The sequence below is a fragment of the Prenolepis imparis genome, unplaced genomic scaffold (genome assembly GCF_030444845.1).
Source record: "Prenolepis imparis isolate NDT839.2.m4 unplaced genomic scaffold, iyPreImpa1.0 SCAF_2, whole genome shotgun sequence".
In the NCBI taxonomy this organism is placed as follows: Eukaryota; Metazoa; Arthropoda; class Insecta; order Hymenoptera; family Formicidae; genus Prenolepis; species Prenolepis imparis.
In genome coordinates, this window is record NW_028141160.1 from 7,668,416 (window position 1) to 7,738,629 (window position 70,214).

Genomic DNA, 70,214 nt, shown 5'->3' on the forward strand with positions numbered 1-70,214 from the left:
CATATGAATATTTATATAAATTATTTAAATGAGATCTAAGAGTATTTCAATCATTTTAATTACATGTTTGAAGGCATTGAATGCATTTTCATTAAGAATTTGGCAACATCTTTATTATGATATTTACTCATATTTACGATATTGGTCCCATTTGAATATTTATATAATTTAATTAAATGAGAGCTAATATTATTTAAATCATTTTAATTACCTGTTTGAAAGACATTGAATGAATTTTCATTAAGAATTTGGCAACAGCTTCATTATGAAATTTATTCATTTTTACGATATTGGTCCGTTATGAATATTTATATAATTTATTTAAATGAGATCTAAGAGTATTTCAATCATTTTAATTACTTGTTTGAAAGACATTGAATGCATTTTCATTAAGAATTTGGCAACAGCTTCATTATGAAATTTACTCATTTTTACGATATTGGTCCCATTTGAATATTTATATAGTTTAATTAAATGAGATCTAATATTATTTAAATTATTTTAGTTACTTGTTTGAAAGACATTGAATGCATTTTCATTAAGAATTTGGCAACAGCTTCATTTATTCATTTTTACGATATTGGTCCCATCTGAATATTTATATAATTTAATTAAATGAGATCTAATATTATTTAAATCATTTTAATTACCTGTTTGAAAGACATTGAATGCATTTTCATTAAGAATTTGGCAACAGCTTCATTATGAAATTTATTCATTTTTACGATATTGGTCCCATTTGAATATTTATATAGTTTAATTAAATGAGATCTAATATTATTTAAATTATTCTAGGTACTTGTTTGAAAGACATTGAATGCATTTTCATTAAGAATTTGGCAACAGCTTCATTATGAAATTTATTCATTTTTACGATCTTGGTCCCAATCGGATATTTATATAATTTAATTAAATGAGATCTAATATTATTTAAATCTTTTTAATTACTTGTTTGAAAGATATTAATTGCATGTTCATTAAGAATTTGGCAACAACTTCATTATGAAATTTATTCATTTTTACGATCTTGGTCCCAATCGAATATTTATATAATTTAATTAAATGAGATCTAATATTATTTAAATCATTTTAATTGCTTGTTTGAATAATACTAAATGCATTTTCATTAAGAATTTTACACCAGCTTCATTATGTAATTAATTCATTCTTACGATATTGGTCCTTATTGAATATTTATATTATTTAATTAAATGAGATCTAAGAGTATTTCAATCATTTTAATTACATGTTTGAAGGCATTGAATGCATTTGCATTAAGAATTTGGCAACATCTTTATTATGATATTTACTAATATTTACGATATTGGTCCCATTTGAATATTTATATAATTTAATTAAATGAGAGCTAATATTATTTAAATCATTTTAATTACCTGTTTGAAAGACATTGAATGCATTTTCATTAAGAATTTGGCAACAGCTTCATTATGAAATTTATTCATTTTTACGATATTGGTCCCTTATGAATATTTATATAATTTATTTAAATGAGATCTAAGAGTATTTCAATCATTTTAATTACTTGTTTGAAAGACATTGAATGCATTTTCATTAAGAATTTGGCAACAGCTTCATTATGAAATTTATTCATTTTTACGATATTGGTCCCATTTGAATATTTATATAGTTTAATTAAATGAGATCTAATATTATTTAAATTATTTTAGTTACTTGTTTGAAAGACATTGAATGCATTTTCATTAAGAATTTGGCAACAGCTTCATTATGAAATTTATTCATTTTTACGATATTGGTCCCATCTGAATATTTATATAATTTAATTAAATGAGATCTATAAATATTTTAATCATTTTAATTACTGGTTTGAAAGACACTGAATTCATTTTCATTAAGAATTTGACACCAGCTTCATTATGTAATTAATTCTTTCTTACGATATTGGTCCTTATTGAATATTTATATTATTTAATTAAATGAGATCTAAGAGTATTTCAGTCATTTTAATTACATGTTTGAAGGCATTGAATGCATTTGCATTAAGAATTTGGCAACATCTTTATTATGATATTTACTCATATTTACGATATTGGTCCCATTTGAATATTTATATAATTTATTTAAATGAGATCTAAGAGTATTTCAATCATTTTAATTACTTGTTTGAAAGACATTGAATGCATTTTCATTAAGAATTTGGCAACAGCTTCATTATGAAATTTATTCATTTTTACGATATTGGTCCCATATGAATATTTATATAAATTATTTAAATGAGATCTAAGAGTATTTCAATCATTTTAATTACTTGTTTGAAAGACATTGAATACATTTTCATTAAGAATTTGGCAACAGCTTCATTATGAAATTTATTCATTTTTACGATATTGGTCCCATATGAATATTTATATAAATTATTTAAATGAGATCTAAGAGTATTTCAATCATTTTAATTACTTGTTTGAAAGACATATAATGCATTTTCATTAAGAATTTGACACCAGCTTCATTATGAAATTTATTCATTTTTACGATCTTGGTCCCATGTGAATATTTATATAATTTAATTAAATGAGATCTAAGAGTATTTCAATCATTTTAATTACTTGTTTGAAAGACATATAATGCATTTTCATTAAGAATTTGACACCAGCTTCATTATGTTATTAATTCATTTTTACGATATTGGTCCTATTTGAATATTTATACAATTTAATTAAATGAGATCTAATATTATTTAAATCTTTTTAATTACTTGTTTGAAAGATATTGATTGCATGTTCATTAAGAATTTGGCATCAACTTCATTATGAAATTTATTCATTTTTACGATCTTGGTCCCAATCGAATATTTATATAATTTAATTAAATGAGATCTAATATTATTTAAATCATTTTAATTGCTTGTTTGAATAATACTAAATGCATTTTCATTAAGAATTTTACACCAGCTTCATTATGTAATTAATTCATTCTTACGATATTGGTCCTTATTGAATATTTATATTATTTAATTAAATGAGATCTAAGAGTATTTCAATCATTTTAATTACATGTTTGAAGGCATTGAATGCATTTGCATTAAGAATTTGGCAACATCTTTATTATGATATTTACTAATATTTACGATATTGGTCCCATTTGAATATTTATATAATTTAATTAAATGAGAGCTAATATTATTTAAATCATTTTAATTACTTGTTTGAATAATACTAAATGCTATTTCATTAAAAATTTGAAACCAGTTTTTTTATGTAATTAATTCATTTTTACGATATTGGTTCCATATGAATATTTATATAATTTATTTAAATGTGATCTAAGAGTATTTCAATCATTTTAATTACTTGTTTGAAAGACATTGAATGCATTTTCATTAAGAATTTGGCAACAGCTTCATTATGAAATTTATTCATTTTTACGATATTGGTCCCATTTGAATATTTATACAATTTAATTAAATGAGATCTAATATTATTTAAATCATTTTAATTACCTGTTTGAAAGACATTGAATGCATTTTCATTAAGAATTTGGCAACAGCTTCATTATGAAATTTATTCATTTTTACGATATTGGTCCCATCTGAATATTTATATAATTTAATTAAATAATATCTAAGAGTATTTCAATCATTTTAATTACTTGTTTGAAAGACACTGATTGCATTTTCATTAAGAATTTGACACCAGCTTTATTATGTTATTAATTCATTATTACGGTATTGGTCCTATTTGAATATTTATACAATTTAATTAAATGAGATCTATTATTATTTAAATCTTTTTAATTACTTGTTTGAAAGATATTGATTGCATTTTCATTAAGAATTTGGCAACAGCTTCATTATGGAATTTATTCATTTTTACGATATTGGTCCCATTTGAATATTTATATAATTTAATTAAATGAGATCTAATATTATTTAAATCATTTTAGTTGCTTGTTTGAATAATACTTAATGCATTTTCATTAATAATTTGACACCAGCTTATTTATGTAATTAATTTATTTTTACGATATTTGTTCCATCTGAATATTTATATAATTTAATTAAATGAGATGTGACATAAGTTTAATCATATTAATTACTCTTTTGAAAGACACTAAATGCATTTTCATTAAGAATTTGACACCAGCTTCATTATGTTATTAATTCATTTTTACGATATTGGTCCTATTTGAATATAATTTATATAATTTAATTAAATGTGATCTAATATTTTCATTTGTATAAAGCGAGCCAAAAATTATTCTTTCATATATTTTAACATTACATTGACTGCACATTATGATGGTACCATCAGCATACCAGCGTACAAACTTTTTGATCTAATATACGTAAAATGAATCCGCGCCGTATGGGATCCGCGGTTTAAAAATTTTAATTTTTAATTGTTTAAAGCGAGCCAAAAATTAAACTTGTATATATTTCAACTGTAAATTATATGCACTTTATGATGGTACCATCAACATACCAGCGTACAAACTTTTTGATCTAATAAACGTAAAATGAATCCGCGCCGTATGGGATCCGTGGTTTAAAAATTTTAATTTTTAATTGTTTAAAGCGAGTCAAAAATTAAACTTGTATATATTTCAACTGTACATTATATGCACATTATGATGGTATCATCAGCATACCGGCGTACAAACTTTTTGAAATATATATAATATTGAAATTTTTTAAAATATTGATTTAGATTACGAAAACGCTTTTGTTATTAGTTTTATTTGTAAAAAAGTATATAAGAATATATTATGCATCAAATAATTTTTTGATACGTTGATATCATATAATTACCTAAATTTGTTACATAAATTGGCAAGAAATATATATAATTTCATAAAATTTTATTTGGCCTCGTTTGGCCAACGAACGCACTGTTTGTTCAGTTTCTCGATCATAATCGCGGTGTCGAAAAGATTATTTCGATTTGCCAAGCGTAATCTTACGTGTCAAAAGTGGGATTATTTCCGCCCATTTGCACTTGTGCACTCTTGTTCGGTAAATATTTAATTATTAATGATTAACACGTCCTTGATAGCTCTAAGGCGTCTTTATACAAATCGACAGTATTCAACGCTTAATCAGTCTGACGATCTCTTTCCTGCCGATGCTACAGAAAGTAAAACGTCATTTTTCGTTTCGCAAATTCGCAAGGCATATTTTCTTTTCGCCGAATGTGCATAATGGAGTTTACGTGATTCGCTAAGCGAGATCGCTCCGTCGAAGCAACTTACATCATACTTCATCGACATATTTTCAACTTTCGTTATCTAATCGAGTCCACTCGACCGCTGAATCTGATCGTCTTTAGTCGATCAGTCTAATTTTTACTGTGCACTCGTGCGGATCTCCGCGCTCGGTGATTTTGGTATCGCAATTCTCGTGCATGTTCATATTCCCAATATGGAGGAAACGATTTTGAACACGTTGGAGAATGATAGCGATATAATACCGGAGGACGTGCAAGAAAAATTGTCGAGCATATTCGAAAAATATCAGCAGTTGAGCGACGAGGAAAAGAAGCAATTCCAAGAAGGCGCCTTTGACGTGTTGACGAAGACTCTGCGAAAGTTACCCGGCAACACGATTTTGCCCACGTGGCTCGCATCATATCAATCTTATATTCTATTCACTTTCGCGGTATTGGTCGTGGGATTTTTCCTCGGTACGTCATTTCCTGCATCACGAAATAATTTTTATTTTATAGTAGATAATAATAAAATTTATTTTGACGATGTTAATTTTATATATATAGTTTTTATAATAATATGACGCATATTAAGAATATAAAATAAAATCCAACAATCTATTGCGTAATTATATAATCAATATTTTTTCAGATTATCGCTGTATCTTGTACTTATTAATTCTTTCTCCATAATTATTTTCTTTTTTCCAAACATTAATTTTTTTCTATATAATTTAATTATAACTATGTCGTGTTTGTAGCTATTATCGCTCGCCGATTGTACTGGCGTACATGGGAGCGAGAGCAACGTCAAATTGAAAAGAAAAAACTCAAACAACAAAAAGCAGAAGCAAAACAAAAAGCGATGAAGAAGAAGAAGCAGAAGACAACGTAACATATGCTCAATCTTATATTTTAATGAAAAAGAAACTTGTTGATGAAAAACAATTAATTAAGCGATTTCTTATAATAAATTCGAAATCAAGATGTGCATGACGTTCACTGACACCATACCGAAATTTAATATAAAATATGTTATAATACTTGTATATATGTATATATGCATTATATATATGCATATTCTATATATTTTTATTTTATAATATTTATTGCATAAAGAAATTAAAATACTTTTTCTTATTTTAATTCTAAATTATATATCGTACATTTCTCGATATTATAATATTATGTATTTTATCTACTATCTCTTTCTGATAAATTAATCGCAATTAAAGCAAGGTGGAACATGATGCAAGAAATATTAACGATTGGCATAAAAAAATATTTATTGTGCCATTTCTCATTGACTTAATCATTATGAGGTATACAACAATTAACGTATCGATGCACATACATTTCCATTCTCAAAATATCAACATGTAATCGTTACAAATTATAACAGAAAAAATAAACACTGCGTATATAATAAAATATTATACATAATAAATGTTTTTACTTATTTGTTAATACAATATAAATAATTAAACCTTTCGTAATTGATATGAAACGGTTAGATTTGCAGTGAGCATTCCCAACGCGTTACAAATGCAATTCTCCACAGTAAAAATTATTTTACTTATTAGATAATTCATAATCATTTAATGTATTTTTTATCACGTGCATAAACACGTATAAATTGTGTTATTATTCCAAACTCCTTAAATAGAAATACACAATGTTATTTTTCCCAATAAATTCTTAAGGCATTTTATTTTAACAAGCAACAACGATTCTACAATTGCTGCATTCAGCTTTGAACATAAAATTAGTACTGCAATATATAATCGTAATTTTAAACATTATATATTTTATAAAATTTTTAAAAATGTCACATATAATCTCACAAATATTAATATATAAAAAATCTCTCTTTTTATCGTGATAATCACGTTATAAGAAAATGTGAAAAAATATTTTCCTTTCATATAATTTTTACTATTGTTGTAAACACTTATCAAATAAATACGTATATATCTATCGGCACATTATTAATTAAGGCACTGGTAAATTGTTTTCCTTAAGTTTTATGATATAAACTATATCTAAATGCTCATTATTAATTCTTTATGATAATAACATCATTTTATTTTATTTTAATAACAATGTTAACATGTATTAAAAGTTTATATAGAAACAAAAAATATATCTATTTAGAAACAAATTATTTAAAAAATCACGAATAATCGTAATAACAACTATATACAAAATATTAAAATTTTACACTTACATTTATAGCGTGGCACATATATTGAAAACCGAACGTTTTCAAAAATTGTACTAAGAGTAGCGATACGTATGATCGTACTTTTATCTCTCTTTGTTCTTTCATTCTTTACTCAAGTCTGACAGGTAATGCATATTTTAAATACTTTTTTTTCTAAATTCACCGTCAATCCTACGTCTATAGAAATCATAATCGAAATCTTGTAGATGCTTTCTCTCTTTCTTGACACTTTTTCGCATTCGTCCGAAGAATATAATTTAAACTCGAAGTAATCATAATCTCAGGATATTCAGTACAACTGTGCGATTGCACAAGGTTTTCGTACTCATCATCTATCTATCGCTGAAGCAATAATACGCGTCAGGTATACGTATATAATTATACGATGGATGGAATAATACATATCTAATTTCTTAAGGAAGATACATACTTTCCTAAAGAAAGTACAAATAATATCTCCTAATTTCTTTTCAACTGATAAAAAAACTTATAGTTAAGAGTTGCCCCAAATTATCGAGTATATCCGAACTCAGGTACGAATTCGATTCACATACATTCGATCCAAAGATCGAAAAGTTTGAGTACTCGCACTGCTTTGTAAGTTATATAGTGGCAATATATAACGCAATGGCAATAATCATTATTAATATATTTATACTTAAAAAGAGGGATTGAATTAAATTTGCATATAAGTGAGTATGTTTCGATTATGTTACAAATATGGCTTGATATCCAGATGGATATCGAGATAATTAAAATTATCGAGATAACACAGCTTAATATCAAATTATTGGTACAAATTTTATCATACTTCAAAGTATAAATAATTTCAAAACAATTTTCCAAATAGTCAAGTTAGTATTATTTTCTTGTATCGTTTTAGTTTATATTCTTCTGTAAAAAAAAACCACGATGATATGTGTTGTAAAGATAAAATATATTACAAGATTTATTTTATATTATATTAAAATTTTAAATGGTTTTTTTCCGCAACGTTGTAAAACTTTCAAATCTATTACTTTCTTATCTTTTTACAAGACATCATCTTTTTTTTTGCACCTATTCGCCAAATAATATATTAATTTTATAAAAATTAACTCTCGCGTCTTACATTACTTATAATCTTTCTAAAACAAAATCTCAAAAATTGTTCAAATGGTTTTCGACTTTATCAACAATTTATAACGCTCGCTGGCTGGATCTAAAAATATATATACCATGTTATTTTAGAAATATATTAATTTCAATTATTAAAATCATGAACACAGTAAAGTAAGCATTTATTTACCTTTGATCATTTCGACGAGATACATAGTCTCGTCTTTCATGTTCGCTACCAGCTCGTCGGTGACCAACACGTGTATACCCTGTGGTCCTAGGAACAGTATCGAATGCAGTCGATCATGGGACAAGTTTAGAGTGTTGAGCAGCTTGTTCGTCAGCGCGACGCTTGTGAGATTATCGAGGTAGGTGACTCTCCAGAGCGAGCCGTTGCCTTCCAACGAGAAGTAGAGGGTGAGCTTTGGAGTCGGCACCTTGGAGTGTAGCGTATTAAACAGCCGAATGCCATCCGCCACCCCGCAGATCTGGATGAGATCCTCCCGGGACAGACGCAGAATGTCTGACGCGGAAAAGCTCGCGAACGTCGACTCGAACGCGTTAAATCGACTCGCGCGAAGCCACGCGGTTGTCTGCGTGGCATTCGCATCCGGTGGTAGTTCGGTAAGACACGGGGTAGCCTGCAAAATTTCAGATAAAATAGTTAAACAAATAAGAGCGATGTGGACAATTTTATTTGTCTTTTTTCCTCATTTTTTCAGCGATTATGGGAAAATTCAGATAGAATGCAATAAGCAAGAAAATAAATAAGTATATAAATAAATAAATTAATTAATTAATAGATAAATAAATAAATAGATAAATAAATAAATAGATAAGTAAATAAATAGATAGATAAATAAATAAAATAATGCATCGATATTTCTGTTGACGTAAAAGCATAAGGAATAAAAAGTACAAGGTCGGAGGGGTCAGCTTATTTTACAACAACAATAAAGATCTTTACTGTTCTCATAGACTCGATTAAGTGTTGCGGTGAAGTAGCTTTGTGCGCAGTCAAATTAACATCAGCTTCGATGCAAGGCTGTTCCGGCAGTATAGCCGCGGGCGACGGCAAGGCCGGCGCCGTTCCCGTGTTTTCCTTCACAGCATCCGAAGCGGGGACCAGCGGCACGATACCGGAATTGGAAACCGAAAGTGCTAGCGGGGCCACTACCGGGGAAGAATTGCCGGCGATGGTCGCGCGTGTCTGCGGCGATCTTAAAAAAAGAAAGCAGACGAGTCACACATTAATTATTTCTATCGATAAATTAATCTCGATAATTAATTAATTAATCTGGCAAATCTGATAATATAATGTAAAAATGTCACAATTTTCTTACAAGCATATATAACAAATTTGTTGCGTCCGTAATTCGCAATAATAAATATAGTAATAATTTAATTATAATTATTTCTTTCTCCGGATGCCGAATGATTCGCGGATTATTCTCGGCATGTGGACATTTTTTTATTCCACCGACACATCGCACGTGTAAAAACTTTAGACTCTGTCGTATTCGTTTATTCTGGCGTGTTGCAAAATGTTGGCGAGTCGTTGGCTGATTATCTGCCTAATTAATCGTAAAGGCGCGACATAAATCGTCGGCGACTGACAGTAATACGTTTACTGAAAATATTTTTTTTTACGAAGAAACAGTCGTGCCAGGCGTCTATCTCGCGACACAAAAGTCGACACATTCGCGTATCAAAATATAATTTTGCTTATGATAATGGATAATGAATTCGCGATCTTTTGAAAGACAAGATGAAAAAGAATCGTGTTTGCGAATATATATGTATGTTCGAAACACGTCAAGTGCTTCAAATTGATGAACAACAAGTGAAACGAATGATGGATACAACGTTTTTAACAATTGCAGCCTACACTAATTGCATACACTTTAAAACAAAAATGATTCCTGTCACATAAAAAACTAGCCATCGAATTTTTATCATCGCAAATGTTGTATCAAATATTACAAATATCGAACGAGCACACAATCTTGGCATTTTTTTATGATAAGTAATTTTATTAATTTTATTTAAAATCTCTCTTAAATTCTATTCGTTAAATGCAAAACCACATAATCGCAATATTAGCGTTATCAACTTGCGAGATAAAGATGCAAAATAGCTCAAGTATTGAGAAACTGACTATTCATTCGTGGATTAGATAAACTTTGAAATAAAATTCAATTGATATATTTTACGTGTAATATCCCTTCGAAGGTCAATATCTTTCTTTACTCGCATTTATAAAATTTAATTCGTCAAAATTCCTAATCTTTCAATAATAATTGAGAAAAAAAACGAATATCTTTTCGAAAAAAATCGTCAAAGCTTCTTACACAGGAGGCCCTTTCAAACGAACTACGAGCTTGACTTTTCCACAGCCGCCATCGATTCTCTTCATGTCTCGACGCTTCCTTATCTGCAGACTGACTAATCCTCCTCGCATAACGCATCCTCTCTTCATCCGCGTGTTCAATAGAGCATGGACGAACTTGGCCACGACTTGCACGTGAGGTGGGCCGCCACTCACGATCACCTCGTGCTCCAGAAGCCACGTGACTAATTGATCGAGGGGATAGCGCGGCCGTCTGATGGACCAGCAGCTCCTCAGGTCCCAATAATTCCTCGACATGTCGGGGGCGCGCTCCCTCATCGTTACGATCAAAAGGAATCCTCCACCTCTATCGAGTCCGTTTTCTCCTTGAAGGCCTTCTTCCGACTCCTCACGCGTTCATTCATAAACGTCACGCACCCGCACGCTCGAACCTCCGATCGTTCTTCAAGCGTCTTCCCATCCATTCGTGCTCGATGTTATCAAGACGCTCTCTTCGCGAATCCGTCTGATCAGTTTGACAGTACATGAACTCAATCGCTTCGACAACTGCCTGTCTTCATCGCGCGTCTACTCCAAGTTGTAATTGATATTAAATCGTCTTATCGTGTATTTCAGTTTATCCGCGTGTGGTGTTCGCCGTCCAATAACTGAACGCCACGCTCGATTATTTCAGGGTAATAGAGAGCAACTCTGGTTTCGACTGGCAGATAGGATCAGTTCGAGTCAGTCGGATTGCATCAGTCTGCCGCGAACTGGATACCGCTAGTTGGCCGCGACATTCGTCTACAGGCGAGAACGAGATTCTCGAATTGTGACCTTCACGAGCGATAGTCTTTCCCGAGTCGAAACCTCGCAAAGTCGCGTGTTCGATGTCGCAATTTTTTTTCTTCCTCTTCTTTTTCCTCTCCAAACCGATATGTCACGTGCAAATGACGTTTGACAATCACTCACGAGCCAATCTCGAAGAGAATGGAATTTCGTGCTTCTTGGAAAGTCCAAAAAACTTCGGTCGATCAGTATACAACCGGTTTGCGCTTCTTTCTTCGTCGTTCGAAGGCTCCGCTTTTCGCCTTGCTTGTCCGATGCACTTCTATAAATGAGTGAACTTTGTATCCACGCGAGTCCACGCGATGTTTATCCCCTTGAGGCGCGTCTGTTCGTGACTTCGCGTCGAGCCTAATTACAATGCCACATGTGTGTCATAAACGCGCACTTTTCTATCGGCTTGTAAACGCTTTTCGATGCGTATAAGATATAGCCATCGTTTTTTTTCTGTTTTCAAGAAATTCTCTTCTCTAAAGTTATGAACCTCTTCTCGTTCCATCGTTATCAACGTGGAAACGCGCGTATGGAATGTTGTTCGAGTATAAAATGAATCCAGTCCCCCATAATCAATTTATTTACTCGAGACTTGCGCAATTAGTTTCATTGGTCCTCTTCGTGCGATAAGTGATTGTTACAATCAGCCGTAATTTTCCTCTTTATTTTCTTCTCAAGGTTAATTCTCTGGAATCTAATTAAACTTGAAGGAACGACGAGCTTATACTTTTTCTCGCTCGAAAAAAATAATCTCTCCTCTATCCTTCTCCTGTGTCTATTTTCTTTCGACTTCTCGAAATAGCAAACTGATGGTTTTTTTTTCAATAGCTTCCCAGTAGTCGGGAAGAGCAGGACATCTCCTGGTCACGAGACTCGATTTAACCGCCCTGGCATCAGCTTTTCGGCGGCAAGGCTGCTCGTCATCTGAGGAGATGATCCTGCCGAGATAGAAGTACGTAGATGGCCAGGATATCGCGTGTTGCCACGACGTTTAGATCCTCAATCAACGCGATCGAAAGTGCGTACGACACTCGCGTATGACACTCTGTCGGAAATAGACTGGCTGCTGCGACGGACGAGGGCATTCCTGGTGTTCGGTGCTCGTTCACGATATATATCGAACACGCAGTCTTAACAGCACTTCGAGAAGATGACTATCGCTCGTTGAAGCTCGCTCGGTGCATCACACGTGGTTCTTGTTAAACGCCAGCTGTCATCAGCTATCTGTCATAAGTGATTCCGTCAGCGGTTTTATTGCATGACTAATGGACTGGATTGATTGCGATTGTGTTTTTTAAAGGTCTTGTCTCGCAATAGGGAGAGGTTATTTGTTCAAGAGACAGCGTAACATCAGGTCGCCCTCGATGCAATTCGGAGTCGGATACATCAACAGCGCGAGATGTAGCCGTTCGGACGAATTAAGCCAACCCCTCCAAATGATTCACTTCCTGTCGGAACGTATTTGTCGCGCAGCGGAATATACCGGACTGAGATTAATTCGGTTATCTCGAACGATAACTCTGATGCACTCCTTCCTCTCAACTGACTGCGCGTTAAATCGCGTTTCAGATACAAATGCGGGAGCCACAATGTACGAGAAACGCAGATTTTTTTTATCAAAAATCAAGTTCTGCCCGTTTCCTTTAGCTTTAATTAATCATCGAAAATTTCTTATCTTAAAGATAAGTAGTGATTTCTGAAGATTGAAGCACTTTAAATACCGGAGCAGTACAATAAAGACAATAAACTCGCGGACGCTGAAGAAACCGTTCGGTAGTTTCTTCCGCAGCTTTGCACTTTGCTACGAAACGTTTCGAGAACAAGTTGAAGTCGCTACCGGTTAGAAATGATACCGGTTTTCGCGCGCGCGATGCAACTGCAAATTTCAGCCGCTTTCTTTTCGAATGATGCTTGGCTCGCTCGACTACTAGGTTGTTCGGCGATAGAGATATCTCGAACACAGTCGCGTGTAGCAAATTTTCAACGCTGACCGATAAATGTCGCGAATTACGCGAAGAAGAGATCACCGATTTATTTCGCGAAACACTAGGTGTTCAACAGCAGATCGACGTCGACGACAGCTTGTTATTCAAGACGCGACGACACACTTGTATCTTGCGTATATCTTGGACGTAACGTGGATGCGTCCGAATAGTTTCAGCAGGATGATGGATCGGGACGAGAGCAACGCGGCTACACGCAATGTACGGCGTCCTGAATTTATTCCGTGTGCACCGTGCCTCTCTTTCACCACGTCTCTCTGTCTCCCTCTAATATTCTCTTTCTCTCTTTCACTCCTTGCTTGGTTCACCCGACTTCCCCTCCATCGAGAGACTTCGTCGTCGGGGACGCCGGCTCGCGCCAGTTCGAGCCAGTTTGTCGGCGGCGATGCCCGGCGTTTGCCTCCACGTCCCTCACTTCCCCTTCACCATCATCGATGAGCAAACTCCTACCAAAGATATAACCACCGTCACCACCACCACTTCCACCATCCTTCATTTCTAGAATGAACTCCCACCAGTGTTATGCGAAGAGTCTGACAACATCGCAGTAGTTTCTGGTACACCCGTACTAAAAGTGCATAATGTTCTTCTTCTCTCTTCTTTTTCTTTCTAGGCTTTATTTATTTTTTTTTCTTAATGAAACAAGATAAATCGTAGACAATAACAAATCATAATAGATAATCGTCAATTCTTTATCTCAGGAAGAAATGATGCATTTTCTTATGTCTGTCATCTTAGATTTTCGTTCTTTATTCTAATGAGCGTAGAAATTACAGAAAACAAAGAAAGAAATTTTTCAATATCATACGAAATCTTTTCAATATCTTCTTGCTCTTTGTCATGTTCAAATTTTCATCTTTTTAATGGCGAGATAGAGAAACGAGAAAAGAAGAACAATCTCATAGACAGATATATCTCTCATGGTCGACAGTTAATTATTCTTCTTATTTTTTTTAATTCATACTTTTTCATCTGACATTTTGCAAACATCAGAACGAATAAGTAAAATTTTCGCGTAATACAAATTTATTTTTATTTATGTTAAATAAAAATAAAGACTAGAAGAGGAACCGATTCACGAGGTAACGCGACTTTCACGGGACCAACATTTACTTCCACATGCGTCGCAGTGCCATCAAGGTCGCGGCAATTACTTGGTAGATAGCTCGGTCGCAACAAGCGTGCATATAAATAGCTTTGCAAAGGCAAAAACATTTATTGGGAAACACTAGCGAACGAGGTATATAGGAAATGTTTTGCTATTTATATGCCTGGAACAGGTATTTGTCGTATTGAACGCCATGACGCAAGAAGTCACATCACTGCTTATTGCAGCGAGAATCGAAATGGAGATAGAAATGGAAAGAGCTATCTCCCAATGGAAAACATTGCGACAGAGTGGCATTTGATTATATATATTTATATATTATTATATATAGATTAAACTATTGATGACATCGCGTGAAACGAGTTATCAGGGAAGTGAAAATAAAAAAATCGGTTACTCGCGCACGCTTTGGTTTGCGCATAATTATAATAATTATGCACGCGGTTACAGTTTGTTTTGCGCGTCGCTATTTTCGGAGGAATCCGTCAGTCGAGTAACCAGACGAATCGCTCGGCAAAGACTGATGGATTCGTATATGTAATATAAGTTAAACAGGAACGCCTGGAACCCACCGTATCCAGACTCGGCTAGTTGTTGTTGGCATAGTAAATTGTTTTGTAAATTGTTACGAAAGCTCGGGATAAAATTTTCTCGCCTATACTCGATTGGTCCCGCGTCATATATAGAATTGCGATATATTAAACAATAACAATGAAATTGGTGATACGGTAATCTTTTACAAACATACTTAACTGTTGGGCAAACGATTGTGAATTTTGTAAGCTTCATGACGTATGACAGATTTTCAGCAGCGATTAATTTCTCCTTTCTACAAATATCGTGCTTTAAATATTTTTATAGAGCAATATTAAATGCTTTATTTTCAGGAAAATCTTGCATATTGCTAGTATGTTATCGTATCTCTCAATTGTGAGAGCAGTCCTAATATTTTACAGCAATTAATAAACAATTACGTAACAGGAAGTTGAAAATAGGCATCGGTGTTTTGCAAACCTAGTACTGGGACTTTGTAAATTCAATAGCGATGTAAAAAAACAAGATAATTAAAGAGACGTAAAAGATATTGACGTAAAAGATGTAATCTTATGTTGACAGGCTAATCGGACCAATTATAGCAGCGAGGCGATTTTGTAATTATTGTATCTTTATCTATATGATGACCATATTTAATTCCACACATTCAGAAAATATTGTTATCAGCTTTATGTATTCAGTATTTATGTTTGCTGCGCATCAAGCTGTGAGCGTCTTATTATTCATTAATGAAAAATAGCTACTTCCATAAAGATGAAACACGATTTTATTACCGCGTTTATTTCCATATGAAGTAAAATGCCATTGATTTCGTTAAAATAAAACGTAAAAAATACGATAAAAAATGATAAATATTATTACGCAAGATGTTATTTAACATTTCCGTTCAATAATAAAATTGAATAATTTATAGGCAGCGCATTCTTAAAAATTTAAAACTTCTTTTATGTATGCGGTTTCTTTTCAAACCACAAATTTTCATACTATGACGTATGACGTCGTCCAATTTGTTATCTTTTATCTTCAGAATGCGACGACAAAATTTAGAAAAATAAAATATTTAAAAAATATCAGAGAAGATTGTAATAATCGACTTACATTGCATCTGTTGAGGCATATGGACTTCCAGCATTTTGCAACGGCAAGCTTGAGGGCGATAAAGATTCCAGAGAAATCTATAATAAAAAAAGAAAAAGAGTTTTAAAAAATCTTCTTATAAGGAAACAAGGTTTATTTCTTCAGCGTTTCGGTATTTTTTTATTTATACTAAAGAACACGTTCTTCGATGAAACTTACATCGGAGAGGACGGTACAGTCGTAGCTGGGCTGATATTTGTCCTGTTCGTGAAGAGGACGTCTCAATATCTTGTCCCGATCCTGCTTGTGTTTGCGGTCCGCTCCCTTCAACTTGAAGACCTTCACCTGGCACGAGGCGGCGTGTAAACGCGGACCTCCTGGCAGTCTGGTCTCCACTTGAATTCGAAAGGGAACGCCTTTCTCGCCACCGTGCTTCTTCGGTGTAAACTCAGTGCTTATGCAATTCACCTAATCAGAGGAAAAACAGACGTTCCTATATAGTAATTGTGCGCGAATAATCTTCAGCAAACTTCATCATCGATGTATTTCAAAGACAAACACGTGCAATTTATTACTAGAATTTTATTGATTCTTTTTATATAATCTTTCATTGAATTATATAATATAATTGCAGTGAAGCAAGAAAAATCAACGTGTCGTCACAAATTATTAAAGATTTAATTGGATCAGAGCGTACTTTAATATAAACGCCGACTTCTTTCGTAGGATCCCACATAAACTCCACGCTGTTGTTGGACGGCGACAATTGACAGACGTCCACCATCCCGTAGCTGAGAGGAACATCAACCTCTAACAATCTCTCTCCTGGTCTAGCGCGCTGCCAGGCCAGCATCTGTTCCCGTTCAGTGTATTGCAGTCGTCGCTCGTGGAAGCAGATGCGTATCGTCGACTGGAACAGAAAGGTCGAATGTCCCTACAGAGACGTTGTAGCACCGTTTGGGCGACTCACATCTTTCGAACGTCGAGGATACGTCGCGATCTCATGCCGATCTCATGTCAATTTACATCGCTATAATTATCGTAACTGCGTGGATCGGCTTTTATTCTACTTTCCCAGGACAAACGGAAAGAGTTAGTGTTTCATTTGCATAATTATCAGCGGAGTCTAGGGTTAACTGACCGTAATTGGACCCATCCGTCTCTGGTTACTGTATTGTACGATTTATCAGCGTCAACGAGAGCCAAGCGAAAATTATTATTTCTTTTACAATTATTCGAGATAAGTACTTTAATCATTTTCTAACTTGGTCATCAATTTATATGTGATTTATTATTATTTGTCATTTTTTTCGACTGTAAAAAAATCAGTAGGTTCGACATCAGCATGAGCTCGCTCGTTTACTTCCTGGGCGAGGGAATACCAAAGCGTTTTTTAAGATGCTGCTACCCAAACATTAGAAGCGTCTGAATGAGCGTTTCGTATTTAAGTACGTGACCAAATACCTTCAGAATCTTCCCGCGGTAGGCAGACAAATCGCCCAATTTTTTCAGTTTGATCTCATACGATTGTCCCTGGTTCAGGTACGTCAGCGTTTCTTCGTTAACTTTAGTGGCGATGCTGGTAGCGGCTGCTAAGACATACTGGAAACTGAAGGAAAACTTCGCGATATACATCTCCATTTCGATATAATTCATTAAATAAAAATCGACAAGTGATATATTTTCTCTCGCTGCATTGTATGTGAAAAAAATTAATAAAATATTTTATTGAAGTAAAAGATAAAAGATAAAAGATAAAAGATAAAAGATTATTATTATTATTAGATAAAAGATTTTTTCTCGATTAAATTTAAGCCTCAGGATCTTGCTAGCTGTCAAGGATTAAAAGCTGCATACGTAAAAATTACATAATTCCTTATATCATAATATATAATATTATTTATGACTCAGATAGCTAATATATTGTTGATTAATTATTTAAATTAATGTTTAATAGCTCACCGGCAGTCCTCGTTCAATTCGTTTCCCTGCTGGGAAGAAGACACGTGATTAGCGCTCGAGGTTGGCGGATACTCCTCATTCGAGGAGTACAAGAGTTGATGAAGGCTGGCGGTCTGGCCATTGTTGTTGCTGTCAGCCTCGACGGAGCCGACGTTTCCATTGTTGGACGGAGCTGTAGCGATCGTTCTTTGCGACACGTGATTCAAACTGCAACAAAATATATAAACACTCTGTGAATTGAGACTACGATCGATATAAAAGGCGTAATAAAATATTCCATGGTCGAGATTGCAACCACTCACTATAAATTAAAGAAAAGCGACGACGAGGCATTCAAATCCGCGGGAGTTCTCATTCTGATTCTCGGTTGGGCAAATTTTCATTCGAATATACCACAAACAGGAGTCTGCGCGAACAGTTTTTCACGGTGCAGGAACACTTATCACTTACATATTACGTAAATCGTTTTGTCACGTTGCACTTGCAGAAGCACGAGCGTTCAGCAGAGAGAATCACCACTGTGTCTACGAGTTCGTCTCACATCCGTCTAATCTCATTTATTCCCGATCGCGTACTCGATTTTTCAAGAGAGCTCCCAGATGTATTTTTTTTTTTAATCTACTTATATATACTCCCGGAGAATAAACACAAACGAGATCATTGGACCGACCTCCCGATTTCATCGTTCCACATCGATACGATAAATCGCACGCAATTTATGCGAAGCTGACGTGGCGATTCTCCCCACTTTTCAACGTTTATCCAAATGATCGGTCTCCCAGTTAGATAGTGGAATTTAATCTGGTCAATATCCTACACGAATCATCAATATATAGAATAACTCAGATTCATATAAACTAAAAGAATTTTCTTCTTTTTAAGGAAAAAAAAAAAAATATATCTATTGCACACAATTAAGACCCAGTAATTTCAATTGGATATTCTGTGATTCCGCGATAATGAAAATTAAAATTTTAAAATTATAATAATTTTTAATTATTTAAATTATTGTAAATTATAATAATTTTTTTCTCCCTTTCACTCGCGGAACCGAATCGCACTATTCGATTTAAAAAACGCCATTGACTCACGTCCGGCCGCGGTTGCTGCTTTACGGAATAACGCGCGCCGCACGATAAATATTCATAATAGAGTAAGAAGTCTGACCCGAGTGCGCGAGAGAGGCTTACTCTCTCGATAGTCGCGAACGGGGCGCAAAGATACAGCCTTATCTTTGCGGCAATGTGTCTTTGCGGGGGAGCCGCGCCTCGCGTGGCAAATTCCGCTCGGAATACTTTTTAACCCCGTCACCCCCGAGTTCGCGCCCCGAGAGAGATATAAACGTCGTCGTCTTCATATTGCAGTCGTACATCATGGTAATAACTATAAGTTATTATCATTCGCGCGCGCTCGCCTCAATCGTCATAAATAAACAAGCGGTGTGTGCAAGATGCAAGTAAAAAACCACAAAGTTAAAAAACAAGGAAAAAATAATTATAATAAAAATAATTATAGTTAAATCGCGGTATGAGTTGAATATTCCAATATTCAACATAATTATTCACAATTGTAATCAGTTTCTGCACATTCAAATATATTTAAAAAATTATAATTTTAATAATCTGAATTTCTAACTTACTTGGGATTATTGTGCTGATTTTCAGGCGATGGTGCCTCCTGTTTGAAGACCGTCAGCGATGGTAAAGTGAGGAGGGCTTCGCTGAAAGAAAATAACGATTTTTGTTGTTGCATTATTAATTTTCTTTTAATCTCTCATTCAACATCATAGATGCTACAGACTATCGTTGTTAAGTTATTTCTTAGGTACAATTTCATACATCTTTTGTAAAAGTTACAATGATTATAAGTCGTTCAGATAAAATTTGAGAATAATTTTGAAAATTATCACGATTATTGAGATTTTTTTCAAATATTTCTTTAAGAAAATTTCAGAAAATTTAATTTTATCGTTTATTTATTTATTTATTTTAAATTGCACTTCCCGAATTTATATGATTCTTTTGCTTTTTGTTGAAACAATACTCAAGACACGAAATGAAAACATGTTATTTGCTGCTTTCTATTTATCTTGCGGTAATAATATAAAGATTAGCAATTAACGGCGGCTTAATTTCGCAATGCATCGAATAAAGTCTTGCACGAGATAAGGAAGGAATAATTTGAGAACCACTACGATAATGCTCTGAGTCAGTAAGGTCAGCACAAACTGGAATGAACTAGTTCGATGTACAACGGATTTAATCGGTGTGAAATAATACGATAATGCGATACCGTGTCAAGAGTACCATCAAAATTTATTTACGATTCACCGATATTTACACGGCTGAGACATCCGATCACATAAATTTCGCATAAGTTTATTATAAAATAGTACTATCGATTAATTCATCGCTTGTCAATTTTCCTCAACATGTGAATTTAATTAATTAAAGTCCGTTTTTCATTTAAAAAGAATAAACTATTAAATAACAGAGTTTCAGTAAACGCATTACTTACCCAGATTTTACATATTGCATTCCTTTATTTATGATTAAGAAATCTCACTTTGTTTACAAATTAATTTTAAATTAAGTGAAAATAAAATACATTCAAATTGAAAGAATAGATAGATCACTGATATTTCACTTCTTTAAATGATACAGGAACGTACGAGAGTTTATATCACAATCTTTATGAACATATATTGAAATGAGATACTAAAAATGCATTAAAAACTTCCATTTATAATTTTGGTTACTAAATAAATAAAAATATTTTATGTATTATATTTTCTTTCAAGTTTTGTGTGTGTTTAGTTCCGGTTGCACGCGACGATTTGTACAATATTGAACGCCTAGCTCCGGATAATAGGACGACCGATACTGTTACTGACGATTTAGCTAACAATACGGCGAATTTCGCGACGATTACAGGTAATCGCAGCTCAAAATTCTTAGGAACTACCGGCACGTCATTCGGAATAAACCGGTTGTGTCTACACACGAGCGAACTGCTACGTCCGTCAGCCGGTTCCTTACCGGAGCGAATCACGCGGAACATGTGTCTTTCATTCATAGACGGATACGCGCGCCTCTTCTTTTCACACGTCGTATATCGTATCGTAAAATGTCACGTATATTCATACGCGATCAGCTGATGCGCGCGAGTCGACTGTCCGATCAAGAATTGTAATCGTTGTTATGGATCGCGAAAGTTTTGTTTAGGGCATAAAAAAGATTTAGTCTGCAACAATTTACATTGACGAATTATTCATGCAAAATAGTTACATTTTTTTGATTAGTCGTGGTGTTAAACGAGATTTTATAAGAAATTTCGCGCTATTTTTATTTACTTTTTATCTATTTTAAAAAGGACACGTAAGTCGATGGGACTTTCATCTCAAACATGAATTTATAATACGCATGTTTTAATGTAATAAAGGTATACGTGCGTGGCCATTTTGGTCGCGTGTCGTGTCTATTGTTCTAAAATTATTCATATAAATACGATATTAATTATAATCGCAATTTCGCTATTTTATATTAAAGATAAATATATATAATTATTTAATTGTACGTCCGATTGTATGTGTTTGTGTTTTGTGCATCCCAAAATTATATCAATATATATTTTTTTATATAAATTATAAGTAATATACTAAACTATTTATAAAATGAGGAAATACAAGAAATTTATCGGGATCTGCCGTCTGTACTCCTTTTTCGTTCACATTAATAAAATGCCCAAGCGTACACTCGCGCACGTGCGTACACACCGATACTCGCGATCGGGGTCGACCGGTTTGATTTTCTTGCGCGTGTCGCCGGTGCGACGCAATGCCAAGAACTGTGGCCAGTTTTAACCGGATTTCTAGATTGACTTGCGCTGCCATTCCGTATACGTTTAATCTTGCTCGCGACAGAAGCCTACGCTACCGACAAGATGAACAAATGCGCGCTATCGGCAGAGAATTGTTTCGATCGTGAAGCAGGTCGCCTAATTAATAATTTCCTACAGATTTCTACAATTAAAACTTTTTTTTAATTTTTCTAATTTTTTTTTTTTTAATTTTAAAGTCTAGCACACGTTTATGGTGCATTCTTGGATCACACGATGAAGTGTCACTTTTTCTCCGTTCAATATTGTGACTTACCAGAAGTCACAGTTTGATGTAGAAGGTGATATATATATATATATATATTTTTTTTTTTTTTTAATTTTGGACATCTTACCTCATATTAGTGTAAGAGGCGACGGCTGTTGCGAGATCAGAAGCCGCGAGAGCGGATAACGATCCATCGAAATCAGCGGCGAGGTGCTCCGCGAGTTCCTCCACTTGCGTAGACCAACCTTGACCAGAGCCATTGCTCCCGATGGATTCTAAAATGTAAATCAAACGAATACAATAAGTTTGTTTCTTCTCAAGTTTCTCGTTTCCTGCGTTTCATGTTTCCTTTAGTTTAGTGTCGCAGATCTTTTAGATAATCTTTTAAATAGAGAACTCTTTTAGATACATGTTACAATTGTTGCTTATTCTTATTTATTTCGCTTTGGCTTGTATAAGTATTATAATATCAGAATAATAGACAGTTTTAATATTATAAGTAGTATCAGGCTTCCTTTTTCAGAAAGAAAAGAATTTGTGCAAAAGTACAAAATATATATAATTAGCAAAGTACAATTTAGCTGCTTTGTTAATTTACTCTCTTTATTCTATAAGAAAGCAAATTTTAAATTGCGTGTCATCCTAAAAAATCGTGTAGAAAATTATCGATCTGTTCTTTCGTTTCATCGCTTTTTTCGAGTATCTATCTATACGCGGCTATCAGCGCACAGCGTGTAACTCTTTTCGAGACATCGTACCGCCTTGAGTGCCGTTGTAACCGACATGAAGCTGATGATGCATCGTGATCGGTCTTATATCTTTCGTTTCTTGAACGACGTGACGACGTCGGTTCTTGGTAGGGACAGGGGGATAATGTCGACTTTGCAACAGCGACACCCTGGATCTATCGATCTCACACCACTTCATCCTATTTCGGCCGTGGCGAGGATCGCACTCGTGCAGGAACACACCACAGCACCTTCACAAAATACCACGAGTATGACGAACTGGTATCAGGCTTCTCTCCTTCTCCCTCTTCTCTCAAGCAAGCTACTATCTGTATGATACATTGCGTGTATATTTGTGTGCATGTTGTAATGTGTATACTCTCTCGAGTTATCAGCCACGTGGGTGAAAAGGCGTCGGATGTAAGAAGACAGAGTGCAGAAGTTTGTGTTGATCAGTCTTGAGGAGATCTTCAGAGTCACTCCAACCCTACGTCGTCGCATCATTGTTGAGCCTTGATCGCTAATCAAGGTAAGTATAACAATGGCAATATCGAATTTTGCGAATATTGTTCTAGACAAGTTACAGCGTTCTATATTTGCTCAATGCAGATTCTTTTCTTAATTAGTCAAAATTTTGTTAGCGCAAAATTTGGCAATGATTATTATAGATTGCAAATATCTATTGTTTTGATCGAAGATTAATTATTAATGTTAAATTATAAAATAAACTTGGTCACAAGAGCAATTTATGTGCAATATTATTCACTTATGATTACTTATAATAATTTATGTATAAGTAGTGGATTATTTAAAAAATAATTTAATCCCTTGAAAATGTGAAGCTAAACATGTGTATATGACACGTACAGATATTTCTTATAATGAAAAGTAAAATGTGTACAATTAGACAATAAAATGAAATTACTCGTGGCTACGACAGTGTACGAGAGGTCGTTTGGTCACGACCTTTAAAGAGATATATCTATGTTAATGGCTATACGATAATGACGATTGACTTTGCGCCATTACAAATTTACAAGCAATATATTCTTTATATCTTAATGGAAAATATTTTTCGTGAAAAACAAAATTTAAATCTCAAAACCTAATATTTTCTGTTCAATATTACAAAGAATTAAGGTTTTATATTTTCTCTATCACTATAAATCTGAAAAATGTTTGTAATAAATTTATTTAATGTTTCTATATGTAACAGATATAAATTTAAAAAAAAATTTTTTAATTTAAAAAAAACCGTATGAACTGTATTATATGGATCATTGAATTAATTTGTTATCGATTTGTGTAATAATCTTCTGTATATTTGTTTTTTTTAATACTTTCACTAACAATAAGAATCATATTTAGTGATTGCATTTTTCAAGTTTTCTTGTTTATTTCTTCTTGTTGATTCGCGAGTGAATTATTAAAGAGAGCAGCTTTTATTTCATATAATAAAAAAAATATAAATGTGCGCAAACATCAATATCGAAATATTTGCACGACTGCTTCAAATTTACATTGCATCGATAAGAATTACTAATTTAAGATTACTAATTTAAGAATTACTAATTTAAGATTAAATCATACGTAAATTATATATATAAACTGAATGCACAAACTTTTTTCTTACTAGATAAGTATATTAATATTTAAGAAAGTAGTTGCGTAAAAAAAAAATACCAACCATCTCTTCTGATATGTTTCTTCTCGTGTTCCGCGATACGCTGCAACGGTTCCGTGGAGCAACGTTTCAGATTGTTCTGTTCACAATTCGGGGATGATCCGGAAGACGAGAGTTGTTGCGGCGAGCTGCTATTCAAATGCATTTGATCATTGCCAGTCGGAGAATTTTTCGGCGAGTTCTGTTTATCTTGCCACAGAGAATTTTGCGGACTATGATACCCCATTATAGTCTGCAACGCATTATTAATTCACAATTACTATTCTCAAGTCATGCAAAATAAATGGCGGTTTCAATTATTTTAAAAATAAAGAAAACAATTTAAAGAATTAAAAAATTTGATAGAAAATTGAAAATATGTACAACAATGATTGTTTAGAATTTTCAGGTCCATGACATATATATTATATATGAAAAAAAAAGAATTTATAATTTATTATAATTGATCATATTTGACTACAATGATGATTACTCCACGCACCTGTTGAGAGGCGGCTACAACGTCACACCTGTTTGGGCGAATCGGCGACATTTGGTCGTAAGACGACGTGTTGGCGAACCACATCGCCCCGTTCAGAGTTTCCGCGCCGCCGTCCATCATGAGTTGCAGCTCCATTCAACAGCTCTCGTTCTCGGAGCGCACGATGTGATTACAGTTAGATTCACCGAATTTGGCGAATCGGAATATTATTTAGTAGCCTATATGTGATTATCGCGACTAAAGGGCTCGCTTGCGACGAGATTCCCGGGCAAGACGAATATCTACATTAATCATAGATCTCAGACCTACGAAGGGTGTCTTCGAACGCCCTTAAAAAGACTTCGTCGGCGAGAATCAATTCTCTAACGCCAAAACATTTCTCCCTCGACAAATGAAGGAACGACACATGTTATCTTACACGAGAACTTACTACTTTATATACACTATTTATAAAAAAAAAACAAAACAAAACAAAATTTCGTGACTATATGTGTTCCTCGACGACGAGTCTGTAAGAGGCGAAACGAGTCCACGCTTAGATCTCAGATCGACGATCTTCGTCCCGGGATTAAAGGTCGTTCTCTCAGCGAGGAGTACTCATTCCACTACTCATTTGCCCTTCGTTCCAGATCGTCCACCTTGCGGAGACCCCCTCGGGTGCGTAGATCTTCGATATGCCCGGAAATGTACACGGTGCATCCGCCGGTGGTTCTCAGGGCCTTCAGATCTCCGTCCCTTAGAACATCACGAAGAAGCTGTTGTACAGTTTCTTGATGCCGGTGGTCTCGCGCTGCCGGTGCGTTTCCAAGAGTGTGCAGCCTCGCGATCTCAGTGCCAAAAAACGCGAAAAGACGACGAACGCGTCCTCGAATATCATCGCCACGCCCTGGCTGCTGCAACGCATCTTGTTCCTAGTTGTCTCGGAGTTCTGCTGCCGTTCCGGCGGAGAATCTCCTTCTGCGAATAACAAATGTTCAACTTCTCAGATAAAAGTTGAAGTAGTAGTCAGCCGACGCGCCTGATTACTTTGTGTTTAACATCTGAGACGATACGCCCAGATAGCGAATTCTCATACTGCGTATCCTGTTTAACTTTGACGGCGATTATTTAATGTGCATGAACTGCATACGAGTCAAATTATATGAAAATTGTCTGGCACATTAAAAACCATGTACAATTATTGCAATAAATATGTGCAATTATTAAATGCATTTTTTAAAATATCATTTAACGAAAATTAAATATATTAAGATGTGTATATTAAAATACAATACTGTCAATCATTGATGAAATTTTATATAAAAGATTAAGATACAAATTTAAACATATTTAAACAGACATATGTTTATTTCTTAAAATTACCGCTTTAATATGGCATGCACAAATATTTTATGGATTGCTATATACGAGTCAAAAATTTAGTTATATGAGAATTGTGTGGTATTATTTATTGTGTGATATTAAAATAGGTACAATTATTGCAATATATGCAATTATTAAATACGTTTTTAATATCATCTAACAAAAATTAAATACATTAAGACGTATATTAACACACAATAATATCGATCATTAAAAAAAGTTTTATATAAAATATTACAAATGTATGATATAATCAGACATATGAAATTTATTTCTTAAAATTACCGCTTTAATATCTTATGAAAAAATACTTTATGCATTTAATTCATTGCACAGTAAATTGCATTAGTCATTAGACTCATATTTACTCTCATAATTTTTATATTCCGTGCTTAATAGCGTATACGTATAATGTTTTTAATTTTATAAAAAAAACCTATATCTGTAAATGTTTCCAGGAATAATAGTTTACTTTTCAATAATATTTTACGTCACGAAATTAATTGAATGATCATTATGACTGAAACGAAAGCGCGAGTCTCGGTTTCGTAATCGAATTTTTTTATACAATCCAGCTTTATTATTTGTTCCACGTTTTTAAAAGTAAATGTGAATTGCTTATAGCTGAGTGCTTATATAATAAAGCAACTACAATTTATCAATCTGTCGCTATATTAATAATCCATGATTTGTGCCGTTTCGTAATTGCGAATTTCAAGAACATTATATATGCATGTGTATATAAATTTTCATATTACATTATATTACGCTAACCTTTTTCCACGTTTTGACGATCGATGCTTTCTCCCTGAGATGTCTCGATGTCTCGTTCTCCTTATATAAGAACCGCTCGAGAAAAGTGATCGTTTTTCGTTACGAAGAGCGGGGAAAAAAAGAAAAACGTCAATTCCACAGGTCCGAAAGCATTCTTCAAGAGATAAACGATATCTCGATTATCTTATCAAGATCTCGTAATTGTAGAAGAGCAGAAGGAATCGTCGAAATTCCGATGTTTCGAAATTTTTTGTCGTCACCAAACTTGAAGCTCAGCTAGGCTGCTATTGATTTTAAAATTTTATTCGTCGAAAAAACGGCGACTTGCGAAGACGAGAGAATAAATTCTTCCGAAGGAAAGATGCTGCTCGAAAGATTCCAATTCCAGTTTGCCCGGAATGATCCGAAATGCCTGGCTAGGCTCCCCGTCACGTATATCTCTTTCTAACGACTATGGCTCACACACTGGATAGTGTCTTGGGTATCGGAGGCCCTCGCCTGACCGTTATCACCACATTTTCAGAATCCTTCGCTCCATGGTGCCGTGTAAAAAAAGAATCCGAGCCAGGAGGGGGTGAACGAGGCCTCTCGTGGATGACGTCAATGGAATCTCGGGTTTCGTCCGCCGCGTTTCCCAAAATCTTTACAGCGAAGAGAAGTCTGGTTCCTTCTGCTTTTGCGAGGCAAAGGCTCTCCTGACGGGAGACCAAAGGGTTAATTTAACCCTTTTCTCACGATACCCGCGTTCTTTCCTTCCTCTCTTTCGCGCCCTTGCCGTTACTACAGAGGAAAGATGTTAGCAGAGTCTTTCGAAAAGCAGCAGCCAATAAAAGCGAGCCATTCAGTCGTCGAGAATGTCGGATGTTATCGAAATATTTCGTGCGCAGTCTCCAAAGTGATACCGACCACGAGAAAACACCGTAATCTTCTTATGTTAATGAGTATAATTTCGTTGTAACTTTAACACCAAAGATAATTTGCTGATTTCACTGCTTCAGTTTTCTACCAGATACGTTCTCCGAATAAATTGATTGATACGTTCTCCGATGAGTATTCACACTTGAAAAAAATTCACAGACAATTAATTCTTCCAGAAACTTTCGTCAAGTTGTCTTAGGAAGACACAGGATCCCCAGGAATTTCTTCGGGAAGGAAATTATAAAGTCTGCCTGGCAAGACAGTAGTCGGCGAATTACTTGACGGTTCAGACGTGAATGTTGGAATGTCCGCGGGTGATCCAATCCAATCGTGCCTCAAGAAATTAACAGCTTGACCAATGGGCTCCGCTCTCGAGGGTCGACTCTCAATTGGAACCACTCAGTGCTGATCAACGAGACGCGATTCCTTTACCCTCGAGCGTCGTCTCGTTGTTTCGCGGGAATCCGTACCTGAGAATCTCAATGTACCCTACTCTCGTCGCAGATCAATTAAACGTCTGATTGATTAGCCTGCAGTTTCGCGTCAGTCGGTGATATCCTCCCAATTTATCTCACAAAAATGTTCTCATCTGGTCGCAGAAGTTGCAAATTCGAGAGGAGGAACCTCAAGTATCTTATTTGTGCTAGTTATCAGTTATGACGTAACAACGTTGATCGCGTCAAAGATGCACTTGTTTTACGGTCTCGGCGGGTAGTATATCTATCGTGACAACTCGCTGATGCTTCTTCCGGTTATTCACGGAAACTAGGAGATCTAGGATATTTTAGGACGGTACTGACTCTCGACAACAGCGTCAGCTGGAATAATTTGTAAATCGACGTAGTTTGCAACCGACGACGATGACTGCCAGGCCTCGTCTTCGACAGACACCACGAACGACGGGTCTGTTTGTCGCGCGGATTAATTAGTTTCGAAACGTTATCTCTGATATCGCGCGGCTTTTTTACACGCCGCGACCTCGAGAGCCCCTCCTTCCACGCTCTCGTCTATGTAAGAAGGAAGATTTCGTATCTTTTGCACCGCGCGCGCGTTTCTGCTAATAAACATCAGCGATGATGCGGTGCCGATGTGTCTGTCGTCGTCAGCGCCACGTGCCGGCCTCTCAAAGAATGCCTCTCGAGGACGTTATTTCTCGATTAGAGCTCTTATGCACGAACCGCGCTCTGTTTATCGAGGAAATCAAGCCTTGTTTGCCGTACGCGTTCTTTCCCGATTTTTTTTTCTTTTCCGACCTGTCAATTCTCCTCTGCGCCGATGAAGAAAGTCTGAAACAGTAAAAAAACGACAGCGACGTTCATGAAAGAATAATAAAAAATCACTTGGATGAGGAGAGATCTCGTAAAGGTATTTATTTCATTTTTTAAATTTTATTATCGATCGATGTAAAATATAAAATGCATTTCTCATAACTCAGGACTTTGTTGTGTAAGGTTTTCGTTGTAAAGTTATGGTTCATCGTTCCAGCGAGCGAATCCTCTCCATCGGCTATTGGATCAACGTATTATCGTCTTCCTCGTCTCGTAATTTACTGTTCGCGACTTCTTCCGTCTCCACCTATCTCGCTCCATCCTTGTCTCTTTTCATCAACAATCAAGCAGCTCTTCTGCTGCTGCTTGGATGGATCAGCTGTAGTTTCGCTGATCGATGTCAATCCGCGGGGTCATCGTCGCGTACTCGCTATTCGCTTCGTAGCGAATCGAGTGATTCCTAGAACGCGAATATGCTTCCATATCGTCAAAGGAAAATCTCGATCCCACGAATGTTTCTATGGGAAATGCTGAATTCCTTCATCACGAGAATTGTGTCGTTCTCGTAAATTTTTTACAAATCTTAGAGGCAACAATAAATACTTCTCTCATTTTTATATAGCCCTATAATAAATAAACTAATGTATTTTTATTTTTAAAATTGATGGTATTATATGTTATAAATTGAGTCACTGAAACATCTTTCTGCGTCTTGCATTTTGCACCTGACGGACTTCTTCGAAATCGTTTCGCTCCTGCGAACTTGTCACGACGAAAACCACGATTTAATAAACAAAGTTGCGTAAAACGCTCAACTTTGTATTCAACACGCGAAAATCCCCGAAGATAATCCATTTACGTTGATCGATTTGCATTATGACGTTAGAAATTACAGGGAATTAATAAATCGGTGTGAAATTACACCCAGCAAAAAACAGCTGTAATTCCCGGATAATTAACATAATTGATCATTTTAAACGTTTTTACATTATTGCGATATAAATAAAATTATTTATTATTATTTATTATTTTTATTAAATATTTTTAAAAATAAATTTTATATAAAAGCAGCCACGTATCTCTGTTTATAGAGATTTACAAGCTTGATTTATATAACTTTAAGGTGTCAGGAATTCAAATCAGTTCATGTTTAACTGATATTCACCTTGATGCAAAAAGAGCGAATGTATAATGGCATAATCTATACGAATCTATTTCTGCAATACAGAATTCTCGATACTTCAAAAACGCGTAATATCTATTTGCAAGAACGCGTGCTTTGTCGTGACGATGACGTAACAATGTCAAACAAATGCTCTCTTAATTAATTATTCTCACTTTCGGAGACCGCATCGTGTACATCTCAAATGTCATTAAACCATATTATCGATCAAATTGTACGTATTAAATCGCGCGACAATATATACGTAAGAGATTCGCCGAATTTTTTATCTCGGTACAATGTGTATCTTTTATATTAAAGCCTTACACCGTGTCTCTTGCGACACGATAGATGTTATCTATGCGTTATACGAACGTTTTGACAATCGTCGTCGATCTCGCTCTTGATGTCATCATCTAAGTGAGAATTAATTACAGCGAGCATAAAAAGTCCACGGGGGGAGGGGGGGAGAGAAAAAATATATAACCGCGGATTGTATATTGTATATTATTGTCGCGCGAAGGAACCTGATTATTTGCCAGTGAATTAAACAACGCGACCACCACGCAAAGTGTTAATTAAACTCGTGTAATAAATCATGTCGATGATTTACAATATCTTCGGAATGAATTGTGCTTTCTTTCTCTCTTCAATAATGAAATTTATAATGCGCTACATAAATGTGTTAAATATATTTGCGGAAAATTGAATTTTTCATAAAGGAACGACCTCTCTCAATGCTCCATATATTATATAATATAGCCTAAATTAATTGACTCAATTTTAAATTATAACATCAAGTTTATTCTTCTAAAATATAGACCTTCTTTTGAATTAAAAATAAAGAGTTTCGCCGATAGAAAGTAACATAAAAATGTCTATATAGTTCAAGAATTTCGGAGACAGAGTGTCGTCTTCGCAAGCGTCATCGAAGGCGAGAGAAACAAAGAAATATTACAGAAATATTTTTAACAATCTTCGGGGAGTGATGGTACGTCATGCTGTATGCCAGCAAACACAAGTGTTAATTCGCCATGCACACCAAGAGGCGGTAGCAGATGAGGACGCACATGCACGCATCCGGAACGCACACGCGCAAACGTCAAGGTCACGTATAACGTCTTGAGTCGTTATGGCCGAATGCACGTCCGTACCACGTGTTAAGTCTTTTGCGTCGTCCTGCTTTCGATTAAAATTATAAAACCGGTTGCAACGCCGGGTATCTAAACTGTAGCCGCACGATTGATGAATCGAAAAGATAATCCGCTTATCTAGGGAACGTTTGAATATATCAGAAATGTCGAAGAGGATGACTAAGTGGTAAACACAATTATTTTTTCGGAATAATTGTGGCAATACGTTAAAAGAGTATACGAGTCGAGTATTAAGAGTCGATGAAACAGATGACGATGTATTATGATTTATGATAAGTGTCATAATTGCGCTTTCTCCGTTTGAAATAAATTAATTTTTTTATGACAAAAAATAAATACGCAAGAGATAACGTATAATAAAAGTCTCATTTATATGCATAGATAACGCAATTCGCGCGCAAAAGAGAGAGAGAGAGAGAGAGAGAGAGAGAGAGAGAGAGAGAGAAATCATCAGCAAGAACGAGGAATGCACGCTTTATTCCTTTGTTTTTTCTTTTGTCCAAGCCTCGCGACATGGGTAGCTTCAGTTATTTCCGGCTGTGACCAATTAACCACACTTGACGCGTCATTATCCACAATAGACCCACGTCGAATCAGTCATTCAAAACTTTTGCGACCATTGATTTCTTCCACCGTTTGCCGACACTCTCGTTCCAGGATTCCGCTCCAGACTCGGTATCGATGATTCAGACCCGGCACCGTGTGCAAAACTGCTTTGGTACCTAAGACCCCGACGCTCCGATTGACCTCGCCGTAGAAGATCCGCGAGACTCTGGAATGCAGCAACGCCATGGCGCACATGGGACACGGTTCCATCAGCAGAAACACCCAATAACCCGTGCAAAGATACGGTCCGGACTTCTCCGCGTTACTTCCGCATTCCTCCCGCTGCTGCAGAGGATCCTGGTCTTTGGCAGCGTCCTTCTTCCGTCCCTTTTGCCCGACCTGCGTCGTCTCGAGCGGCGTTTGTTCCGGGAACTTAAGAGAAGATAGCAGAGACGTTGGATAACAACGCGGCGTTTCCTCCTCGTACTTTCTCTTGATCCTTCTTAACCGATCCTTCAAGTTCCCATCTTCAGTCTTCACCTTCTGATCGTCTAAGGTGGACCTGTCCTCGTCCTTCAAACGCCAGGCACCGCCGCCGTGAAGTCCGGCGACGAGGTCCACCGCCAGCATGGCGGCATGCCACATGGGATGTCGATCGGTCCTCGCAGCGGACACCGCCAAGATTCTCCCGTCCTCGGGATCGACGACCGCCGCGGCGCCGGTGCAATGTTCGTCGCCGACCGCCTGTAGCCTGGCGGCTTCTATCACCAGCGACATGATCCGCTCGATCGCGCGCAAGCAATCTTCCTCGAAGACGGAGCCGTCGATCAGGCTCTCGATCGTCTGGTCGGGATGGAAGTTGACCGGCCAGATCTTGGAAGCCTCGCTGGCTTGCAACTTTGTTCTCGGTGCCTTGGCTGGTACCTCTGTCACCTGGAACTTGTCCTCGAACAGCGAGAGATCGAACCCTCGTTCCCTCAGCTGATCCTTGAGATCATCTTCACTCAGAGTAATGTTCTCCTCGTCATTTGCTCGCGATTCGTCCGAGCGAAGCGGAGCCAGAAGCAGTTTGCCGTTGGAACAGCGCTTTAGATGAGTGAATCCTGGCAGAACGGCGGATATGCTCTGGATGGCGACGGACGTGTCCTTTCGTCGCTTCAAGATGCCCACATAGACCTGCTGCAGAGGAAGCACTTCCGTGAAATCCGGGTCTAGGATCGGCTTCGCTGTCCAGCTTCTAGTCGTGGTTTCTGTCTTGCTCGCCTTGACACTTTTCAACGATGCCATTCTTCCTGAAAAGACGCTGCCTTCACTTATCATTGGAAGAGAATTCCTCGACGATGGTATTTGCGACGTGTCGTCTTTATCACACCGAGTTTATCATTGATTTATTAATTTTTATTTTGCAGAAATTATTTTTTTATATAAATGTTTGTAAGTTCATTACTCAAGCTTGGCAAAAAGTTTCTAGTTTAGACGTCACACTGATACTTTTATTTAACAAATTAAATAAATTAATCTTGTTATATTTTGACAAAATAAAATTATTTTATATCACAAAATAAATCTTATTTCACTCAAGTATAGCTTTACATGTAAAATTAATAATATACGGTTATTCAAAATTTTAAGTCACATTTTATATACTTATATCAATATGATAGATTTCCTGTATGAGAAAGATAACAGAATAAACACAAGCATTTCCTGAGCATTTACATTTCACGTTAGAATCGCTAAACAATATCTTAATAAAACAATATCTTCTAGTAGTATTTCTAAGAAAGAAGCATATAGATTTCGTTTCAAATCACGAGAAGAACAAGGTCGATGATCGGTAATAAAACGCTTCGAAAGATTGCGAGAGCATCTTAAGGACACTTTCTCAATGTGTCACGGTCGCTGAAAGGTGAGATTTTGGCGAAAGAAAAAGAAGAAGTGGAGAGACGATCCTTCGGAAAAATTTTAATCGTAATCGAAGCCATCTTCGATGCGCGTCTTCTGCGATAAGTAAAAGCGATTTTAAATTGCTGTCAACTTGGGCCACGGTCGGATCGATTGTCGGAGTTAGGCGCAATTGTATGATATCGTCGTCTGTATGCGAGGAACACGTCGCGTTAAGAAGTTCGAAGTTCGAGCCAAAGTTTCCTTTAATTTCGATTATATGCGCAGAGGAAAAAAAAAACAAGCGACGTTAATGTCTAATCGCGGTGAGAATAACACTGTTATTTATTACACGCGTGATATAAACGCGAAATGCGCGTTTCTCGACGAAATTCTTATTTGAGCATGACATACGCACACTACAAAAAAATTACATTAACAATAAGTGTCAAATTACACGATAAATAATAAAAATGTTATACATTTTCATTATTTATAGTGTAATTTTACGCATTTTTTATGATGCATTTATATATATTTCGATTAATTCTAGCAAAATATATATTTTATAAAAATTCATAAAATGTAATAAGTACATAACAAGAGATATAAGTATTTCTGAATAAATATCGAGAATCTCCGTGCTGCGTTTGCGAAGAAAAATTCGAAATTACTATCAAAAGGAATAAATCATTTAAATTAATAAGCGTGTTGTGACATAAGTATAAAGAAATTATTAGTAAACGTCTTTCGATCGTATAATAATCCACTATTCCCGTATACAGTTCACAGATTGCAGTTGAAAGTCGGTATGCATCGCGTCACGCAATCGATCGTAAATAATGTCCAACAAATCCTTACGCAAAATCTCGATTTTCCGAGAAAAACGTATACGCGTGTATGGTATGTGCGATTGCTGGAAGACCTACTTTGTACGATATATCAGTCATCTGATAAGTGATATCACGATCGTAATAACACATCGTATGTTCTGTATGTGTATTCAACGTAGGAATTGTAAAACTTTCCACCGCTAAAATCCGGGAGAAGGTTGTCCCGGAAAAATCGTTACACATTTTAATATTAATTAAAATTAAAATATAATTAATTAATTTGCTATTTGATTAATCGATATATTATATGGAGAGATAAAAGGAATGTTGTAACATTTATATTCATTAATCGCAATATTATGCAAGAGAAAAATTGTGACATTTAGCAATAATGCGTATTTTTAAAATACACATTTCTTGTTTTTATATATGTAAAGAATACTGGAATCTGTTTTTATAATCTTCTGATTTTAATAAGAATACATGACACTGTGCGCTCAAACACAATCGTCACCAATTTATAATCTAATCTATTCAGTGTCTATATTTCTCGATTACAGGTATTTCTCACTGTCAAGCGTTATAATGTATGTTCAATTAATTTATCACGACGATTAGTGTGTTTAAGTCATTTAAAAAAATGAGACGCTGATGCAAGAATCATAAGGAAGCGATTATCGTTTATATTCGTGACAATTAAATTGAAAAATAAATCAAATTAAAAAATAAAACACGGTAATCAGACAAAAATTCATTTATCCATAATCATAATAAATTGAATCAAGCAAAATTAATAAATATAAACTTTCGTTTAAAATAAAAAAGATTATTTTCTCCTTCTGTTCGCATTAAATTCGAAATAAAACGCTGTCGAATCGATTGAAAAAGTTTTTGCAGATGCAGCACGTTCAAATTTCTCGCACCGCGCATCGCATCGGCCAAGATGTGATTGCACATTCGCGGAGCGTGCACCTTATATAACAGCAGAAAAACCGAGTAACACAAGCAAGAGACGAGGAGGATATATCGACGACGTCTCAATCGCGTCATCGACGCGTCTCTCCTCCGAGGAGAAGATTCCCTCGTCCTTTTCCCGCGTGAAATCGCGATCAGTAGCCGAAGCCGATGGTTGATTTGAACGCGAGCGAGAGATCGCGCGCCTCGACTTCGATAGATCGAGCGCTCGACAACATGTCCTCCGCGACCTTGAGTCGCGACGTGTCGCTCTCGTAGCTCGGTCTAGCTGATTGTCAAAGCCAGCTCGGCGAAGTGCCACGGATCGATGAGGGATGTCCGTCACGGTGAAATGGTCGGCGTCCCTGACAGGTCGTCGCGACGCCACGTGTTCGCCAGATTCGCCATGCGCGCGCACGCATTTTATTAATGAAATTCTTACCTGCTGTTGCCGCTGCGCTGTATTACTACTACTGCTGCTCGGCCTGCGACACCAAATGCGTTCGAATCCCTTCCTACTTTTCCTCTCGTCCTCGACCGACAAATCTATTCACGGGATTTGCCGAAAATCAAATTTTTCGAGCGCGTCGAGATCTCGTTGACAGCTCTCGATAACGTGACGCGCGAAAATGCACGTGAGAAATGCGCACTCCGGAGTACTATGCGTCGTCGCGGCAGCTCGCGTCTCTTTGTGGTATGTAGCCTGAGCTGTTTATCAAAGAGGTCCACGATGGCAGCGCTTTCTGTCGGCAAGATGAAAGACTTTTGCCAGAGAGAGAGGAACAGCTGGCCTCGTCGTCGGGTCTATAAATTTTCGCCTGTAAGCGATTGGCGCGCGAACACCGAAATCCGAATTGATTATGAGTCGGCAGTGTTTGCTGTTATCTAAATAAAATTATATAGATGATCATCTAGATGAAATTTTGGCGTTATCTTATCTTTATATAGATAATTAAAAAATGTATTATCTATATCTGCATCTTAGATAAAAAAAAAGTGTTATCTTTGCTAAATTATCTAAAATAATATTCAGATAATTTGATTTAGAGTTTTATAGCCCATGAAAATATTTTAAGTATAGTAGAACTTGAGCAGTAAACGATAAAAACTTATAAATAAAAAACTATGAATATATTTTTATATCTCTTTTATAATTTCCATTTTTTTTATTTTACATTACATTTTTATTTATTTACATTTTTTAACTGTTTACATAAGCGATTTTAAAAATAATATTATCTGGAAGTTATTTAGATGAATCGTCATATAATTTTATCTTTTATCTAGATATATTTAAAACAAAATCATCTTTATCTTATCTAAGATGAATTTACATATTTTTATCTCATCTTTATCTAGCTAATTTTAAAATCATCTAAGCACAACACTGTGAGTCGGTCATGGACGGCTATTAAATGAAATTCCCAAAGGGAGCGGTATAAATATAAACGAGTTCTAATGTGCGATATTTCTGCGCAGAGATAGCATCGATTTCAATTTCAATTAATCAGCTTTAATTTTTAATTATCATTTTTTTTTATTGCAGCATTTTCACGTAGAAAATATTATTGATAGATATATTAATAATAGATTGCGAAATTTGATTAAATAATTTAAATAATATCATATATATAATAGATATATGTATCTTACAACAAATGTATCTATGAGATATTTATATTGCTTTGTAAAAGAAGTTATATTAAATATATACATATAATAACCTATATACAACTTAATACACAATTGATAGTATTATTTCTTATAGCTAACATTTTTCTTAAATTATTTTTAAATTTTCTAAATTTTACATATGTCAAAACATACTACAATATGTGTTATGATAAACTTTTACAAAGCCATTTCGCAAAACTTTGTACGAATTTTTTATACTAATAAGTATATAAATAACTTTATAGTAGCGATGTGATATTTACATGAACGATTCAAATATGTTAGTATATTGTATAATACTTATTTTTTAATAAAAACGATTTAACATAATGAGTCTCAAGAACATTTGCATAGTTTAATGGAAATTTATCAATTTATCAATAGTATAATTCATGAAGCAAAAAAGAAAAAAAAAAGAAAAAAGGAAGGAAGAAAAGATTTCTTAATTAAGGAAATTTATTACAAAATATCATATAAAATATACATATTGTTGATTACAAATACATGAAGTATTTATCTTCTAAATTTGAAAACACATATATTACTATTTAATTATTTATGTCAGCTATATCTAATTTTTTTTTTTTTTTTGGCCAATCAATTGGTAATATTTTTATATATAACATAATATATGGTAAGTTTTTCATATATTTTTAGTTTTCATATTCCGTATATTTTATTTTGCTTAATATATAGAAACTATTACATTTTATATAAGTATAAATAATTGCTAATATTTATTGCTTAAATATAAATATTTTATTTTATTAACAATTTTACAATTTTACAAATAACTATATATTACCTTAAAAATATAAATAAAAATAAAAATTAACGTATTAATTTCTATTTACAGGATCCTGGAAAATTTATTTATTCTGTTTTTCTTTCTTTATTGCTGTTGCCAAGTTTCTATGGATGTAAAAGATTGGGAATTGTCATGGAAATTATTAAAGGATAATGTAAAAATTATACATTAAGTAAATATATACATCTACAAAAACTGATACAAGATTGGCACAGTTTTAGATCTTTTTTTAGTTATATATAATTAGTTCCTGTGCCGCAAATCCTATTGATTAAAGAAATATTACCTAAGAAGCTACACAATGGCGAATATTATAATAAGCACGAATATTAAAATCTGATAATTTCCGTAGAGTATTTTGTATTTTTGAATTATTTTCTAAGATTAGTTTCGTCAAAAACATTGTAGAATTGATAAAAATATGTATATGCATCGATACAAATAGGACAAATCAGGTACACACTAATTATTCGTATATATTGCGTGTTTCTATTTAATAGAAAATAACGTTTTTGAATAATTATTATTTGTTTTTTTACTATTTGTATTATATAAATAAATAATAATATTTTATTTATTTTTATCATTTTGTATTATTTATATTATACGCATCCGTTTCAGGGTTCTTTCAATTTTAACGTCGATAATTGTCTTGTGTTTACTTTTATTTTTAACTTAACAGTAATTTGCTCTATCTAAGATAGGCGACACTCATTCTGAAAAATGATATATATAAGCAAATTTTTAAGCAATGATGCGCATTTTTTACTGAAAATACATTATATATTTATTGCATTTAGAATGCTGTTTTCTTATATTTTCCTCCCTCACCCCTCTTTCTCTCCTCTCTCTCTTTTTCTTTTTATTCTCTCTGCTACAAATCAGCAATCCTTACAAAATTTACTCTTTTCAAATATTATATTTTTTGAAGATCTATAAAAATGATAATAACTATTTTGTAAAAAATTTATTTAAGAAAAATAATAAAAATTTACGAAATGTATAATAAAATATTAAAATCTGTGTATGCACAAATTACAAGATTAAGAATTAAAAAATGTTAAATTTTGTTAAAATAAATCGAAAATTCAAACTAGATCAATAAAATTATAGGTAAGTATATATATCAACCATGAATTATATAAATAAAGAATGTATTAAATGTTTTAAAGTAAATGTTAAAGCAGAATTTGTAATTGAAACTCATATTTGTTTTTATCTCTATGATAACTTTAAAAATAATAATTAATTTCCTGAATTATAAATTAATGCTATATGTATTTAATCCACAAAAATATCATTTTTGTTTAATGGAAATGGATTTTTGTGAAGAAGGCGTGTATGTATATGTTCGGCGTTTTTTATAGATGAGTATATTAAAATAGTTGCAATTTGTTTGTTTATATTTATTTGAGACTGATTCGTTTGAAGTGGCTTTACAAAAAAATAATTTACAGCTTTGAAAAAGACGGCTATCTCAATCATAAACTTTTAAATACATATAATTGTAAATATAACAATATGATAGGAAATAATAAAGGCTGCTAATTTATAGTATCTTTAAAAAAAAGTAGGAAAAATCTTTTCAGGCGGTTTGGGGGGAACAATGTGAAATAAAAGATAAAAATAATGTATATATATAAAATATAAAGAAACGAATTTGGATGGCGCAAATATTAAAGGTAGAATAAATTAATCCTAAATTAAATTTTTGTTTTGAAGCAATATATAAGTTTGCATAAGAAGCATTATAATATATGCTTATGTAAAATATCATTTTATTAATTATAATTTATCAACTATAGCATTTTTTTAGAAGAATATATACTTTATTTTAAAAAATCAAGATTTTATTTAAAAAACTTACATTGTTCTTAATACATTTTGTTAAAATTATTTCTGTAGAATATATAATTATAAATTATATAAGATATGTTATATATAATATACATAAATATTTATATAAAATATGTTATGAATATGTTATATAAATTATGGTATATATGTTACATAAAATATATTATATAAAATATAAATATGTTACATAAAATATATACATAAAAAATGATGAATATCTAGATAATACACATTTTTAAATGTGTGGCTTGCCAAATTATAAAATAAGTAATAAAGTATATGTTATTTACAGATAATTTGATACAGTATATGATTATTTCACGCTATATATATTATATTTGTATATATATATATATATATATATATATATATGAATATATAATTATATAGCAAATATAAATTAGGAAATAGAAAGGCTATTCGAGCCATACGCGGATGTCGGTGCGTCTGTGTTTATATTCTTAGTGTATAATTATATAGATTATACCAGATATAAAATACAAAAAGAAATGATATCTGTAGAATATATATATATATATATATATATATATATATATATATATTATGCACTGATTGCAATGCATGCATAATAATATGTGAATTAATTAAGCAATGCATAAAAATTCATTATTTAAATCTTTAACAGAGAACAAAAAAAAATAGAATTTTCTACAAGAATCTTTGGATCAAAATATCTGCGCTTCCATTATATTCGTGCATTTGTATACATCCTCCACGCTGTACGTCTCGCGCGAGACTGACCGCAAGACTCTGAGCTATCGCCAACCGCAGCCTACACGTCCACCACGCTGCGCGTCTAGCGCGAGACTGACGATCAGTCTCGTAATCGCAATGTCTCGCTCGAGACTCGAGAATCGAGAATCAGTCTCGCGCCAGACGCGCACCGTGGCGGACGTAGAGGTTGTGCTTGGCGAGAAATCAGCTGATTCCTGTCAAAAAAATATTAATCAAGGATAAAGTATTATAACATATTATTTACAACACTAGAACAACACAAGTGCGCTGTACACGCTCGCCATTCTTCTGTTTTATATATTTATAAATAGGTTATTTTAAAAATAATAATATAAAGTTAGTTTAAACTACATTAATATTTTTTGACAGAAATCAGCTGATTAAAACATCAATTTGCTAATTAAATTTTTAATTAATAATATGTATAATATATAAATTAAAATAATAATATGTTTTAAATAATATGTTATGATACTTTGAACTCGATTAATATTTTTTAACAGTTTTCAGCTGATTCTGTAAAAAAAAATTTTATTTTAAATATCTTTTTTTTAACATAAAACCGAAGAATAGCGCGCGCTCGTGTTGTCCTAGTTGAGCAAATGCTGAATGCGTTCTGTAGTATGCAATTAATGTAGATACATAAATAAAAACAAATGAGAAATTATGTATTTGTGTGGCATATAGCTTATGAAATAGCTTTCTGCATTCGTTTTAATTTTTATATTTTAACAAGCAATAATGATATACGTGATTATAAATACACAGAAACTTAGATTGAGTTGATTTTTTAATTTTTAAACAATTAAAAATTATATTTACATCTAAAAAATTATATAATAACTTAAGTAGTTTTTATCAATAATATAATTATACATATAATACGTAACTATATAACTTAATATACGCAAAGTGTGTGCTATTGTAATAATTAAAAAATGCGTTTTACTATAAAAGTTATAAAATATTCTATTTCTTTAAAATATTTTTTAAATCTTTTTAAGGTTACCAACTATCATTTTTTCACGATAACATTTTACAAATATTTCTAATTACTAAGTGGAATATTTATATTCTACATTTATAAGTAACAAATTAATGTATTTAATATATATACGTACATACATATATGGATAAACATATGTGTGTGTGTGTGTGTGTGTGTGTGTGTTGTTAGTGGATATATAAATTTTTATAATATAAATACTATTATATATGTATATATATTATATATTATTTTATATATAATATAATATACTATATTTTATTATTTTACATTAATGATATTTCTAATTTATGAAAAATTTGCATAAGTTTCAAAATACTCCAGATATGTCATTGCGGCATCGTACAGATATTCTAGTTGTTCCTAAAAATTAGATTAAGAGTTATGATTTATTATACTTTTTTACATTTAAAATTTTTATTAAATTTATTTATACGTCAAGAGTATACGAGCAACTGATGATTTTGCGTCGAGTAAGATTTTCATCAATATTTCTTACTATATTCCTTCCTACTAAGAAATTAATATATTACCAAAGATCGAACAAAGTCCGGTCTCGATCTTCTAACTGCTCGTACTGCCAAACAAACGTCGCATTCCCTTTCAACAGCCATTCGTTCCAGAAGAAAGCTCAACGCTAAGTAAAGACCGCATCCAGTTACTCCGTCACTAAAAGAGAATAGTTTTATTTATTTAATATATGTCCCGCGGCGCGAAAATTATGATATTGCTCAGAAAAGTTTAATTTTATATAGATTATTGAAGAGAATTTTACAACTTATTATTTATTATTTCTTTTTTTCAATTTAAATAGAAATAATATGTAAATTAAAAGAGAAGATTTTTGTTCTCTTTTTTTAAAAAGAACAAAACTCTGTAAATAATAAATAAGGATTGTCTTGTCGCAAATTATTAATAATAATATTTTAATTTTTACTGGCAAAACGTGACTGTCGGTCCGTCGCCTCTTGGGATTCTCTCCGCAGCTTGCCAAAGTGCCACCATCGTCATTACCAGTGGGGGTGGTTGATTCCTCCCAGATTTCCATTCCGTTAAACATAATATAGTCACAAATTGCTCTCTCGAGGGTTTCTATGACAAATTGTCATCAGTTGTCACGATAAATAAGTAACAGCAATAAATAATTAATAAGTAATAAATTGAATAAATTTTCCGAATTGAAACCTACCTCCGAATTGTCAACAAGTAGCAATTTCTGTGATGTATAATACTCCAATTCCACGACTTCCTTTACTGTAATGTTCAAGTATGGCGTTGGCTTAAACTCGCCGCTGGTGGGAGATATCACACAGCAAGTCTGAAAATGGAAAAACAGATAATTGTATTAATTGATTCATTACCATAAATGCAATAATATAATAATATGCAGTACTGCTTTTCATGTCATTAAAGTCAGGACATATAAGCCATACGATTTTTGTTCTAATCAACTCTTAAGATTATTCAAAGAAAGGAAACGTTCGATTTAAATAAAAAAAGTATTTTATAAGAACATGTTGCGCTCGGCTCTTATTAATCTATATCCATCTTAAATTTATATTTATCTAATTATTATCATTATATTGATCTTGATATAATTATATCTCAGATAGACTATCTCGAATGATTGAATCATTCTATCTAATTAAATATTATCACGAGATTAAAATTGAAAAAAAATAAACAAGATATTTTTAAAAATGTAGAATTTATATTTTGTAAATATATATTGACTAGATGATATGTAGAATTTATATTTTGTAAATATATATTGACTAGATGATACGTAGAGATATGTAAAACATTGTTCATACAGGATCTTGAAGATCAGGCGGTTGTAGCATGAGAATGAGTTCCACTTTGAACTCCGCGATCATTCGCCAGAAATCATTAATCGTCGACGGCATGGGAAGCTGTGTGGCTAGATACTGATTCTGAAGTCTTACTCCATCTACGTAAACGGCAGATAGATAATCACTATCCTCGTCCGTTGTCGGGTATCTTTTCAAATATATTCTGCTGACTTTATCTGTAAAATAAAAAATAAATTTCTTCTTTGCATCTGATGTTGGCATTAAAGATTTATAATTAGTTATAAAATTCTCTCAGCTTATAATTAGATAGAATTTCATATTTCTTACGTTGCCGTAAAATAGTTTGATTTGTTTATTTTGTTTATTTAAATTTTGAGGAAGATTTGTAGAAAAATATTTCATATACTTTGCTGGATTTATGCGAACAAACCTGAAATCAGTTCGGGAAATCTGTTCTTGGCACGGTTACGTTCTGATAAGGACGGTGGAGATGTAAATTGTCGCAGAGCTTCGTCCTGCCACGCAGTGTTCTGTAATCTGAGAATTATCGAATCTCAAGTTTCCGTAACACATTTTTAATCAATACAAAAGTTCAATATCGAGGTCCAATTCTTAAGCTACGTACCTTTGTTGTTGAATCAATAATTGTTTTTTCATCTCCTTGATTCGCACGGGTAATACTTCGTTACATGGTACAGTGGTCGGAATGGAGAGCAAACATTCCACCAATGCCAAGTGCGCTAACAGATACTGCTGCTTATTGTCCACCATATTAGCCCTCTCGTTTCTGATAGATGCCGTTTCAGCGAATACGTCGATCAGCTGGACAATTTTTTTTTCTTGCTTTTATCGAATTATAATCTTTCGTATGGTATATTAAAAAGAACTTGATTGAGCTTGATTTGTCGATGCAAACAATTATCTTAATTTAATACGAGAATTTTATTAATTTTTATATTATCTTTACCCCTTCGGCCGCTGCTCGATGGAGACAAATGTCGCACAGAATGATGGTCCCGGTTCTTCCAACGCCGGCGCTACAATGGACCACCACGGGTCCGTTTCCGGGTGGTGTCGCCAACAGTTTCTTCAGATACGTAACTACGGAATGCGTGTACAACGGCACACCGTGGTCCGGCCAGGCCGTGTAATGCAGATGTTCTATCTGTCCATCGAAATACGCATTTAGCAAAAACTATTGCGACATTGATTAAAAGTAAAAGGGTACCTTTCGAGTCTCTTCTCCACAGGTGACTTGAAAAGTTCTGAAGCAGTAATCAGCGAAGACGTTGTGCTTCGCGTTTAACACTATAACATCTCCGTATTTCTTTTTCTTGCCAATATCAGGCCAATATTGCTCGCACTTTGTCTGCAATGAAAGATGAATTGATTCATTAAAAAGGCTGAATATAAAATATTAACTTTTTCTTTTTTTTTTAATTTTTTTCAATTGTGTTTGTACTATATTTGTAAGATTTGTAAATTTTAAAAGTTTTCGCGTATTTTTTGAGTTGTATAAAATTATAAGGATATATAGAGTAAGTAAAAAGTGCTTACCTTTCCACTTTCGATCACGTTTGCCAGCATGCAAATAATGAGAACATTTTCTTGCCAAATCATGCGCCAAAAATCAACAACTGTATTGGGTTTGGGTCCTTGTGTCGCTATATAACGTTTATCCTTTTTATAACCCTTGGTGGAGGGAGAAGAAAAATAATCATAATTAATATACAATTTTTAAATTATTCTATTAATATTAAAAACACACATATACACAAATATAATCTCTCAATTTATGGTTCAATGTTAAAATATGATTGTGACTTACAGTGATATAATTAGCATTGATATAATCAGAGTAAGCGTCATCCGAAAGTTTCTTTAATACCACTCGAGTTTCATCATCTGTATAAATCAACATAATATTAACTCGTTATTATGTATAAGGGTTGCTATAACTACAATCAATCGTTTACTTACATGCTATAAGATTCCCATAACGATTCTTAGACTTATTTTGTGGCAATTTTCCGTAATCCCACGGCCGAGTTTGACCTCTTGAAAACGTCTTGGAAAAAAATATTTGTATATATTATCATATTATTATATAAATAAATAATAATTATGATCTGTGGTTCACATATTTAAGCAAAGTGTTAACTTTTTCTCTGTAATTTCTTGTATTATAAATCTTGTGTCGTATAATATAAACTTAATGATTATGTGAAAGTCAAATTCATAAAAAAATTCCCAACACAATTCGATATATTTTAAGAATTAAATATAAAGTCGAAAACTCACCTCGTATTGCTTGTCCAGTAATCCCGATTGTGCCTCTCTAACGTAATCCTCGAAATCTTTCACCTTCGTCAACGATGTTATTTCCTTCCCCATCTCCTCATCGGATTCTTTTTCGACGACGAGTGATGACACTTCCGGAGTGGTTGATCGCGACAGAGATTGTCTGTCGGAAGGAGTTGAATGCTCTTGTTTCGTATTTGATATCGCAGACTTGGTCTCGTGTTCATAATTCTCGATATTCTGCGACAAGACTATCTCGTCTTGCATTAGCCGCTTAGCCGATTCCTGCCTCTTTCTGTCAAAATCGCATAATTAGAACGTAAAGCGTGAAAGGAATTTGTACTTATAAATCAAAATTTGACTTGTGATGTCGTACATATTTAAACTTATATACTTTGACAGACGTAAAAAAATATGTAACAGCTCCAGCAACACTGCCATTAGAATGTAAAATAGAATATAATACCTGCGATACAAATAAAAAGCCGCGCCTGACAAGACAAGGAATAATAAAGTTGGTATGATCCACGCTTCGTGATGCCTCGGTGGAATCTCACCGATACGGATCGATTTCGCAAGCATGATCGGCTTGTTGGACGAACTTCGTTCGGTTACGATAATCACTATTTCGTACTGTTCTTCAGGTTTCAACGGGCAGTTTCTAGCACCGCCGTAAATCAGATTGTCGCCCACCATGAATAGCTTGCTTGCGAAATCACTAGTCTGTCACAATTGAAAACACAAATTTCATCGATATTTGATTCCAAAAAAATATAAAATATTATATTAATATTATATTAATATTATAATAATATTATATTAATATTATATTAATATTGTATTAATATTATATCAATATTATAATAATATTACACTAACATTACAATTATAACAATTGTGTATTATAATCTAATATTGATAGTTGAATATTTTTATTCTTAAAATGAAAATGTGGCTTAAAACAGCTGGACTCATTCGATATTATTATTTAATTAATATATTGCGCGTATTTCTTCTTTATGCTTAAACTTTTCACGAGTATAAACTTTACGAATATATAATGAGCTTGTGTATACATACCGAAATCTCGGCAGCTTGCCAAGCGATATCGTACATTTTTATATTCGCTTGAGCATGCAAACTCTTGGGTACTTTTGAATGCTGCTCGCAGGGATGGGGACCTTTTACTATTATGTGCATTTTGCTATCTTGCGTGTCGTTCAGAACACGCGGTATGTTTAATAAGATCATGGAATAAAATTTGTCGACCGTGACCTTCAAATCGCCATCAAAATCTATGGTTGAAGGCGTTTCCATTTCCACGTAATTGAATTTGCTGGTTACATTTGCAGTTGTTACAGCTTGAATATAAATGCGGTATAACGTTGACGGAAACAAATATAACCGCTCGCTGTAGTTACGCATGTATTGTGTCACCGGAAATTTGTTTACATCGTTTTGCGACGATCTTCTCTCAAGCCTCTGTTTTCTCAGATTGGAGGAAATTTCTTGTACTCGAATGTGAAAATATTGGAGATGACCACCTGTCCTCCAAGGATGGTGCCACTTTAGGTCGATTACACTATTATTGTTGATTGTAAAGGTGTAATTTTCAGGCGTATCTGGTGCTGAAAGATAATCCAAGTAGTAATCCTTGTAAAAAATTGACTGAATTAATTTACAGTCTAGGAGAATTGAAAAGTAACTTCAAACAATCACTCGTTACAACTAACTGCAAATTAAACAATAAAGAGAAAATTGATTTTTTGATATAAAAATTAATGTTTTTTAAACGACTTATTGTTAGCCTTTTTTTATAACAAAAATATGTTAGGTGGAACGAGAGAAATTCATAACATATAACAATGTATAAAAATTATATAAATTATATAAATTAATAGTTTTAACATGCAAGAGAATCCAAGGATCCAAGATTATTTGTTGGGCATATAAAATCTTACTTGTATTACTAAGCATTTTATCAGTCACGAAAGCCGGAGGACTTGATTCAGAAACATTCATATTATATGCGAGAACCTATAGAAAATATATATTTTATATTATATAAATATTTTACATGTCCGCTTTTTAATTTCTTTTTGTTTACATAAATAAATAATTATTTAAAATTAAATATATGTATATAATAAATATGTATATAATATATATTATAATAAAGTATTATATTCTAAACTATGATTTTCTAAAAATGTTATGCAAAAGATTTCTTACTTGAATGTTTGAATAACTTGATGGTTTTTCAATAATTCTGCATATGTAATTGTCCCACAAGTCACAAACCTCATTTAATCGAACTTCTTGAATAATAAAACAATATCTGTCGCATGATTGAATTTTATAATAATGCAGTTTTCCATTGAGAGGTGGACGTGGACTCTGCCATCTTAAATGTATCATTGCAGGTGTTTGACGAGTATCAGTCTCGACGACTTCCAGATTGATTACATTAGGTGGAGCTGTTATTTCGATCATGTTGTAATTATGTTAAGATAATTTATCTAATATAAATAAATTGTAATATAAAATTTTACCCGTTGGTGGAGTTTCAAATTCATATTCTTGGTAAACGGAGACATTTTCTGGGCTCGCGTAATCTCTTATCACGTATATTGTTGCCACGTATCGTTCAGCACCGTGTAATTTTGGTTTTATTTTATCGAGATCGAGAAAATAATACAAAGTCTGACTGGTTTGGCGAAAGTCTTTTACAGCATCGCTAATTCCGCGTATTTTTATCCTAGCCTTAATTAGTCCCGAAATCGTCGTGCAATCTTCAGGCGAACTCCACAATAATTTCCAGCCTTGCACCTTCAATTGGCTGAATACTTCCGTTGGTATCTCTGTAAAGTTGTTGACAGTTATTATTTAATGTAATTAATTTATATATCTGCATATATCTATACCATTTATTTAACGTAATATTGTAACTATTATAGTATAAAAGACACATATATTGCTGCTTATAGAAGAATTTAAGTTAAAAGTTTGCTAGTCATATAACAAAGAAACATTATTTTTTTAAATGTAAATAATTAATTAATTAGATTAACTCATAGTATTTTATCTCCAATTTTAAAGATAGTTATGATAAATAATAATAATGTTCATATACACCAGAGCTCCACGTGTCAACTCTTATTTCTGTAGGCGTGCTGTTATATCGTGAATTATGAGCTATGACTTGTACGCTATAAGACGTGTACGGATGTAAATCCGGGATATTAATATTTGTGATTTTCGTCGATTTAGTAATTATGTGATTTTCTGGTGTAGGTAAATTTAAGTCCTTACAGCCGCGATATTGTTTAACCTGTGAACAATAGAAAAGCATTCGTAGAATACAAAATTGAAATAATAAAAAATTAAAATTAGTTAAAAAATTAACATTAAGATAAAAAATTACAGTTAAAATAAAAATTAAGCGTATATATTACTTTGATTGAACAAATTCAATTTAATTTTAATGATTTTAGTTTACTGAGATTCTAAAGAGCATGAAACGCTTTACTTTGAAGTATAAAATTAAATAATTTTAATTAATAATCTCTTCTTTACTTATGTAAATATTTTATATATAAACTTTTATGAATGTGCGTGTGTTAAACTTAATTTTTACCTTTAAGATTATTTCATATCTCACTATTTCTCCATTAGGTTGATCTGGAGGTCTCCAAATCAGATTAAGTGTATTAAACGAAATCATTTCTCGTAGATCTAACACTCCAGATGGAACTGTCGATATTTATAGAAAATATTTATAGCACACAGATACATATGTAGGAATATTCGTATACAAATATACGAATTTTTACTGTACATATATAAAATCAAATCAAACTCACCGCTCTCGAGTGTACGAATTTGCTGGGAAAATAGCTTGTCATTTTTATGAAGTATAGTCACATTGAAAAAAGTATATGGTGTCATCTGTGACAAGTTAAAGGAAAATGACATAGCTGAATCATTAAAAATTTGTTCATCAGTGTCTATATTTCGGATTATTAAATGATACCAATTCGGCGGGCATGGAAAAAATGGCTGACATAGAAAAATAGAGAAATTAATTTCTTTTAAAATATTTTACAGTATATATGTACATGTAAAAACTCTTTAAATAATAAAATATTTACGTACAAGGTTGTCAATTTGCCAGTTGATTATTATGTTAGTTTCTCCGGGCTTCACATCAAAGCCTTTAACCGCTAAACGATTGTAAAAAAGAAATTATTATAAAAAATACACAATGTAAGTAAAAATTTAGAAGAAAATAATATTTTTGTTAAATAGTAATAGTAAAGACATAAGAAATATTAATTTAGGCTGCATGTGTGTGTACATGTTTAGTATAACATTTTACATTTGCAAACATTTATGTTTTTCATGAATCATTTTGTATCAATTTTTAAAATTTATCCAGCTTAATTTCGACATAATATAAAAATAATAACTTTAATGTTAATAAGTTTAAACTATATTATATATAATAAACTAAAATATAAATAATAAAAAACATTGAATTTTATACTAAAGAATATAATATAAATAAATATCGAGACATACTTACGATTGCAATCCGTTTCAGCATTTTGCCAATCACTGAATGTTTCAGTCCCCGCGATATTTAATCCGCATGTAATCTGATAAAAAGCACCGGGTGCTAAGTTTTCAAAATATCCTATCAATTGTGTCGTATTCGGAAATACCGTCTTCCACGGTTGTTGAATGTAATCTACATGTCCCTGTAAAAAATATATTATAAAATTATTTTCCTTTCCTTCTTTCTTCTCACATGTCAGAAAATATTTTTCAGATATTTTAGCCAATAGTAAATTTTATTTAATTAAGAATGAATCAAAAAGCAAGACTCAATATTTTAAAGAATATCGGATAATATAAATAATATTTACTTTAAGACTGCAACGATAAAAAATGTTTACTTCTTCGTACTCCTTCTTCCATGTAAAAGGAATAATGGCATGAATACTTGTACTTGTTATTGAAGTAATTTCAAGTGCGTTCAGTTTATCTATTTCTGAAAAAAAAATCGTTATATTGTTTTACACTTAAACAATGATATTGGTTTGATTAATATAACAAAGCAATAGCATAATAATTATGCGTTACACGTAAAGGATGATTACTTAGTTGGCATAAAGGTGGTATATAAAGATTCTCGCATCCATCGCTACACATTCCAGTTATTTTGTTACAAGTTTTGTCGCGACATGCGCCGCATTTTTTTTTGCAGCCATAGCCATATGTGTTCCACTCACAAGCTGAAAAGTTCAATTTATTAAATATGCACAAGAGCATATGCAAAACGAAAAGATAAATAGCTCAGATGATATTACAAGTTGCACTTACATTTTGAACAAGTACTTCCTAGAAATCCTGGAGGACATGTGCAACCATCTTTATAACAAATTGCAGTTTTCTTGCAGTCAATGTCACTTTCCAGATGAAACTCGCAAGAGATCAAACATTGCGGTCCAATCTTTCCTTGAGGACAATTATTTGAGAAATTACCCAGTTTCATGTCTGACTTGGCGTCTGATACAGAATTTACGACGGCACTATCGTTGTAAAATAATTTTTGACATGTCACAGTTGGCCAAAAATATTTCCTGGTAGTTTGTTCCCAATCTTGATGATTATTAATCATATAACTCCATCTTAAAGCTTCTAAACAATAATTAAACAAATTATATATAGAAAATAACTAATTTCTTTAAAAATTGTTCAAAATTGTTCGACAAACATGTAAATCAAATATTTAGCATTAAATAAGTTTCGACAAAATTTACAAGTTTTGACAATTTACCATTTGTGGGGCATTGACGAACATTCGCTATCGCCCATAACGGATTGGAACTAGGCGCGTTGAGTTTAGGAATCACTTGGATTATCACGTTATTATAATCGGTCGTTGAAGGATTTATCTTGATTAAAAAGGATTGCCACATGGGCAAGCCGTGATTCGCCTCTGATGAACCTTTTGCATTCACCGTATCCAAGATTTTGTAATTTGTAGAATTACGCAACACTATAACAGCATCACATTCTGCGCAGAGGCCAATTAACATCTGTATACATATTCTTCCACTATTGAGTTGAGCGATGGGACTCGTCAAAATTGCATTTTCGAGAGTCGTGTGTAGAAAGTTGTCTGAAACATTTCTTTTTTCAATATCTTCATTTGAAATGACTCTTGACTGATCGATTGAAATATCTTCATAGATTGCACTCACATATATGAAGTCGAAACAGCATTTTTTTACTGCTTCTGATAAACATATGATAATCAATGCTGGAAAATTCAGAATTTTTCGCGTCCTTGTATGTCATAATGACGTTATGAGTATCATAAACGGATATGTTCCGAGTCACAGAGTTCCACATAATGACAAACGATCGCCACTCAGTATCAGATAACGGCATATGCTGTATCGAAAATCAATTGGTTTTAAATTGATTTAGTATAAATTTTTGCAGATTCGGATTTTTCTTAAAACGGTATCATAAATGATCAAAATAATTATAAATTTTAGTATTATATTTTTGCGATTTTTAATTATAGAAGTAGTTTTAATTCTTTAAATTTAATTATAACATTTTACTTTTTATATATATAAATAAGAAAAGTGGCTTTTAGCGAGGAAATTATAGTATATGTCTTACTTTGAAAGAAACTTGTGCTTTGCCGCAGATTGAATTGTTTTCGGGAAATTTGCCGATTAAAGGCACTCCCGTCTCGCATTTTCGTATGACAGACGCCTCATTATTCCAACCACCTATTATGATCCAATAACAGAGATCTTTGTAATAATTTGTACCGTTGCAAAGCAATATATGCACGTCACGAGGTACACGAACCGAAATGGAGAGCGTTGCTGCGGTAGTATTTTCGAGATATATATATTCATATTTATCTTCATGGTTTGCATATTCTTTAAATTCTGAAAATGTTAAATGCATGTTTCTTAAAGCTTTTCTTAAAATTATTCAACGTCGTAATGCAGTCTGTAGATATCACAATTTTTTGTCACACTGCTTTGCACTTTTACCTTCCCATCGCTGATCAATTACCGGACCCATAGGTGTTTTGAGCGAGCTCGTGAGCTTCCAATCCTGTTGACTCCACGATTTTAAGCAGTCTTCATTTGCATTCATTTTGCAATCTATCTCGCAATGTGGTGGAATTCCTTCATTCATTTTATAAAATTCTGAAATAGTGCGGCTATGATTAGTGCATTGTCGAGAGTAATTAATATAAATAAACGTTTAACAGACAAAATACAATAAAAATTCTAGTTGAAACGATAAGCAAAATTTTTTATAGAATATACTATTTTTATTTTAATAACTTACGCTCGTTCTGTCTGTCGTGCGAGTAGTATTGCCAGTCTAAATTATCGTTCCACACTAGAGCGCCGCCATCATCCTCTGAGATGCATATTAATTTTCTTGAGCTTGGTGAAGAAGATGACTTCGGAGATCCGCGTAATACGGTCAATGTTCCAGAAATATGTAATATCTGACTCGCGAAGAAAAGAAACACTAATGTGTCCATTATCGCTTTTTTCATTGTTAACAAATCCGTACGTGTCATCTAACGATCATTAGATAGATTATAGAGACACTGTGGCAGAATAAATTATATATATATAATACTATAATACGTTCATTTTATTTCACATTGTCACTTCAAGGCCTTTCAATCAAGTTATTGAACGAAGCAAGTAATTCTGTGTATTGAGTACCTTTGAGCTAAATGCGTATAAACGAATTATGATTTTTTATTTAGAAAATGTGCAGGTTGCACTTTAGCATTCTGTTCAAATAACAAAACAATAAGAAAATAATAACAGAAATAAATGTTGGTCGAAGCAATTTGTGTCTTACACTGTTCAGGCTACTGAACAAGAGTGATTTCAGACGGTAACTGGTAGAAAGGAACTCGACTTCCTTCTAGTGAATCCGCGATAACAAATTCCGTATCTACTAAATACGACTGACGCATCAGGAAGTGACGATTTTACGGAATATCTCTATATTATTTTCTATACTAGATTACTGAATAAATTATAACGAAGTATATGATAAAATATAATAAAAAATACTTGATATAAATGGACAAGGATATTAGCGAAATCTGCATGATAGTGTGTAGTATAATTCCACACAATTCTTACTTTTTGTAGAACAGCTTTTATTTTATAAAAAATATGTCACTATAGTCTCAATTCAGAATCTAAAATACGATTTCAAGATAATTATTATTTATAGCTTGATATAATTGATGTTAATAGGTACATTTATTATAAATTTGACAGCTCTTAAATTATTCTTATTTAATATAGGAGTACATTTGTATGAGTCGTCAGTCATTGTACATATCCACGTTAGAACTAAGATATTAGAATATATGTTCGAAAAATGTATATACATATAAAAATATATGAAGTAAAAGTTTGTAATTTTTTATTACATGTAAACCCCTTAATTTAAACAGAGACCATCTAAGAGCGATAGTGCTTATGTAAATGAAGATTTAATTTACTTTTTATACATTTCGAATCAGCTCAGATCTCATTGTATTGTATTCGATCAATTAGAGAGCGAGTATTTGACAGCTCAGGGTAGGGGAAATTAAAGAGAAGAAATATAAATTACTTCTGATATCTTTATAATCTTTAAGAAAATATCATCTGCCATTATATTTGCAGCAATTTTTGCAATATTATCTTAATAGGCCCTCTTTGCATGAATTACAATTTCGCTTACAGATTAAATCGATCTTGTTCATCTCAGTATTTATAAAGTATAATTTTTTTTCAAAATACTTTTTACGAATATTTCTTAGATATATTTTTCTATCTTACGCAATTATATTTTTACACATCCTTCTATCAGAGCAACATTTCTAAGATACACGTGGCTATTTTCATATTTGATCGCGAGCAGCTTAAGCTAAGGAGAAAATCGCGGTATCCAAGAATGCACTCGTCTGTGACGTCCGAAACTGCATCTCGGCTTCAGAAGGGCCAACAGGGCGAGACCAGCGCCTAAAACCGACACGCCACATAAGGCGCCGGCTGTGATGTCGTGGAGAGGTGTGCCGTCTTTCGGAGATTTAGCAGCTAGTAGCAAAAGACCGGCGCAGCTCAGTGCGGCCAGTCCAGCCAGACCAAGTCCTGTCCAAGTTCTTCGTAAACTCCTGCATGCACCCGCTAAAGCGCAACAAGCACCGCAGCCGACCGCGCTATCGAAGTAGTATCTAAAACCCCAGATTTTTATTTATATATATATATTAAAACTTATAAAACTATTTAAAATATATATTCATAAATAATATATCTTCTTTGAAGTGTTCAAACGCTTGCTGTTCAAGTTGATATTGAATATTACAATATTGGAAAATTTCTGTCTTCGAAACGCTTTGAAAAAAATGAAGAACATTCTACCTTCTTCCTTGCGACCAGGATAAGTAAAGAGCGAGGCCGCATGTCAGAAGACCGACCAGAAACAGCAGGATCGGCGCGTTCCTTCTTTCGCCTTTCTCGATGCCGCTCGCTAAAGTCGTATTCGCCTCGCTGTTTGGCGGAGATAACGGTGGTACCTGAAAGAATCATTTTTATTAGATGAGTAGTTATTTTCATTGATTTGCCTTCTACGTGATTATCACTTACGACGGCGGTACGTGCCATAAACGCGCTCTCGACGCTTTGATAGTTCTTCTGATCGGCGGGCACCACGTGATACCTAGGCGATCCGGACATCATCGGCATGGACTCCAAGTTACTTTCCATGTAGGCGTAGCGAGGTGGCGGCTCGTTGTGACTCAGGTTCATCAAGTCGACCGGCGCGGTACCCACGTAACGAAGCCGGCCGCAATTATTGGCTGGACAAACATCCTGCTGCCGGGACGAGTTCTCCAGCAGAGGAAGGCATCTGCGAGCTGACGATTCCTTGTTGGGGGTCGACGTTTGGGGTCCCGTGGACGAGAAGACTCGACTCTGAGGTGTACCTTGAGGAGTCGTACGAGTTGGACTGAAGGTGCGACCTGAGTAAAGCGAAAGGAGGAATGAAATATGACGAAGAGTGCGAAAAGATGATAAAATAATATTTTTATATTTATGTTAATTTTCTGACACACACATATCAATCAATGTTTAATTTATGCAATGTTATTTTTTATTGCATGCATGAACAACAATAAGTTTCGAACCATTCGGAGAGCTGCCAGGCGTGAGAGCTCTTCTTTGCGGCGTGCTGGCTTGATTAAAGGATTGTTGTCTCTTCGGCGATAGTGTTCTCTCTTCGGATCTTGATCTCGGTTTCTTGGGCGTCGATAATAATTCATGCAGCTTCTGCGTAGCTAGGTTGTTTTTTGGCGACATCGAGAGTTCTTGCATGTTTCTCTCGGGAAGTGCCGGCGGAATCTCTTCTTGCATGGGCACTCTGATGTAACGGCCTGTGTAAATTTATATCTTCATTTTTGTTCTTTATTTAAGAATATAGATCGGTTTATATGCATTTGTATTCATCATTTTTATTTAATATTCTTATATTATGCAATCTTATTAAAGAATCGAAAAGGGGGTAAAAAAGTAGATTATTATTAATAACGATTAAATAAAAGATAAAAATTACCCTGCGGAGTGTTGATGTGTCTCGGTGCCGATTTGGCGTTGCTCCATTGCGACCCGTCTTGATAATCCTGGTAGTCTTGATCACCCGGTATAACCGCGTATCTACCGGCATTTCTTCGGCACGTCCGCGTCTGCGGCCCTCCTCGATCGTCTTGGTTGGCCGCCGGTGCGGAACGTTGTTGCACCTGCTGCTGCGGAATGAATTCGTACCTGGACGAGGCAACCCCGCGCGGCAACCGGTCCCTCTCGTCCTGCTGTTGCTGCTGCTGCTGGGTATACTCGTACTGCAAGGACTGGCTGTAAGTCACGCGAGGTTCCTCCACCGGAAGACTGGCGTATCTCCTGTGAGCACTGGTGGGGGCACTGTTGTTCTCCAGGTAACAATACCGATCCCGCGATCCGCAAACGTCGTCCAACGTCGTCTCCGCCGGTGCCTGGAAGGCCGGATTGCTCCGACCCGAGGCGTGCAATTGCAATTGCAACGGCGGCGGCGGCGGCGGCAGATCGTCACCTCCTTGAAATTGCTGAGGCGGAGGCGGCAGGTCGTTGACATGATGATCGTCCGGGATGTACTCCGATTGACGGCAGAACGAGGGATTGGTGTAGCAATGCACCGGCGCTGGTTCGGACGTTTGCGCCATGATTGTCGCGATCTATCTCATCGAGCGACTTTGACGAAGGGCGAATTTCCTTTTACGATGATCTTCGTCTCGAGGAACTCGCAGATCAAGATTGATCGAGGAAAGAATTCGGTTGATAAGTTTAAGTCTGATTCTCGAATGAATCTGACATTGACTCGCGGAGGAACAAATTGGGTCTTGAATGATTAAGTCTGAGGCTGAGCGTTATTATATTAATCAAATGAGCGCGCGTAACGAAGTTCGAAGGACTTTCTTCGCGAACTTTCACTTAACGTGGCTTCCGTGTGTCCAGAATAAATATTCTTCTTCAATTCGTGTGTTATGCCAAAATGAAAATTGATAAACGATGTTTCGTTTGAAAATTTAGCAATTAAGATTCACTTATACCTCTCTCGCGGAAATACAATTTCAGTAAACTTTGTGAAAATTAATCATATTTTTTTTTATCAGTCACAAAAAATACATGATAAAATCAGGATTTAAGGTCGATTGATAAGGATCACTAATGTGCTGCTAACGTAAACAGGAGATCGCCAAGTTTCCAATGCGAAGCTCACTATTTGTGTCGGCGTCGAGACAATTTCGTGTGTCAATCTGCAAAATTTCTTACACATCTTTCTGCGCAAATTTTGCACAACGTTCCAAAATTCACATCAATTTATTCTTTGACTTGTGGCGAAACAATAAAATTGCATTATCTCACGCAGAGCGATTTTCTATCGATCACGCAATTTCTTCGAAAAAAAACACAGCCGTGAAATAATCAAAAGTTTCTTAAATGACGCGTTTATAGCCGATTCACTTCGTGTTGAGAATTAATGTAATTTTTGTAATTTTCGAATTTAAAATTGTTAAATAATAAAATCGACAAGTAATTTTATTAAGAACAAAATATGTGACGTTCCAAGAATATCCATTAAGAATGCGCGCTATCCATGCGATGTGCTCACGTCGGTTGCCTTCAACAAACTGCCTCTCGCCGGTTCCCTTAACAGCAGATGCACAAAGGGCGTTTCTCCATACGTTCCCTCGCGTATCTGTGTATGCTCGTATGGGGTTGTCGCAGGATTTCACGTAATACGGGCCCGGTGTCCCTTTGTGCAAAGTGGGGGCCCTTGAACTATAGTACATTTTGTCCAGAATTTTGACCGTTGCTTCTGTCATGGAACTCTTTTGATGTAGTAATTTAAACTTTAAATGTCTGCCAAAGGACTCGCCTGTCATCAGAGTAAAATGGAATTTCCGTGCCTTAATATAAAAAAATAAAACTTATATATATTTTTTAATGTAAAATTTATAGGTACTCGTGATATTTACGAATGTTGAATAATTCTTTTTGCTTCTCTTAGTAAAATATTTTTTTTAATTTTATAAAAACAAAGAGAAACAATAATAATTATCTTGTTAGAAATTTTTTTTAAAAGTTGAGGATAAATAATGTATGACTACGATATACACTTGTCAGGATTTTATACATATAAGGATTTAATCTTCTCATTTAAAGGTTTTTAATTACTTGGCTTCTATTCTCGACGCATAGATTTTTTTATTTTTTAAAATAATTTACGAATTATATAATTTTGTATATAAAAAAAAATAAAAATTATATCTTCAATCAGATGGATGTAAAGAACTCAGAATGAGGCTACCGTAGTCAATTTTCTGGGCAGCTGCCGTGACGGTTGAGAGACGCGTGCCCCGATAGTAACAGCTGCTCCAACACGAATGCATTTCGGTCGTTATCTTGCTTTCTCTCCTTCTCGTTGTGCACTGAATGTATTTCTCTTACCGTATCGGCACGTTAACGGCTGAAAAGTCACTTTAAATGAAAGGATCAAAAACGGCGCGCGTGGCCCAAGACGGGAGCGTTTTTCAGGGACCTTTTACAGGGTTAAAACTCGCGTGAAAATGTAAAGAAAGAAAAAGCAATGATTTTGTACGCAAGATAATAAAAAAATTGTGCAAATGGAAATTTGCACATTGCTTCCTCAACATATTATTTCGCTTAATAGAATGGTTTTTCGATTATGGCTTCCTCATAGAGGAAGCTTAACTTGCACATTGCCATAATTTTAAAACTTTCTTAATGAGCGAAATTAAATTGTGATCAAGCAATGTGCAAGTTAAACTTCCACTATGAGAAAATCTTAATTGAAAAACCAATCTAATAAGTGAAATAATATGTTGAGGAAGCAATGTTAAAATTAGCAGCACCGTTGAAATTTAGCTTGATCTCATCTTTTTATTCGAAAATACGAGTTTCTCGTTAAAAATTAATGTAAAAAAATTGTCTATTTATTTTTATCAAATAAACTTTATGAAAGAGCAATGTACATGATTGCCACTCTACGAGAACTGTTTTAGAGATAACAGAACTCTTGAAATTTAGTTTGATCTCATCTTTTTATTCGAAAATACTAGTTTTTCGTAGAAAATAATTGTTACAAAAATAATCTATTTATTTTTACCACATAAACTTAATGCATAATAATATTTGCGCATAATAAAATTATGATATATAAGGTGCATATAATTTTTTATTGTTTTTGTTTCGTATTAATTATTTTATATTAATAGCTGAGTGATTGCGCGACGGAAAAGCTAAATGTAGTAACAAATTGTTGACTTGTACTACTTAATCTATCTAAATTCTTACTTTGCGCATAATAAAATTACGATATATAAAGTGCGTGTTATTTTTTATTGTTTTTAACTTGCATTTATGATTTTATGTTAATGATTAAATAATTGCGCGACGAGAAGGCTAAATGTAGTGAGATATTGTTGACTCGTACTACTTAATTAGCCCGATCTCATCTTTTATTCGAAAATACGATTTTTTCGTAAAGAATAATTGTAAAAAAATGTTCTATTTATTTTCATCACATAAAGTTTATGGAATAGCATTGTACATGATTGCCACAGTACGAGAACTGTTTTAGAGATAACAGAACTCTTAAAATTTAGCCTGATCTCATCTTTTTATTCGAAAATACGAGTTTTTCGTAAAAAATAATTGTTAAAAAAATGTTCTATTTGTTTTTATCACATAAACTTTATGGAAGATTATTGTACATGTGTGCAACTATACGAGATCTGTTTTAGAGATAACAGAACTCTTGAAATTTAGCTCAATTTCTAATTTTTATTCGAAAATACGAGTTTTTCGTAAAGAATAATTGTTAAAATAATTTTCTATTTAATTTTATCACATAAACTTACCTATAAGCAATATTATAGAGGAAGCAAAAAACCAAATCTTTTCTAATCAATATAATTTTATGATCCAATTGTTAATTGTGTGCAATTTTCGTGTAGTGCACTTTTCGCTCCTTTCAACTAGCATTTTGTCAATCTTGGAGAAATTACTCTAGTTTCTTTTTATTTATTTATTATTCATTTATAATCTTACAAAATTTCTCTTATTTTAAATAATTTTAAATAATATAATATGATGAGCGAAAATTGATAGTTAGTTTTCCGTAAGTTTATCATTTATAAATTTTTTCTACGCATATATAAATGTATGTAAATCATGTAAATATATATTTCTATATATTTAGATATATACATATATATATAATATAATTAATAAAGTTTTAAGCAATAATATTATTAAATATTATATATAATATTATTAATTATTCTATCTATATTCATTAATAATCTCTCTATTAATCTATTAATAACATTATATACGTATATTAGGGTGATTCTAAATATGTGCGAAAAATTTTAGGAGATGATTCTTCATTAAAAATTAAAAGGAGTATATAAACATATACTTTTACATCCCTTCCTGAGAAGTTGTCCAAAATTTGCGAAAAAAAATTAAAACCTAATTTTCAATTTCCCCTTTGGAGAAGTGTAACTCCTCAGTGAGGGATATAGGAGTTTATATGAAGATCCACTCTTAATTTTCGACAAAGAATTATTTCTTTTTTTTACACTTATTTAGAATCACCCTGTATATATGTCTAATATTATATATTGTGATATCTCTGTATCTTATTTCTCATTCACCTTGTAATTGCAATGCTCCGAAACAAAATGCGATATTAGATATTACTGTGATTATTCTGATTCGTATTATCGGGCGCACGCAAGAGCGTGCATCCACGTGCAACTTGTCCCTGAATGCACGCACGTTTTCCCGGCTTGTCTCACACGCAATCTCATAGATCGCGGTTATCCCGTTGTGCGGAGTCACGCTTAATGTAGGAATTGATTTCTCTTCAATGTCTCTGTAAAACGCGATCGATCATTCGCTCGAGCGAGTTCGCGAGACCAAAACGAACGATCTTGCCGGAAGTTCGATATCTCCGGCGACGTGGATGCACGATCTGGAAAGCGGTGTCATAATTTCCGCATGAACGATCCGAATTCCGCATGAAATATCGAGACGATTTTGCTGCAATCTCCTTCTCGTGAAAGTCCTCTCTTTCTTTCCTTCCTCGCGTTCTTGTCGAAAGATGCACACCGTTATGTCGCAGCTACTGGAAGTTATATTTTCTCGATGATCCTTCTAATTGCAAAACAACCCTAATAATAATACTGTTAACCAATCGTGGTCCTTATACGATCGTGAAGAAATCATCTGAAAAAAAAAAAAAAACACGAGTAATCGTTCGCGCGGTTTTACTCTTTCATTCTTGCGTGAAAATAGCTTAGCCCATTAAAGTAACAATCTAAAACGTTTATCTAGAGATGCTTTTCAGTATCACCTCAATCTATAAATTGTGCTGTTAGGAAATAGTTGCGATATTTTCACGATTTTTGCCATGAATAGTGTTGCAACAGCTGCTTTCGGCGAAAAATTAAAGTTGTTCTTCTACAAAGTAATTATTTTGCATCAATTGCATTATTTTTTTGAAAATTTAAATTTCTACATAGCTTCAGAGAAATTTTGTATAATATACCGGTATGTAGGTAGATAAGAAATTTGACATTTGTGTAATGAAACAGATCGATAATGAATTTCACTATAAATGTAAAGTGGTGACTCTTACCTATAAGATTAAATCGACTAAATTAAGATTTCTCCGCGATTGAAAGCGGCAGGTGTTTGCCCAAATATACGCTTTTCACTTAAGATCATCGGATTATTAACAATCATTGATCAACCTGACTACACATTATAAGAGATGACCTCGATATTTAAAGTGACTTAATGAAAATATTTCTTTCGCTTCATTTCTCAGCTCATTAAATTAGACGATGGCGTTTGAAAGTAAATGCATGAAGCTGAATAATTTTTTACCTATTATAATTTAGTCGAAGAGTGATAATAAAATCGAGACAGTGCACGCTCTTTCTTTTGTTGCACGTATATTTCTCATCGGAGGGAGAGTAACGTAATCTGCAAACGATTCCTTAGCAATAATCGAACGAAAAGGTCGTGTACCGAACCCACACGTCGTCTTTCTGCATCCAACAATAAAGATTAGCTTATGCGCAATCCTCGGCGAAGACCCTGGGATACGTTTGCTCTCTGAGAGTTACCTTCGATTATAACGGGACTTTCATAATGGGAGGAAGGGTCATGTTTTCGCGAGAGGCAAGTGAAGTCAATTGACTACCATCCTAAAAAAAAAATCAGTCGAGTGAAAAAATTCAAGCACGAAATTCCATTCCAAAAATATGATAACACGCTTATTCGCTCGACAAAATTATCAAACTATGCAAGGATGTAATCAAGGATATTTGCTTAGCATCTGAAGAATATTCTGATATTTTTCTATTTCCTATTTTCTTTTTTTTTTAATTCAGGACTCTCTATTATTCCTTCTTGCATTTCCTACTTGGTTCATACGTGGTCGAATGAGAGAGACAACAAAAGGAAGATGTAGAATGATATCTGCCTTCTCATTGTCAAGATCGTTTCGCGCATTAACGTAAGTTGTCAATGATGTGAACAAGGCTTAATACGAAGGTACGCGCTTTATCCGACGCTGTTCTTCGTTGTCCCTTTCACTGCGAGTCGACTGCGTGGGAGGCTCGTTTGGGATTTCGTAGTAATTTCAACGAGGACTAGTCTTCGTAGTTCAGTCGTTACTCGAGTGTCGCGTACGAGAGATTGTTTATTAAACTGCGAGATGCGATTGCCGAAATCTCGTTCTCTCGAAACCGAAAGCAACTTCCAGCGCGACGACCTGATACCGAATGTGCTTGATAACATTGTCAGTGAAAACACCTGGAAAAATTCATCAATGAGATAAAGTTTGTAAAATTTTACTATATGCATGTGTGTGTTTCTTAAAATATAATATTTACTATTAGATTTATTTTTATTTTCGGAAAGATAAAGTTAGAATAACATGTTAAGTCACACTTAAGTGATTTATTGTCTTCTTTATTGTGTTGGACTTTTTTTTTAAGATTTCTAAAGAAAGTATAAATATTACCAATTACGATAAATAAATACAAGTTAAAAATTTCGAAAGGATTGCTCATATCTTCTTTAATTTTCAGATCAATTTCAATGTTGTCGTGTGTAATTGTTTGTCACACTTTGTAACTGCTGGATTTTGAAAGAAAATCTTACTCATAAAAGTGCATAAATAATTCAATTAAGATTTAATATTTAAATTATCATCTATCTTGAAGTACAAATTTACTAGAAATTTAATCGAAGATTCACACAGTTTGATGTATTAATTCGACTCGAGAAAATACAGACGCGCTCGTAATACCTATAATCTAGGTATTTCGTAATCAATTGCATAATGTGTTGGCACGAGAAAAAAAATAAAAGATTGAGCGGCACATAACGTGTGTCTAATCGTTAAGCCTATTGAACCCCAATAAAAAAACACAAATAATATATTATCCATATAGATCATATATTACCTATATGTATAAACTATATATTTCGCGAGAGATAGAAGTCTAAGTTTCACGTTTATTTAATTGCAACTCTAAATTAAATTCTTTACTCCATTATGTTAATATCTCATTATTTTACCAACTTAATTCTTTTATTATACTTTCTTTCAATCTCATCCATTCTAGAATGTCTCATTAAAAAAAATCTGTAACTCCGGAAGTCTCTGCATAAAATCTAGTTTCATTTTTATCTTACTTATGACAGAAATGTTGATTATAATACAATGCAGTTCGCGTGTGACCGCCGTTCCGTGTTGCGCCGAGATTCGCTGGATTTTGTCACGAGCGAGCGATTGTTATCCGCAAAGGATTACGCAAGGTGTCTATCTCGCGGAAAGCCGCGCGGAGCGAAATCCGCTTACGGAGATTTCAATTAAGTCGAACGAGAAGCGGTTTGCGATATAATTGCTCGGCTGGCTGCTGCGGAAGTCGGCTTCTTCAGCTACGCCGCTGCTATCAAACGTCGGCGAATTCATCGCGTTGTTGAACGTTCCTCCCTTGGGTTCGATGCTGCCTCGCGAACTCGATTACGGGTTTGCATATCCGGTATAATTGAATACGGAATGAGAGAGTGGCTGCGTGTGAAATCATCGCGATCGCGCATCGTGACTCGTTTGATTTTTCACGCTCGATCGCGCACCTTTTTTTACCAGCCTCGTAATTTAATTTTCAATCGCTCAAATTATCAGTTCTACATTGCGCTTGGCACATATACTTATGCAGGATATATTTATGTCTCGTTAGACTATAAAGAAGCTGTAAAGATATTCAAATATTAGAAATATATCTTCATTATTTATTAAATTATGTATTAAATTGATAAAACCATGAATATTTATTTTTTCCTATATATATAATATTTCCCAAATGTATAATTAATAATGTAAATTATTTTACATTCAAAATCCAGCAATAGTTATATTAATAAATTTCACATAACATTTTAATCAATTTAAATTTTATAAAACATTTTATTTTTGTGATTTCCAGACAGATTTAACACACAGTGATCAGCTGCCACGTTTCATCTACGATCGAATGTTTTTCCATTCGACGGTGCAAAGCAGGAAGTGCGAGGATTATTTCACGAACACTTCAGGATCTACATTGTGACGGGAACTTATAAAAGTGTGAACTTGAAAAATGTGAATGTGCGGAACAATCAATTATGCGTATCGAATTATATCTACTTATAATCCTTTCTCTCGATCGATTCATTTAATTTAGAACTTTGTACGATCGATTGCGCGATTCAAGTCGCATAGAGGACAATGACGGAGAATGTATACATTATAAAGATCAAGACAAAGCCACCGTTGTCGTCTCTGTATCCATCGGAGCGTCGCTACTCGGCGTCGACGGTAGGCGGTATGTCCCTGGTCCACCTCATCCTCGGGGCCATGTCCCTCCTTCTGAGCACCATGGCCATCTACGTTCCGGGTCATCTTTTGTCTCTCGTATGTCTGGTACCATCCGTCACCGGCTGCCTCGCTTGGCGACGCTGGTACATCGACCGGAACATCAGCATTTTCTTCTACGGTAGCCTCTTCTCCTTGGTGGCCGCGATTCTCTGCGGAGTCGTCATGATCTTCGACATCACGGCGATTTTGAGCGCTAGACAATCCCTACAATCGTTAGGGATTCATTCTGTCGAGGATTTCGGGAATCACAGTATTACATCAGCCAAGGACAATCCAAAGTTCATCGAAGATTCTCCAAAGATTAACGAATCCAGTAAATCACTCATTACTTTAGAATCCTTCAATGTATCAGATTTCCACGGCATCAGGAATGACAATAATTTCAAAGAGTCCTTCACATTGGAGGAAAGGACGGTGATATCGGAAGAAACCTTTCAGGATGACACAATGAACATTACGGAATCCGTGAATCTGAGAAAGAAAAAAATGATTCTTTGGCGTAAACGAGAGTACGCGAATTTATCGAACAGGATACTACTGACCTTGAACGTTTTGATAGCGTCTTCTCTGGAGATGTTCTGGTCGATGCTGAGCGCGCAAATTGCATTCCACGGAATGATGACTCTGCCGGAGAGCGGTAATGTCGTCGCTGGTTCGAAGACGAAGAAATTATTGCTGCAGAAGAGAAAACCACCTGCACCCAAACCGGACATCTTGAATCACGATCGCCGGTTGTCGGAAAGTCTACAGAACTTTGCCACTTTGCAAGATCTCACTGGTCTAGGGTCGCGACTACCCTTGCCGGAGTCTAATAGAGAATTTAGGGAAAGGGTTGAGAGGTTCTTGGCGAATCAGGCAACGCATAGAGTCGTTGAAGGTGCTTGAAGTTAACAATTTCATTGTGGACTGTCTATATAAATGTTGAAATATTCGACACATTTTTCGCAACTTTTCTTAATAATATTAGAATATTTTATTTGACATTTTTATTGCTATACTAAATATTCCTATATTGATTTATTATAGAGAGATAGTACTCTAGCGATCTCAGCCTCTTATATACTGTGTATTTTGTTATTATGTATGATTCTGTTCTTGGCATAAATGTACATCTTTCTTTAATGAGGATACTTGATTATTTATTATAATGATTTAATATAGCACAATTGTATGTAAACTTCTGCGTGACGTTATATATTTAATGTGTTAGTATCGCGTTCAAGCTTAAAATTGATCGCAGATATTACAATGTCTCCAGCATTAAATGTTACTAATTAAAAATTTATTATTATTTACTATATCAGATCGTCATTTGGATAGTTAGACATATTTTCGGAAATTGTTTAATATTAATACATATATAAAATGAGTATAGAAAATATTGGCAGACTGAACATTAATGACGAAGCCAAAAAAATAAGTAGAAAGAGAGAGAATATCTTCTTCTTTTACTATTAGAAAATAGCTACCAAATGTTTGAGCATATGTATATATCAAATTTCAATTTTACAAGTCATTACTATAACGTTACTGTGCAACATGAATGTAGAGAAAGAATACTTTCAGCTATATTTTTTCTTTTTTTTTTAATCTTTAAAGTATTGTCTGAACATAAGAAAAATGCTTGATCTATTTATATTACAAGAACAACACAAGTGCGCGCTATGAGCGCGCCATTCTTCAATTTTATATTAAAAAGAATGATATTATAAAAATGATATTTTTATATATAATGTTTGTTTAAACATTTTATAGGTCCGCGGCAATAAAGTATAGATTTATAATATTTTAATAAGAGACAAAAATTCATCGCTTGTTCTTCTTAATAGTACATTTTATGCAGATTACTTTTTATACCAAATATATTCGAGCTTACAAATTTTTTCATTTAAATCACATAATATAATGCTGCTTTATATAGGGTCCGTAATTATAAAGTATCGATTTTGAATATTTAAAAAAAAGCCAAAAATTAATCAAATGTCTTTTTCAATAGTACATTTTATGTAGATTTCTCTTATACCAAACAGATTCGAGCGAACAAATTTTTTCGTTTAATACACATAATATAATTCTGCTTTATATATATATATATATATATATATATATATATATATATATATATATATATATATATATAGAGTTCGCGGTTATAAAGTATCGATTTTTAATATTTTATACAAAACCAAAAATTAATCTATTATATATCTTAACAGTACATTGTCTACACATTATGATGGTACCATCAGCATACCAGCCTACAAACTTTTTGATATAATATGCGTAATAAAATTGTGCGCCGTATGGGATTCGCGGCTTAAAAATTTTAATTCTCACAACTTTAAAACGCGCCAAAAATTATTCTTTCATATATCTTAACTGTACATTGTCTACACATTATGATGGTACCATCAGCATAACAGCCTACAAACTTTTTGATACAATATGCGTAATAAAATTGTGCGCCGTATGGGATTCGCGGCTTAAAAATTTTAATTCTCACTACTTTAAAATGCGCCAAAAATTATTCTTTCATATATCTTAACAGTACATTGTCTACACATTACGATGGTACCATCAGCATACCAGCCTACAAACTTTTTGATATAATATGCGTAATAAAATTGTGCGCCGTACGGGATTTGCGACTTAAAAATTTTAATTCTCACAACTTTAAAACGCGTCAAAAATTATTCTTTCATATATCCTAACAGTACATTGTCTACACATTATGATGGTACAATTAGCATACCAGCCTACACACTTTTTGATATAACATGTGATATACCATTTGATATAACATTTGATATAACATAAATGACAGAGATATTCCAGTGCACTATGGCTATTGCATGTGGTAAGTCCAAATGTAATTTTTAATCTTTCTTTTTTTAATTATTTTTTAGCATATTATAAGAGACAAGATCTTACAGAAAATATTATAATAAAGCATCACTTCAATTCAGTCAAAAAAAAAAAAGAATAAAATATTAATGTATATAACTTTGTAAAAGTTATTAGATGTTTCTGGATATTTAAGAATTTAGAATCTAAAAGTTTGAGCTTTTAAATGTTGTCAAGCTCTTTTTTTGACGATAATTCTTCTCTAGATAAAACTTCTTTCAAATTAACTATGAAAAATTAAAGAGAAACTACAATTTTAAAATTATTCACGCAAAAGAAGAATTGTTTTATTTAACTTTACTGTAGATAGTTTAAATGATTAATGTTTAAAAATATATAGCTTGAAAGCTAAGATAGAAAAAGTCCCTTTTCAGCATGCATGATTCTTAAAATTGAAGTTATATGTATAAACACAATAATTACAAAATATTTTCAGATAAAAATTTTACGAAGCATAATATATTATACATCACGAATAAATTATCGAACAATACGCGCTTCAAGCAAAAAATATTAACAAATCCACATAGATATTTTTTTTATAATTCTTATTTTATTAAAAATGTAAAAATTATTGGAGACTATTCTTGTATATTAATATACAACAATACACTTCGAGACTTTCGAGATGACTTCGATACATTCGAGTTCACTGCGGTACATTCAAGAATCGACTTAACGTGCCTTTTTTAGATAGGGATGACTAATACAAGAATAAACGGAAACAATAGACTTGTTCTTGTAAACAACTGTGTTTCGCGTGCGCGATTAAATATCGTCAATTATTTACAAGAACTAATTAATTATTTAAGTTAATGATTTATTATTACCTTTTTATTAGGCTTGTCATATTTAAATAACTATAAAAACTATATGTAAGTGTATCTTATATTAAATTTCGTGCGAATGTACGAGTGCACCATCTAATTAACGTTCTTTCGCACGCTGAATTTTATGTGCACCGTGTGAATACTGCCCTAATTAATAAGAATATTACTCTGGAAACTCTGCCAATATCTACGAAATATCACGACTTGCTTGAAACAAAGTTATATGGAATATATAAATAAAACTTTATAATTTTAATAAATTGTTAAAATAATTGATATTAGCGTTAGAGAAATATTGCATTTGTTTTTCTGCATAATAATAATTTTAACATATTGCCAAATAAATATATGCTGGTTGTATGACTGGTTGTATGGTTAATATAAATTAGTATAAGTAAATTAATATAAATAAGTA

General features: G+C 33.6%; 6 protein-coding genes across 14 annotated transcripts; 2 read left to right on the forward strand and 4 right to left on the reverse strand.

Moving 5' to 3' along the window:
- The first annotated feature begins 4,871 nt into the window (after positions 1-4,871).
- On the forward strand, positions 4,872-6,167 carry LOC145933169 (uncharacterized). The gene is made up of 2 exons (XM_083032707.1): positions 4,872-5,657; positions 5,942-6,167. Exons 1-2 carry the CDS (start codon positions 5,396-5,398, stop codon positions 6,073-6,075), a joined length of 396 nt encoding a protein of 131 aa, XP_082888833.1. The 5' UTR covers positions 4,872-5,395; the 3' UTR covers positions 6,076-6,167.
- Positions 6,168-6,448: 281 nt separating this feature from the next.
- On the reverse strand, positions 6,449-26,113 carry Gem (transcription factor CP2 like gemini). Of its 3 annotated transcripts, none has more exons than XM_083032704.1 (12): positions 25,375-26,113; positions 24,897-25,125; positions 22,609-22,756; positions 20,016-20,096; positions 18,377-18,583; positions 17,879-18,023; positions 17,112-17,324; positions 16,634-16,882; positions 16,436-16,512; positions 9,470-9,722; positions 8,693-9,143; positions 6,449-8,605 (listed from the first exon to the last, which is right to left on the reverse strand). In XM_083032704.1, the coding sequence occupies exons 1-12, from the start codon at positions 25,507-25,509 to the stop codon at positions 8,556-8,558; spliced, it is 2,238 nt and encodes a 745-aa protein (XP_082888830.1). In that variant the 5' UTR covers positions 25,510-26,113; the 3' UTR covers positions 6,449-8,555. The 3 variants fall into 3 exon arrangements, with proteins under 3 accessions (XP_082888830.1, XP_082888829.1, XP_082888831.1); XM_083032703.1 differs by having other exon boundaries at positions 17,112-17,348; XM_083032705.1 differs by lacking the exons at positions 24,897-25,125; positions 25,375-26,113 and adding an exon at positions 23,240-23,639 and having other exon boundaries at positions 17,112-17,348.
- A 1,397-nt stretch (positions 26,114-27,510) lies between these two features.
- LOC145933168 (tRNA-specific adenosine-34 deaminase regulatory subunit ADAT3) lies at positions 27,511-37,008 on the reverse strand. Of its 3 annotated transcripts, XR_014424819.1 has the most exons (3): positions 36,672-36,941; positions 28,707-29,714; positions 27,511-28,569 (listed from the first exon to the last, which is right to left on the reverse strand). XR_014424819.1 is itself a non-coding variant. In XM_083032706.1 (2 exons), the coding sequence occupies exon 2, from the start codon at positions 33,843-33,845 to the stop codon at positions 32,610-32,612; it is 1,236 nt and encodes a 411-aa protein (XP_082888832.1). In that variant the 5' UTR covers positions 33,846-33,850; positions 36,672-36,957; the 3' UTR covers positions 31,640-32,609. The 3 variants fall into 3 exon arrangements, 1 of the variants encoding a protein (XP_082888832.1); XR_014424818.1 differs by having other exon boundaries at positions 27,511-29,714; positions 36,672-37,008; XM_083032706.1 differs by lacking the exons at positions 27,511-28,569; positions 28,707-29,714 and adding an exon at positions 31,640-33,850 and having other exon boundaries at positions 36,672-36,957.
- Positions 37,009-42,248: 5,240 nt separating this feature from the next.
- Positions 42,249-54,391, reverse strand: LOC145948943 (receptor-type tyrosine-protein phosphatase mu). 3 transcript variants are annotated; one of them, XM_083058551.1, is made up of 32 exons: positions 54,227-54,391; positions 53,835-54,075; positions 53,531-53,689; positions 53,145-53,422; positions 52,715-52,907; positions 52,288-52,632; positions 51,831-52,148; positions 51,608-51,742; positions 51,374-51,498; positions 51,031-51,205; positions 50,601-50,668; positions 50,309-50,504; positions 50,083-50,198; positions 49,581-49,776; positions 48,998-49,306; positions 48,678-48,922; positions 48,407-48,482; positions 47,526-48,073; positions 46,912-47,168; positions 46,446-46,740; positions 46,125-46,212; positions 45,973-46,049; positions 45,702-45,836; positions 45,373-45,513; positions 45,112-45,309; positions 44,770-44,966; positions 44,575-44,681; positions 44,145-44,359; positions 43,520-43,648; positions 43,268-43,422; positions 42,864-42,999; positions 42,249-42,693 (listed from the first exon to the last, which is right to left on the reverse strand). In XM_083058551.1, exons 2-32 carry the CDS (start codon positions 54,073-54,075, stop codon positions 42,619-42,621), a joined length of 5,928 nt encoding a protein of 1,975 aa, XP_082914677.1. In that variant the 5' UTR covers positions 54,227-54,391; the 3' UTR covers positions 42,249-42,618. The 3 variants fall into 3 exon arrangements, with proteins under 3 accessions (XP_082914677.1, XP_082914676.1, XP_082914678.1); XM_083058550.1 differs by having other exon boundaries at positions 53,835-54,105; XM_083058552.1 differs by lacking the exons at positions 52,715-52,907; positions 53,145-53,422 and having other exon boundaries at positions 53,835-54,391.
- Positions 54,392-54,746: 355 nt separating this feature from the next.
- LOC145949112 (uncharacterized) lies at positions 54,747-58,735 on the reverse strand. Of its 2 annotated transcripts, none has more exons than XM_083058853.1 (5): positions 57,120-58,735; positions 56,695-56,940; positions 56,171-56,529; positions 55,931-56,085; positions 54,747-55,743 (listed from the first exon to the last, which is right to left on the reverse strand). In XM_083058853.1, the coding sequence occupies exons 1-5, from the start codon at positions 57,757-57,759 to the stop codon at positions 55,437-55,439; spliced, it is 1,707 nt and encodes a 568-aa protein (XP_082914979.1). In that variant the 5' UTR covers positions 57,760-58,735; the 3' UTR covers positions 54,747-55,436. The 2 variants fall into 2 exon arrangements, with proteins under 2 accessions (XP_082914979.1, XP_082914978.1); XM_083058852.1 differs by having other exon boundaries at positions 54,748-55,743; positions 56,156-56,529; positions 57,120-58,734.
- A 5,086-nt stretch (positions 58,736-63,821) lies between these two features.
- On the forward strand, positions 63,822-67,237 carry LOC145948990 (uncharacterized). 2 transcript variants are annotated; one of them, XM_083058634.1, is made up of 2 exons: positions 63,822-63,978; positions 65,635-67,237. In XM_083058634.1, the coding sequence occupies exon 2, from the start codon at positions 65,916-65,918 to the stop codon at positions 66,948-66,950; it is 1,035 nt and encodes a 344-aa protein (XP_082914760.1). In that variant the 5' UTR covers positions 63,822-63,978; positions 65,635-65,915; the 3' UTR covers positions 66,951-67,237. The 2 variants fall into 2 exon arrangements, with proteins under 2 accessions (XP_082914760.1, XP_082914761.1); XM_083058635.1 differs by having other exon boundaries at positions 65,639-67,237.
- The last annotated feature ends 2,977 nt before the right edge of the window (positions 67,238-70,214 follow it).

Coding starts and splice junctions, on each gene's coding strand:
- LOC145933169 (XM_083032707.1), top strand. CDS start 5,396: ATGGAGGAAACGATTTTGAACACGTTGGAGAATGATAGCGATATAATA. Junction 5,658..5,941: donor GGTCGTGGGATTTTTCCTCG/GTACGTCATTTC, acceptor TCGTGTTTGTAG/CTATTATCGCTCGCCGATTG.
- Gem (XM_083032703.1), bottom strand. CDS start 25,509: ATGGAGCTGCAACTCATGATGGACGGCGGCGCGGAAACTCTGAACGGG. Junction 25,126..25,374: donor TTGTAGCCGCCTCTCAACAG/GTGCGTGGAGTA, acceptor AATGCGTTGCAG/ACTATAATGGGGTATCATAG. Junction 18,024..18,376: donor GAATTGAACGAGGACTGCCG/GTGAGCTATTAA, acceptor GTTTTCCTTCAG/TTTCCAGTATGTCTTAGCAG.
- LOC145933168 (XM_083032706.1), bottom strand. CDS start 33,845: ATGGCATCGTTGAAAAGTGTCAAGGCGAGCAAGACAGAAACCACGACT.
- LOC145948943 (XM_083058551.1), bottom strand. CDS start 54,075: ATGACACGTACGGATTTGTTAACAATGAAAAAAGCGATAATGGACACA. Junction 50,669..51,030: donor TGCTGAAACGGATTGCAATC/GTAAGTATGTCT, acceptor ACAATCGTTTAG/CGGTTAAAGGCTTTGATGTG. Junction 45,837..45,972: donor TCAATGCTAATTATATCACT/GTAAGTCACAAT, acceptor CCCTCCACCAAG/GGTTATAAAAAGGATAAACG.
- LOC145949112 (XM_083058852.1), bottom strand. CDS start 57,759: ATGGCGCAAACGTCCGAACCAGCGCCGGTGCATTGCTACACCAATCCC. Junction 56,941..57,119: donor ACACATCAACACTCCGCAGG/GTAATTTTTATC, acceptor AAATTTACACAG/GCCGTTACATCAGAGTGCCC. Junction 56,086..56,155: donor TTATGGCACGTACCGCCGTC/GTAAGTGATAAT, acceptor TGATTCTTTCAG/GTACCACCGTTATCTCCGCC.
- LOC145948990 (XM_083058634.1), top strand. CDS start 65,916: ATGACGGAGAATGTATACATTATAAAGATCAAGACAAAGCCACCGTTG.